The 72,089-nt window shown below is 38.6% G+C and overlaps 1 protein-coding gene across 1 annotated transcript; it reads left to right on the top strand.

Annotated features, from left to right (window-relative positions):
* Positions 1-32,035: 32,035 nt before the first annotated feature.
* MAP9 (microtubule associated protein 9) lies at positions 32,036-49,444 on the top strand. The gene is given in 13 exon segments (XM_059844434.1): positions 32,036-32,233; positions 32,236-32,337; positions 32,340-32,423; positions 33,280-33,397; positions 34,661-35,059; positions 36,683-36,879; positions 37,758-37,816; positions 38,282-38,435; positions 39,546-39,635; positions 40,305-40,466; positions 40,914-41,059; positions 41,789-41,921; positions 47,758-49,444. Coding segments are annotated over 13 exon segments (1,965 nt in total). The 3' UTR covers positions 47,881-49,444.
* The last annotated feature ends 22,645 nt before the right edge of the window (positions 49,445-72,089 follow it).

Genomic DNA, 72,089 nt, shown 5'->3' with positions numbered 1-72,089 from the left:
ACTCATTCAAATTAAAAATATAATGTCTGCTATCCCTCTGGCTGGTTATATGCAGTTCAGACAACTGAATGAAATTCCTAAGTGAGAGATTTGCTCCACATCTTCTAATTCACAGACAGATCAGCAGAAAAATATCCTTCTATCATGGCTTAAATTATCTACCTTTTATCAAGGTACCCCAGGTAATGCAAAGGACTTGGCACAAGTGTTGTTATATAGCTCTATAATTTTTTGTTTGCCATGACAGAACATTATGAAAATACTGATTCTGTTTATAGAGCATCATGCAATGCCATCCAAAAAGATCCATCCCTGGAAAGTTAGAACAGCATCAGCCAGGGTTCTGAGCCAACCAGATCTTTTAAATTGGAAGGAGGGTTAGCAGGAGCAAAAAGTCACAGCAGTGTGACAGTTGCTTCCCAAGCTGAGCAGTTCTGCATGACACAGCCTGGCATCCCTGGGATAAATCATCAGCCTTGTATAAAGGCCAGACTTACTCCAGTTAACATCATCTGAATATTTGAATCACATTTTCTGATTAGGAGATGCATATTTGACTGAATTTGAGAATGAAACATAAATCTCCAGATTCCTGGACTGCAAACCTTGCCAAGTCCATCTTGCTTGGAATCTTAAATGTATTTTCAATGGTTTCAGCATTTAGAAACAGTACTTAAATTTTCTAATTATTGAATCAGCATGATTTTTTGCTATACAAAAGGCTGAATGCATTAAAAACCATGACAGAATGAAGATTATATCTCTATTTAATATTATTGTTCCATATAATATTTTAAAGTATTTTTTAAAACAAAGAATTTAAAGTCAAGTAATCCAGCAACTGTGATGCTACACTCAAGCAGTGTATAATATTACACATTTGAACTAATTTTTTTACTGCTTTCCCTGATTTTAAACTGATACCTAGCAGCAGTTGGAAACATGTCCTTGGTGTTCACTACACTGGGGCAAAACCTAGGAGATAATGAAAAAGCTTTTGAAAATACATTTGAAGTTTAAGACATGGAACTCAAAGCTTTTCATTGATCTGTATAAACAGGAAACTGAGAACTGACAACAGTCTTATGTCAAATGGAAATCCAAAAATGCCACTGCCACTAACTAAACCGTAGGCATATATGTGACAGTAGACTGTGGAATTCCCTATTCATGGGATTAGGGATGTGAGTAGAAAATCAGTCTATGTCATTTCAGCAGAAAAAAAATTGGCTCTGAAAAATTCACAACTTGAAGGGAAAAAAGCATGTCATCAAAAAAAATCTCCCAGTGATGTCTGGTATATTTTCCTTATTTCAGCATTAATAGATCCCAGAATCAGAAAAAGAAGAAATGTCCTCTCTTCCCTTCTCTCTCTCTCATTGCTTTGATTCCATCATTTCTCTTACCCTATGTAAGGGCATATGTCATTCAAACGGGTCAGAGTCTGCAGTCCATTACTTGCCAGCAATATCCTTTTATGTGTGCTTATCAGAGTCCTGGTGCACAGAACTGTCCTCCCTACTGAAGAAGGGGCGTGAAACAACCAGACTACTGTTAGGTAAGCTCAAAATCATTTCGTTTTTATTGTGATTATATCTTCTGCCTCCTATTTTCTATATAAAAAACTAATTATTAATTGGGGTTTGATGATGCAGCTTCTCTTACAAACCTTTTCTTTCCACAACAAAATGGTATAGTCTTCTAAGAATTTAAAGTGTGATTCAGCCCCATCGCCACACATCTTATTCTCATGGTCCTTTTTTCTCTCCCACTGTATCAGTAAAGGAATGACTTTTTGCTTCTTACTGACCAGCTACAGCATTCTGAACAGTATAAACTTTCTCTGAACACTTCTCTGACAACTGTGAAATTATTATTTATGTTAAAAAATGCTAGGATAATGTTAAAGCCATGTCATGCTATGCCCCTGCAGGGATTAGAGAAGATTTCTTTAACAGTTCTGTTCTCTAACTTGGTTGCAAAATTGATTTCTTCTGTGTGGTGGCAGGGGTAGAACTGTAACACTGCCCATGAGGAGCAAATAAAACTAGGACAATTTCACCATATTGTTCCATCTACTTTATCTGAATTTACTTGAATTTTTAACACAGCCACAAGTGAGTAACTTAAAAAAAGGAAACTCAGTTGCATTAATTCTTTCAGGTTTTTGAGGGGCTTTATTTACATATTTCAAGAGATGAGAAAATATTAATGTTCAAAAAAATCAACAGGACATAATAGTTGCTTTAAATTCTTAAGGAGTTTAAAACTTTGGGTAAGATCTCAGTCATTTTATGTATCATACAAAGTTGGACAGAAAAATTCTATGTCTAAACCAGACTAATTCAACACTGTTAGACCTCAGCAGTAAAATTTCTTAAATTTTCTATCAATACATATTCCTGGTTTTAAATGCCATTTTGTTTTCATTTGAATTCTCTTTTTCTAAGCACTTCAAAAAGATATGACAAAGAGCATTTCTGCACAGCAAAAGTAAAAGAAATAAATCAGTCTAACAGGATATAGCAAGCCATAAACTTCAGAATTCCACATTCAATTTCATTTCCAGTTTATTGAAATACAAATTAATAATTCTTAAATAAATGGGGGGCTTGTAAATTTCTCCTTGCTTAGATACTTTGAAGGTTCCTTTATGCACTTTAATTCAGAAAGGCTTTTAAAAACTACTTCATCATTGAAAGTGAAAAAGATGGCAAGGATTGGTATTTTTACCACCTTTTATTTAACTGTGTGTAGTAGCCTACAGATTGTATCTAGTGCTTTTTATCCCCAGGGAAAGAACTCCAAATTGTTAATTCACACACATTTCTTTTCAAGTTTTGCATACTTTTCTGACACATGATTATTCTGTGATAGAGAAAAATGTAAGTCCCTCCTCTATCACTTTTTTATAATTTAAATAATTATCTGAAGAAAGCATTCAAATTATGGCTTTCACCTCTCTCAGTTCAATCATGCTAATTTAGCTACTGTCAGAGAATTTCAAACAAAATTAGTGTCTCGTTCTGAGACATGATGTTGATAAAAGATATTAATTACTTCTAAGAAAGCATATTTTTTCTCCACACCATAAATTTTCCAGAAGAAAATCTCTGCTGTAATTTTCCCTTTTCTCCCCAGCATTGAATTTCTCTCACAGCCATAAAAAAAACAAACAAAAAACCCAAACAAACCAAAAAAACCCCAAACAAAAATCCAAACCAAACAAAAAAAAAAAAACCCTCAAAACATCTCTTTTTTTCTCCTCCTTACTGAAAACCTCTCCATCCACTTCTTCGGTATCCTCACTGGCCATCCATCCATCCATCCATCCATCCATCCATCCATCCATCCATCCATCCATCCATCCATCCCTCCTTTTAGGTCATACACTTACTCTGAAAATTCATCTTTCTAGCTTTGAAAATATACATCTCTGGTGTCTTAACAAAGCAAATGCACAATACAGTCTATATTCTATACTGTTACCTTTCTATAAGAAAGCAAATCCTTTCTTGTTCAGTTCCACATGCTATACCCTGGTCATAAACCAGGCAATTTTGACTCAAATTATAACAGAAAAGGTGCATGCAACAAGCATTAACAAGCAAAAGTGATGAATGCATGTCAAAAGTTTTTCACAGCATGAACTGTTCACCATTTAGGAAGAAAGCCTCTCCAGATGTGTCTACCTGCTTGTCAGTACATCTGGGAAACAGAACTATTAAGTCCGTAATCTCCATCTCAGGGATAAAGATCATTCTTCTCTTCTATCCTACCACTTGGAAAAAACTAAAACCTGTATGATTTCAATGCATTACCAATGTTCTGCTCTAGAATAATGTTCTATAATGGAGACAAAAAAATCTGGTTTAGATTGATATTGAAATAATTGGCAGTGGAAGACACAAGGCTAACATTTATTTTAACCTCTGCATTCAGTGGAACATAGACAATAGACTATTTGACTGCAGATACTGCAGCAACGCAAGAGGATTTATCATGGACTGGTTCTGTCACAATAAACCACAAAAATAGAGAAAAGTAATGTACCATTTTAAATAGTTTGACTAAAAGATTCAAACTAAAATCGATAAATAAATAGTGTTTTTTGATGCTAGAGAAAGTTATTAGAAAATCCAAATAGAACACAGAAGTACCAGATGCTAAAAACAGAATAATCTCTCATTTTCCCTTCACTGTTCCCCAACATTAAAGCATGATCAGTGGTCCTCTTGTTTGCTTGGGCACCATTTAATCTCTGCATTTCACTTATTTATACTCCTTCTAAGCAAAACAGGAACTGGGCTTTATAGAAGCTTCTATTTATGCTATCCTTACTTGTGTCAGTTTTAATTACTGTCCATTGCTGTATCTTTGTCCAAAAGCAGCAAAAGCTGATGGTTTTCCTCCATTACATTTGCCCTTTAAAAAGAGTTTCACTAATACTCTGTACTTAGGTAGAGTATGAATTCAAAGTGCAAGTGATAAATTTGTTAGTATTCCATCAGGTTTGTGTATTAACTCTAGACATAATTTGGACTTCCCCTGGAGTGAGAACTAACTGCCCTCTGGCTGTGCCAGGACACTGCAATTGCTGGTGCACGATTCTTGCAATGGAATTTGGTGCAGGTGCCAGCAGCCTCACCTCTTGTGGAGCATCCACAGCTTCTCTGGGCAACCTAGTTCAGTGCCTCACCACCCTCAGAGCAAAGCATTTCTTCCTTAAATCTGATCTACACCTACCATCCTTCAGTTTAAACCCATTACCCCCTGGTCTATCATCACATGCCTGGTAACCCTGTCATTTGTCTGTTATTGAGTTCCTTAAAAACTGTTTATTGTCTTGACTTTTGCCCTTCAGGACAATCTTAATTTTTCTGTTATACTCAGCTTTCTTCTTGTTTTTTCCAGACTAGGAACATTACATCCTGAAACTAATGCTGGGCCTTCCTGCACCTTAAAGTAAAATGAGAGTTTAAAGGAATGGGGAGAAATCATACCATTGTGCTTTATCCTGACAGCAACACCAAAAATAAAGACAAAATAAAGCATGCGGAGTCCTTCTCCAGTTCAAGTGATGGTTATTTGGTCTTCATGTTAATTTTAATTTAAATTTTCTATGTTAATTGTAATTTTAATTTCTTTAAACTTCTTAAGTCACTTGTAAAAAAGAAAGAATACCCTGCATGTTTAATCATTACACAGAGATAAAGGCTCGTGCATGTGTCTGCATACAAAAAAACACATTCAGACATTGAGAGGAAGGCAGAAGCAAACTTCACTGTTGACAGTTTGGCAGAAAGTAAAGATGAGATTTTATTAAGTTCAACTCAAATATTTATTGTAGAGGGAACATAATACAAAGATTGAACTTATACGATGAGTGAGAAATAATTTTTAAGCGGCTGAATTTTTGCCAGGATTTTTTTATTTACGGGGCACCTCAGATGCATGCATAGGAGCACTCAACATGGAAAATATGAGAGAGCTATCTAGTGAAAGAACATCAGCCATCAATTAACACAAGCATCACAAAACTGGGAGATGCACAGAGAAGGAATTCAGCAGCCTTAGGTAACCTCTGGGGAGAAGTGGAGCCAACACTTTACATATACTGGGGAAAACAGTACTTTAAAGCAAGCAATTACTTCCAATGATGAGTGAACTATGTGTCAGATGTGTCACTGGTGAAAATACAAGCCTCTGAGATGAACACAAGATCTCATAGTCCATAAAATGCAATGCTCCTTTAAAACAAATCAAATTCTCTTCTAGACAGAGCACTAAACAAAAGTTGGAGCTCCTAACTGAAAGTAACAAGTACATTTCAGTATTAGAAGATCTATTTTTAACCTTCTTTCTGACCACATTTTGTAAATACGCTAAAAGCTAGTACAGAGGAATGGAAAAAAAAATTCCTAATTCTTTAGACCAACAGCAGTGATGTAATTAAAAACAACTATGAATTGCCCCCAGGAACAGGCTGGGAAAGCTGCTAACTGTATCCTAATTTCTAAGCTGCTAGTGTCTCCAGCAGAACTGAGACCAAAACTTGAAAGTTTACTTTGAGATCTCTGGGCTTTCAGATCTTTTTGCCTTGGAAGCCCCTCTTTTTATCCATCTGCCAACACATGGTACTGTGTTCTGATTATTTCTTTTTGTTTTTCACTCCTATTCCTGTGTCTGGAGTCTGCACGCATTGCAAAACTCTCTGAAGTTTTTCATTTTTAATCCATGTTCAGAATATTGGTCTACATTTTCCACAGAAGCACCTTTCTACTCTACAGAGCAAATTTCTAATGGAGGCCATATGAATAACTTTTGGATGAATTCTTCCTGCCAGCACTCTCAGCTTTACCATGGAAGTTACACAAACAAAAAATTCAACTTTTCATCCCAGGTATTTAGAAATACAAAATGCAGGTGCTAAGGACCAAATCAGTAGAACCCTCACCCTGATCCCCGTTATAACATGTTAATATGGATTAACTCCATTGTTATCTGGATTGTACAGATTTTCTCTATTAGCATAAGTGAGACAGTATATTCACAAGAACTTTTTCTTTTTGTATATTCATTTCCATTTCCATTCTCGGTCAGATGAAATGATAGCTCTGAAATCAGCCTGTCACTTACATAATTTGAAAACCTACTTACTATAGAGCTTGAAACCATACTCCGCCTACACACACACACTCCTAGTCAAATTAACCTTCAAGTCAATGAATATTTAATTTTTACATTATTTTCAGCATCTCATCTCCCCACAGTAAGTGTTTACTGGATAACAACAAAGTTGATGTGGTGCTAAATTCTTCGAGGCACAAGAGATGGAGTAAAAAGGGCTACAGACCAACTAACTACTCCTGAATACAGAAAGCCCAAATCCAAAGAGAAAAGATTTTGTCAGGTGTTGAAATGTAGGCAGAAGGAAAGGACATAGAAACTTAGGAAAGATATAAAACATTCCTTCCTACCTTGACAACAGCCCTAAAAGTGGGCTATTAAGGAAATTAAAGCACTGGAGGCCACAACGATACGTTATAAACAGATCAATAGCCCAAAATGCCACATGTATCTTTTTTCCAACATATTCAATAGCTAAACATTGACCTTTATCAAAAGGTACAAAGCTGAGAGAAATAATCTGATTCATTTTGTCTAATGCAATAAACCTAAGAGCAACAAAAACAAAAACCAAGCCAAGAGATGCTACTTAGGTTTTAAATAAGCTAAAGACTTTCTTTAAAAACAGACCAACAAAACAAAGCAAAATCAAACCCAACCCAACTGAAACCAAACAAAAGAAAACAATGAACCTAGAAAAATATTGTGTTAAAATTCCTGTTCTAGCAACCTCAAAGCATTTTATAGAAATCTATTGGTCAGACAAAAAATTCACTTGCACACTGGATGGGCTTCCTCACATCCAGGTTAAAATTTTGACAAGACCATATTCTATTCCTTAGACTTAGTTCATTTCCAATGAACTTCTATGAAGTTCAATTTATTTATTTGTGTCAGGCAGAGGAGTGGTTTGATGCTGCGTCATTTCTCTGCTGACTGTCCTACTCATCTCTTGGTTACATGGCTTTGGGGCTCTCCTCTTCCTCCATGGCCTCCAAATGGAGTTCGGCACAAAATTTTAAAAAATAGGACTTTTCCCATTATGAAATTGATATTTTCTAGATGATCTGACTGCAGCTGTAAGTTATAGCCTTGAATACCATGAGCAAACTCCTAGATTAGATATAAACTGACGTTTCCACTAATTTGATGTAAAAATGTTTAAGGGAGAATAAAACCACAAATAACTATAACAGGGAGCAAGAGGATGTACCTGCATTGATGGGATTAGTTGTGTCATGTTCATTTCCCTATTGAAAGCATTCATTGTGTTTCTTTAAAATATTCATTGTGTATTCTTTAAAATATGAACTGCAGTATGCAAATACGAAGAAAAAAGGAGTACCTCTGTTTCCATCTGATACCAACAGTTGACTTACAAAGTCATGAATCCTTAAGAAAAGCAAGTCTTGCAAAAACCTAGTGTATTTAAAGGATTTCTAAAAGGATTTAGAAAAGATATTTTATTTAGGCATATTTCAGCTAGGGTTTGTGTTTATTTTTATGTCTGCTTAGGGAGGAGAGTTATTTATACATTTTTTTGAATCTATTATTTATGTATTAGCTCTCTGTGACATGAATAGCATTTCAGGGAAGGGCTGATCCTGGGTCAAAAGAAGATATGCAAAGCTAAATATCCATGTGTGCAGAAATCTGATTGTTGGGATTTATAGTCGTAGCATCTTTTGTAATTCCATGCGATTGCACAGGACAGCAAAAGAAACCCTTTGAAGTACAGAAATCAACATAGAGCAACCGTGAAAAACAGCAGCAATTACTTTAAAATTGGTGGTTGGATAAAGCCAGACCATTTTTCTGGGCCTTCACATGTAATCCAAGACTGAAATTCAGATCAGTTATTTCTAGGTTAACAGTAACAAAGCAGAGGGTATGTGTTTTTTAAAAAGACTACAGTGTGCTTTCTATTGAATTATTTTATTTTTCTCCAGAGATGTACACTGCCTACCCATGAGGCTATGGTATATGTTGGAGAGGCTATTCCCTGATGTTACAGCTTACATAAAAGGAAAATGTTCTCACCTTCCATTCTCCTTTTAGCTATCCAGGGCAGCCACATTTTGTATGGTACCAAGTAAGAATACTGAAAACATGATAAAAGCAGTGGCTTCTGACTTTCAAGAGAAAATTATTCCAGTCAGGAAAACCAGCTCCCAGCACCACTCTAAAAGATTGTAGTAAGAAAGTGAGACTCAACACGATCTCAAGACACAATATGTTCCTTTCAGTGGGAAAATGAAAAAATATCATTTTACATTTAATTCCCTAAATAACCTTGCTGATGGTATTTTTTCAGGTTTGTTTTTTTTTTTTGTTTTTTTTGGGTTTTTTTAATGGTATTTCAGTTCTACATGCCAAAGGAGATGGGCTGCTGATTAAAGTTGTTTGATCATACACCAGCAGACTGAAGGCCTCCTACTGCCTGCTTAAACTGCTCCCTCACTTCTCCAAATGCATGTCTTCATTATTCTGACTTCATCTGTAGCTTTTTGTAATAAAAAACAAAGTCATTTGTCTGGTATGTATTTATATCACTCTGATACCAGTCCTCTGTTTTCATAAATGGGTTTTCAGTGTGTCATTTCCATGTATGTTAGCCTACTGCACATTCCCAAGTTACCCCAAAATAATTATGATGGCATGCTCATCCTAATATAGAGCTGAAACTGCATTCCTAATGTGGAGCTGCTTTTCAATATATTTTCTGTGGAACAACCTTCTTTGAAAACAGTAATACAGCAAAGTATTTGGCTGGTACTTTATTAATGCTAAGAACAATGTCTGTCCACAAGAAAAATTGATGTCAGAATAATTAACAATATGTGTCGCAACTCATTAGAATCAGCGCATAAAACTATTGCTGCTGGCAACACAAGTGACACAGAGAAGTCAGCCAGTGGCAAAGACATGTCACTTCTTCTAATCACAGGAGGGAGGGACATGATATCTCTTCTGATCAAAAAGTACTTTCTCCATTTAAATTTAGTACTCATGTTGATTAAATGGTTTTCCACTTTAATCTGCTTTAATCAGATAAAAAGAGTTTGTACCATGTACATGAGGCAGTACCTATAACTGATGCTTAGCAGAATGCAGAATACAGGAAGAAATTATGTCTGAAAATCAGAAAGCTTTGTAATAAAATAATGAAATAGTATCATACGTTTACCATAAATAATAAAAGCAGCATGATCACATGATACCTTTTTATTAAATGGTCAGGGTGTTACTGAAGGCAGACAAAACTATCCCTTTCTTGAGAAGGAAAAGTAAGATAGAAATAAGAAGATAAATGTAGCTTCCTCCAGAAATGTCATAATATTATGTGCAAGAAAGCATGATTATACCTTTTCTAAGTAGATTATGGTTTCTGTACATACACAGTTCTTGGGATTGTATGAACAGTCAGATCACATCTAACTGGTTATTTAGTCTCACATGCCTGTACGGTTGCAGGAGAGATTTTTGCACGCATAGTTCTGTTTCACAAATATTAGCCTGTGTTTCTTGCTGTAAGGGACTGAGGTCATGTCTACAACAGAAAGTTCTTCTGGCAGAACTCTGAGCTGATTACAACCTGTACACATTGCACTGGAAAGGCAGAGGCATACTTGCTGAACTGCCTTTGCCAGTGCCAAATACCCTCTATTTAAAGGTCCATTTTGGAAAAAAACATGAGGTATACACACTTTCTATTGACCCTAACCACTCTGCCAAGCCCAATTCCTCAGGGACATCCTGAAGCGTGTTCTAAGATGTGAACAAGGAGTTCAGGTTCAAATTCTCATAATTCCTTTTTTTCTGGCCCACCATGTTTTTCCCATTCTTTGACATTCATGTTTCTGTTGTAGATTTCCATGATATCTTTTCACGTTTCACGTTCAGCTGCTCAACCAGAAATAGGGTCCCAGAGACATAAATTACATAGCAGAGCCTGCTCACAACAAAACCCCCCACAGGCTCTACTCCCAAGGTAGCCAGTGAAGCTGTGCTGGACACAAAGTGGAGCAGCTGATGATGGCACTGCATGAAAAGGGCAAGATGTCCTAGACATTTGATGCTCAGCACAGCACAACAGAGCAGCAGGAAGCAAGTGTTAAAGAATGTGCCATGTTATTATACTGCACTACGAACCCAGGAAAATCACCAGTGATCCCAAATTTCATGAAGGTTGAAATGTCCTCTGGCACAGAGGCACTGGTGACAGCAGATGGAGCTTGTTCATTTTGCAGCCCTCAGCCCAGATGTTGATTCACTTGGGGCAAGAAAGGCCAGGAAGTGAATATAATCCTCCCACAGCATTGCTACAGAGGCTCAATCTGCTCTGGCATAGCACAGTATCCTCACGGCCATATGGAGGCACAGCCTTCCTCTTCTTTCATACCCAAACTTTGGCTCTGTCTGTCCAAGACAGTTACCAAAGGCTGAGATCGGGGTGGATAAGCCCAGCATGGGAACAGATTGTCAGTCAGGTGTGCCAGGACTGTGGCAGGAGGAACAACAGGGAGACTTGAAATAATTTTGGAAGAGGCAAAAGCGTGTTGCACAACCCAGCCCAGCTCAGCACACTGTGCCTCTGAGCACATGGGGACAGAAGAACAGTCATGCTGGCCCAGATAAAAGCTCTAACTAGACTCATACTTTTCTGACAGTGGTCAGCAACAGATGCTGAGAGAAGAGTAAAAAAGGAGAGCAGGCAAGTGCTGGCACTTCTTCTGAACATCCTCCCAGCCTCAGGACTTCCTAAGTCAGAGGTTTTCATATTGTATTTCATTGTCTATGATTAATTGCTTTTCCAGTTATTTGTGCTGTTGTTTTTGAAACCCTGTAAATTTTTACTATCCACAACAAGTTCTGGTAAGAAGTTCTACAAATATTTGGGAAGTTTCCAAGGAACTAAATTAATGAGTTTGCTTTGAAGAGTTAAATAATTCAATCTGATGCTCATTGTATGTTATACTGAAAGAAACAGCAAGAAATTGCTCAGTATTCCTTGTTTTGTGACCATATGGGACCTCATTGTCTTGCAATCATAGAATCATAGAATTGTTTAGGTTGTAAAAGACCTCTAAGATCACCAAAGCCAAACATTAATCCAGGACCACCATATTCACTTGTCCCCAAGTGCCCCATCCACAGGCCTTTTGAATACTTCCAGATGATGATTCCACCACTTCTTTGAGCAGTTGTTTGCATAACTGGCTTGGCTTTGGATTTTTCATAACTCTCTGCTACAGAGTAAAGAGGATGGTAAGAGCCTGTAAATATGCATTAACAGGAATGTCATAAGGTTGTTCATGATTTGAAAGTAAAGTTAAATTGTGACAAACAATGTGCAAGCAGCAATACCCTTCAGACCTCATGAACTTGAATATTAATACTTCAGCTTAACACTAATATGTGTGTGAAGTGTTTTCCGACACAACCTCTATTTTGTCCCACAGGCCAGTGCATGTTTCCTTCTAGTTATTTGTCTTATTCCTGAAAGGCCTGTTACACACTTCCTAGACTTCCTACAGCTTTCACCATTCTTCTAATATTTGTCTTGTACTTTCTGCTTTTTTCCATCTATGTTGTAAATTAACCCTTTGTGTTTTTTCTTGGACTCAAGAACGCTCAGAAATCATTTCATGCGCCCCCACTTCCTACTAATTACACTTGAGAAACACGGGGGATGTAAGCTACCTTGCTTCTTCTGATTTTCTAATCAAGGTCTAATAGTAAGAGACTCCGACTCTGAAAAATGCAAATATGCCCATTGAATGAAATATCAAGGGAGGAAAAATAAAATTATCTTGGTGAAAATTTGAAAAGGATTATATTTGCTTTGGGGCTATACCGTTATTTGAGACATCACAAACATGAAGGCACTCGTGAGAGTCTCTGGAGAGGTGTTTGTGAGAAGAGAAAGGACTGTCAGAGTGGCATCAACCTACTGAAAGGAAGTAGGTGGAGATGAGCACTGGCTGCTAATGTTGTTAGCCTGCCCATGACTTGAATGTGGGTTCTTGTCATGGATTCATGCACCAGCCCAGATATCTCTGATTTTAAGTCCTCCTGATTATCTGAAGGGTCCCTTTTCCTCTCCTGAATAAGTTCATCATTACTGGGTGCTGCCACTTTTCAGTCTGAAATGGTGTCCTCTCTCACTTTTGGCAGTGACAATCCCAAGAAGGCTGGAACTTTTTTGTCAGAACAGATATGTTCTGGAGAGAAGCACTAGATTATTCTTTGTTTTTCTTCATTTAACGTCTTTTGCTGAAAGTGTTGTTGTTTCTTGTCATTGTTGAATGAATAATTTTGTCATTTGCAGACAGAAAGCGGGTTTAATCAACAAGAACTTAGGACAAAAACTTTACAGTGCAAGCTAAGTTTGAGAAATTGCTATAAAAATTACTGAAAAAAATCAATGTCCAAAAGTAAAAGCAGAAAAAGGAATTGTTTACTGTGCTGCAGATCATGACTGATCCTCTAATGCTGTGTTTTGTATTGAAAAGACATTTTTGTTATGAAGACATGAATAATACAAATATTTATATTTTTAGAAAACCAGAAAAAATAGAAAAACCATCACATCACACTGGTCTTCCATGCTTTAGAAACCATGCCGTAAATACTCTAAACAATTAGGAAATCAACATTTTATTTCTTTTACATGATACTGCCCACAACAAAATGTGCCAGTTTGGGAATGTAGTTCAGAAAGTCACTTGAGAGAGGAATCCTGCCAATGACAGCTGTATCAACAAACAGAAACAATAACACATATGCTTGTACATAATTAGGATAATTTGCTTTATTTCTTAAAACACTGTTTCATTCTTATGGATTAATGTATCTTCTCAGTCTTCACCAAATATGTACATGTCTATCACACCCTCACTGAAGGAGCTGCTAAATCAAGCCTTTGATAATCTCAAAATAATGTTATTTTCAACTTCACTTCTATAGCTCCTCCATTCAGTTTTCTGGTGTACTCCAATACCATCATCCCTCTTTGTAAAGCAACTGTCCTCTGCTTGACCTTCTGCTTCTGTTTTGCTTCCTGCTTGCTGGTGCAGTGATTCACCACCCGGTCTAATCTCGGATTTACAAATGGGTTGATAGCCCACAGTAAAGGAGATGAGGCAGTAAAAAGGACTGCCAGGGGAAATTAAATAAACTTGGAATTTATCCATCTTTAGAAAGTGGTGGAAAGACCCTTAATCTCTATCACACCAAAGAGTTTTTATGGCAATAGTTCCTCCTTCTATGTGCCCTCCTACCTTTCTTTGAAAAAAACTAAAAATAAATACAAACAAAATAATGAGGTCAATAAACTTACCAGAAGAAGAAGGATACCCCCTGACATCAAGTAGAAATGAACACTCCAAGAAATAAGGGAAACTCATTAAACCCATTAAGGACTTTTGTAGTTAAGAATTTGTATTACACAGAAGGTGCCCCCACAATGTGATACTATGAGATGCAAAGAAAGAAGAGGTGGAGAGAGGGAGATGCATGTACATGTGGTTTTAAAACAGACCCAAGGCAACTGGCAGGCAGAAGAAAAATTATCAAACCTTTCTATTAATATTCTGGGCCTGCTAAAGGGATTAGTGCAAATCAGTCATATTCCCTTGAATTTAATGGCATATTATTGACAAGCTTAGTGTGAGTCCATCTGCCCCTTTTGCTGTAATTGAATGGCTAAGAAAATAAGGAGTTGTTTACTGATAAAATTAAACAAGACTCATATTTTCTAGGAAAAATTTTATGGGAAATGCATGTGTCATTTCCCTGTGAGCCCTGTGTCCAATCTTTGTTTGGCCAGCAAGTGGCATCTCAGTCTTTGGTTTTGCCAGTGCTTGATGGTGTTGAGATATTTTACCACAGAAAAAAGAAAGGCAAATCAGTGCCTTTTGGGAATTTCTGGTATGCACATACATACAATCCACTTTTGACAAAATGCTGTACAATCTGCTTTTGGAATGTCTGTAGGCTTTGCTAATAAGGCTTTGACTTCAAAGGTACCTGCAGAGAATTTTCTTTCTTACTACACACATGTGGCAAGAAGGTACAGCATGCACCAGAACTTGGTTTTGTTCCTTCTCCTTCTGAAATTCATATTTGGAACTTTATTAAAAAGAGGGACTTGGTTTTACTTGTTAGCTTTCTAATTTTGACTGACTGGGGTGACTTAATGATCCTGGGCACCTGTGTGCATCTCCTGTTATGCTTCAGTGCACTTCAGTGATAGAAGTGCACATTAAAACTCAGTTATTCTGAGTTCCTGCATCTTCTCTGAACACCAAATACCACCTGTATTTATGCTCTGCCCCCTCCCACAGAGAGATAAAGAGGCTTAATCTTCTCCTGGGCTCTGCATGATCTTCTTTTATCTCCTTAGCTGTGTTCCTTATAATGAAAGTGACATCACAGGGTGGCTTTTTGCCTCTTCCCAAATTACTTTCAAATTAATTAATGTCCTAAGTTTAGAATGTTTAGAAGGATTTTAATTTTTACTTGACAATTTTAGATTGCATACACACTTTTTTATCTTTCTCTTGGGATGTGTATTTTTAGATCCCTGACCTTTTGGATGTATGATTCATGCTGATTTAATTTTTTCCAGCTGGTCCATTTTCACTTAAATTGATAGAGATGTTCTGAAACAGATACTTCTGTCATTAAACCAGTCATTGCACACCTGGGCTCCCAATTTTTTATTGAAAATAAATTGATTTTCTTCTCTATTCTCTATATTTTTTTCCCAGAATGTCTGCAGAAACCTTTCAGGACAAAAACCCAGTATAAAAAAAGCCCAAGCACCTGTACACTAATGCCACCTGTCACAGACCAAGAAGCAATTCCAAATCAGATAATGCTGTTTAATTTATCATGCAACTTTTAATAATCGAGCACATAGTCTATTTATTAATGCAAGTAAGTAAGATTTGATATTTTGTGCATACATCAGACCACAATGAGCTCTACCAAAAATGATTCTATGTTTCCTTGGGTTGTATTCTACACACACGGCTCTTGGATACACTCTCAAAAATATTAACAAGCATATCCATCAGTAGCTGAGCATTCAAAAGGTAAATATCACAGCATGTGATTTGTCCATTGAGGTGCTGATCTGAGCTTTCATTAGGTTTCTTTCATATGTAGCGCTTGGAAGCAAAGAGCACTTCCAGCTTTTAGACTGAGCATGTATCCTTTCTGCACTCTTGTCATGAGAAAAAAGTCCATCTCCAGCCCTGATCCCCTCCCTGAATTTGTCCTCTTCACCTCCGAAACCTGCAAAAGCACATAGGCTCACTCAGAGTTCATGAATTTGACTCAACCTTTGGAGGAGCAATTCCATATTACTTCTGTACTCAGAAATTCACCTCTTTACTCCTGTATTTTCTCCATTAAAAAGATAATCATAAATAGTACCCAGGGAAAATAAATAAATAAATAAATAAATAAAAACTGTAGCCGTGCTCTGAAAATAAGGGCCTTGGGGAAAAAAAATGGGGTCTCTTGGTTCAAGTACAAAGACAAGATCAAACTTCCCAATCATATTACATGCAAAATGTTAGGAGACAAAAGCAGCTGTGGAAGTTTTTCAACTTTGACTCTCAGTGCCTTTTTAGTGTAATCTGTAGCAAGCAGCAAAATCTATAAAGAAGATTCAAGTGAAATACCAGACATAAAAAGGCACGGAAATGTTGATATAAACAGATCTTGGAAACTGGTACTTAAATGTGCTTTAAACATTTCTGTTTGCAATTCTATTAACAGTATTCCATATACTAGATTTTTTTTTCTTTTATGATGTTCTCTGAAGTGAGTGCAATGTTCTTAAAGGTTTTGTGTTTCTCATAAACTGTTCATGTCTGACATGCTCATATTTGTCTTTTACCTATTCTATGTGAACCATAAACCCAACAAGAAGATTAAAGTACAGACACCCATTTCAGTCACAACATAAATTGTGTATCTTTCTGGAGGACAATGGTATTAAAGACTTTTACTGCAAAGAGCTGTAGATTTTGAGCTCATGGGGCTTAGCCTAAATATACAAAGAAGTGTTGATAATATTTTCTAGAAAATACTTTTAAAGGATGTCTAAGGAGCTGGTTAAATAGATCAAAAGTAACCAGTAACCTCAGTACCAAGAAAACAGAGATGCATTCTTCTGGGGCGCAGAATCTGCCCCCTCTTATTTGACTGACCACTCACATGCTATAAACAGCAAGCATTCAATATTAATCTTTTGCTAACCATCTACAATCTGATTTTTTCTGATTTAAAAAAAAATCAAATACTTTCAAATAATGGCCACACATGTAGAAAACAGAGTTGGTTTGTACATACTTATACCCTCAAAAAAGAACTACAGCTGCAAAAATCTGTCAGACCACATTGCTCTGTCATCCTGGTTCATGTCAGTGTTCATTTCTTCCACAGATTTTCTGCTCACATTCATGGGATAACCTTCAAAGTGAACAGATAATGGAAAGGGCCCTATTTTTTAGCAGAACAAAAGATTTAGTGGAGCAAAAGGAGTAATCTTTTGTCGTAGCAATAATACTTGCTTCGGTCTTCAACTTTGAGCTCAGACTACTCTACATCACAAATAGGCTTAATGCAATTAATGCTATCATGTTAATGCAAAATCAAAATGGGTACTATAATACAATAATTAAGATTAGAAGGGACTCCAGAAGTGATATAGTCCAAACAACTGCTCAAAAAAGGATCCAGCATCCAGGTTAAGTCAGGTTGATGTTAGATTAGATTGAAATAGAAAACAGACCACAATCATGATCATCCTTTGATACTTTAAAGTTATGTCAATTACTAAACGGTCTTTTAAAGCACACAAGAGTGTTCCCTTGAACGATTCTTTCAGCTAGCTTTTATCACCTTTGTTAAGATCAATTAACCACTGTTAAGATCAATTAACCACTGTCCCTCCTCAGAGGAAAGATGATATTTAATATTAGTTCCCAAATGTTAAAACTTAAAAACCCCCAAAGTTTGACTGCTGAATGTGTTCAAGAGGGCTTCAGTATGGACAAGGCCAAGCAGCTTAACAAAAGCACTGACTAATACAAGACAAGGCTTAAAAGCCTTGTGTAAACACAAGGGCAATGTCTAGGACTCTTAGCACTGAGCTTTTCAACTCTTAGCTCTGTTTCTTGAAAAATCCTAGAGACTTGCTAGAATTTCAGGAGTAAAATGAAACTGAAGTCTTGGAGTAGTAGGATGAAAATAAAAACAAATGGAGATATTCCCTGCCAAATGTAGCGCAATAGTAATTGCATAATAGTAGCAGCCTGATACTTGTGTCAACTGGAGCTGTATTTTGTGTATAGCTCATAAGATAGAACTCTAAAAATTAGGGAATTACAGTAAAACACACCAGCTAATAAAGAAGTGGTGATGGCATTAGCATAAATGACCCAGGATGACTGCTGGTGAAACACCTAACATGAAAAACTTTCTAATACAGCATTTTAAAGATGATAATACAGAAAGCACTTTATATTTGCAGTGATATCCTCAGTTTGTATGTATTTTATTAGCTGAGAGACTTGATACTTAGTGAATCGTAAGAGAGATTATTCTGATTTCATCAATCAGATTCTTTGCCATAAAATCTTAGCCAGAAACTGAAATCTGCTGAGACAGATCACTCCCAATTAATTAATCAGTAGCCCTACAATTAAGGATTCTAATTAACAGATTAGGCCACAAAGGGATTCCTGCCTTATCAGCCATTTATGCAATTGTTGGCTGCACATTGAGGAGAAGGGTTCTGCAGGCTGACTGCAGGTCCCCAGCACAGATGGACAGGAGGTGGTGACACAGTTTGACACTGAGTGCATTTTCCTCCCTGCAGTGCCTCCGAGGTAGAGTGATAACTCCTGGGAGAATTCCAGCTGCTTCAGGGCTTTCCTGAAGCAGCTGGAAGGCAGCAATAGTTTTCCCTAGCTGCTCTCAGGCTGGGACAGCAGCACCTTACTGATTTCTATTGCTTAATTGCAAGTTGATGAAAAGCAGTCTGGGTGGCTGGGTTTAGCAAGTGATAGCATTTAGCTCTTAGAAGAGGCTTTAGGGTAGGATGACAAGCTTCTCCTTCACCTGAAGCTTCAAAGGTTTCTCACCAGAATGAATGAGACAGCAAAGCTGAGTCATGCATCTTTAACTCTTTAGTGTTCAGAGTAGACAAAATGGATAGACAAAAACAAACAAACAAACAAACACAAAAAAACCAAACCACTAAAAAACAAAAACCAAAACAAATGCCACAAAATAAAAGCACAAGAGTTTCCAGTGACTGAAAATAAAATATCAGCATTTCTCACAAGCATGGTTTAGTGATTCGCATCTGGGCAGGGATCAGAAATGCTCAGATAAGGATCTCATTGCCATTACAGCTTTGTCTCTCTGCATTTCATGTGAGAAGGTTTAGATACTGTAATTCTTGGATTAAAGCAAAATGTGTAAGGATAGATCGCAACAGAGGAAGATAAATATGCAATTGTCTATATTTGGAGTAAGTAGAGGAATTTATGTCTGGAAAAAACTCATTTCTGTTTCTCATGCTCATTTATGTGTTTTCCATTTCAATTCTGTTCATGGTCACATTGAAATAAAAACCCTTTACAGCAAAAATTTCAAAACTATTTGAAAAAGAAAGGTATTGATTTTTGTGTCCTGAGTTTTTAGTCCTATTTGGGATCTTTTTTTTCTGTTTGCAACTACTTTGCTGTATAGCTGCTGAAATTCAATGATGCATTTTTAACTTTGAAATAGTAAAATGAACTTCCAGAGGTAGCAGAGAATTAATGGGAAATGTGCTTAAATCACAGTGTATTTAATAATAATTTTAAAGGCTAAACTTTCCCCAGTTTTCTGTGGGTAGTCAGGAAGAAGTGTTTCTGTTTTCTTAAATTTCCACAGTGACTTGCTCCCTTCCTAGTATAAGTGGACTCGGTGTATAGAGCAACATCCAAAAGATTGGTGTGGAGTTGCAGGCCAAGAGTCACTCCACACACTGATGATTAGCACAAGAATCCATTGAGGGCTATTAAATATAAATAGAAAGCTCTTACTCATAACTCAGGAACCTTCTCAGCAACACACGGCTACAGAGTGAGACAACTGTCCACAGAAATACCACTATAGGCTTGCCATGTTCTTTTAGTGCTGACATGGGATGTTGAAGTAGACAGACCTTTAATATAGAAATGGATAATCTTAAAATTTTCTTACCTCAACTGTAATAAATGACATGTTCAACCAGTGAAATATTAAAATCTCAGGAGTACATGGATCACAAGTTACGTCTGTAGTCCCTTGTTATCCACATAAATCCACAATAAAGACCAAAATGGAAAATCAGATCAAGATCCAATATTGAGTTTTGCAAGTATAAATAGAATGGAACAAACATTTTATTGTTAAAGAGATAGAATAAGTGAGATCTCTAAATCGAGAAAGACAATTGTTTTGCCTCTGAGGATGCTTTCAAAGAGTAATGTATTCCTTCTTTCCAATCCCTGCATGTATTTCTAAAGAAGGCCATCCTGCAAAGAAATACAAGTTATGAATATACTGCACAGCAATCTTGTGTGACAGGTGGACAGATAGTCAATTAACAAAAATTCACCTTTAAAATTTGAGAAGCATTATTTTGTGTGTGTGTGTGGGGGTGTGTGTGTGTGTGTGTGTGTGTGTGTGTGTGTGTGGGTGTGTGTGTGTGTGTGTTTCACTAATGAAAGAGTTGTAAAGTGTGTTGAGGGACTTGAATTTTTAAACAAAATACAAGTTAAAAACTTGTCATGAATTTGGAAAGGCAGCAGCATTTAATCAAATGGGTCTGATTAATTCTACAAAGGTATGAGTTCTTTAATCTCTCTGAAGTTCATTTCCTGGGAGAAAAGCCAAGCTTAATAAGAAAAAAGGGAGGTCTTTCATTGCTGGTTGAAAGACCTAAAACCCTGCATGGAAGAAGAGGGCAACAGTGGAAACACCTGTCTGTAATGGTAAATAATCTGTTCTTAAGCTCACATGATCTCAGTAATATGCTCTGACATCCTGTGGTGTAGGGGCAGATACCTAAATTTGCCAAAAGGCAGTAAGACTTTGGCAGATTTGCTCTTTCCGGACCTTGCTGATTAGTAGAAACAGTGTTCTTATTTAATACAGCTAAAGTTCTGGTGCATCAGCTGCACCTTGTCATCTGGAGGAAAAGCAGCTCTGGTCCATCATTTCAGTTCAGAACAATAAGCACTGAAGCAATTAGGACTTGCATAAACTTGGTTTCTCTGTGGACCCTAGCCAATTACCAGTAAAGTGATAGCAGCAAAAACGTACTTGTCGAATGTTCCTTTAATTACAGGTTATTTGGGAAATTGATTAAATAACACCTCCATTTGGTTTTATGTGCTAACCAGCTCCAAAATGTTTGGTTTATAAGAAAGTATATAAGAGAGATTTTTAAGAGAGAAAGCATATAAGAGAGTATATAAGAGATTTTCTAAATCTCTCATAAAAATTACTTAAGAAGCTTCCTCTAGTAACCAGGATCTCTGCTGTCTGGAGGTAACTTGGGAGACACTCTGTTGCTACAGTTAATGAAGAAAGGAATGTTTGCTTAGCCCCTGGCTATGTTTTTATAGCAATTGTGTAAACCTAAGTGGTCCCTTTCACGTGCAGGACCAAGATTTTACAATTTAGTCCCTTTCTCAATCTGATTACCATCTCTAACCTAGAAAAGTATTATACTTTGTTCAAAGACTTCATCCCAGATGCTGACAGAATGTTTATCTAGGCATTTACTGAAAAAAATTAAGGACAGCAGAGTCCACATAATTTAGACTTGATTATCCTCAGCCTAAAACAGCACTTATATCTGCCAAAACCTGCAGCCTTAGAACTGCATTAATATTCCACCAGTCCTCCTTAACAGGCTTTACATTATCATCACCTCCTTATAACTTTAGAGACCATGAACAGCACAAGAACCTTTAGCACGTCATTGTATCTTTTCTCCATGAAACACCATGAAAAGACAGGAGAAAGAATATGGATATCTGAAACTTGTTTTCTAAATACACATCTCTACCCCTCAAAAATATATTCTACCTTGGCAAATCTTTCTAAGTGAGAGATGCTAAGTAACAAAGGGAAAAATTTAATTAAAAGGGACTTAAGTACTAAATCTGACACACTTGGATGATTCCCCAAGGAGCATGTCATGGTTTTTTGTCCTATGTGAAAGGAAGACAAAGTTAATTATAGAACATAGCACTGGGCAAGCAAATAAATCAAGCTTAATGCTTGATTCTGCTTGATTCACTGCTGAATTCTCACATCTGCTAATTAATAGCTATGGGTCTGTTGACTCTTCTGTTACAAAATGATTATCAAATGTAATAGTTGTTTATCTTAGGATAAGAAGATGTAATAAAAAAAAAGTCCATTTCACAAGAATTCATAGCCAAGGGACTAAATCACCACCCACAGAAGTGTGTGTTAGAATGAGAGCATTAGCTCAATATGTAATACTGCAAATGCCCACTCACAGTATCTGTGCAAAACCAGTGCATACAGCATGATACAGCAGCATAGCAGCGCTGCAAGTATAATTTCTATTACAGAGGCTGGTGTATGCACTGTATCCTGTATCTTATATCTGTAAATATAATGGGCATTTGGCAACCTACAGACACAGGAATCTTACAAAAAATAATATACAACTATACACATGATTATGTACGTGTGTCTGCTTGTGTTTGTGCATGAGACAGCGAAAGAAAGGCAGAGGTAAAAACATGCCAAATAATGTTCCGAAGAGAAACTTCTCCAGAAGGTAACACTAGAATTTCCACGAACAGAAGCTATGACAAAAGCCTATAGACCCAAAGCACACCCAAGAACCTGTAGCATAGAAGTGGTTCGTCAATTCCACATGTGCAAGCCAGGCTGATTGAACATTGACTTTGAAAGATTAGCTTCAACAATCACTGTGATTAGTAGCTTGTATGGTTCATCCACTTGGAAAAATGGGTGGCACATTAATTTTTTTTCTGCCGGCCAGCAGTAAGCATGTTCAGGCAGAAATGAAAAAAAACCACAACAACAGAAACATCCAATCTCTGGGAGAGTGTTTCTGAGGCAAAGTACTGTACTAGACAGTTTGTAGTATATGATGTAGATAATTAATGCTTTGGAAATTGTATAAAAATTATAAAGATCCAACCATGCCTCTGACCCCCATGGCCAGAAGCAGGGCTTTCCATTTCCAAAAGATTTCCCAGACTCGCCCAGATAAAATCATGACCATTAAGGAGTGAATGAGTCTTTCCTGGGTGATCAGCGACCATTTCCTAAGAATGTCCAGAACATTCACGGAACAACACCTGGGAGAGATTACATCGAGAAAGCTGCGACAGCTGAAAAGAAGACCATTTCGAGGAGCCCAGACAGCCAGAGGAGCCCAGCCAGCCATCCAAACCTATGGACTGACTTTTGTGCGGGACTGCATCTGTATATGTTCCCGTTATACGTATGTAGGAATTTACAGAACTCTTAGGTCATTTCTGCTCCAGGCAGAATAAACTGTATATAAGCTGGCTGCCTGGAGCAGTTGGGGTGACACTCTGGGGAGACGCTGACACTACCTCGGTCTGACCCAAGTTCACCCAGCATCAAAGTCCGGGGTTGACGCTGTCACGGCTATGGCGGTTTTATAATATTCTATTTTTTGGTTGTCGATCTAATAAATTTATAAAATATTTTTTTATAAATTTGGCTGCAGAATTGATTATTTATAGCACAGTTTATATTTAATTGTTCATCACAGGATTCTGGCGCAAGTTTCATTTTCCCTTATTTAAAAGGCAGGTACTATTTACTTTCAGCTACTTCACTTGGGGGGGTCTGTAAAAATCACTCATTAATGGCAACACTTTGAACAAGTGAAATCCTCTATAATGACAACAGCACCGTATCCCACACCATACTATTAGTATGGGGAGATAAAGGCACCACCTGAAAATAAAATGGGAACAGTTTTTCTTTCCCCACTTTGAAGACTGGGAGCTCGCATCTAATTTGCACTGTTTTCTTGTTTAGCTTTATTTCTCTCTACTTGGCTATTATCTCTCCAGATCAAGTAGGGCGGCAGCATAACTTCCAGGAAGGATTCTCATTACAAGGCATTGTAGGATTACTCCAGCTTTATTCAAACTAATGCATTTAGCCCAAGTTAATAAAAGCAAAACACAACCACCCCATTCTCCCACTTGCAATCCTGCTCAGGAACTTTACTCCGTTGATTTGGAGATTTAAGTACCTTTCTGGATTTTTCTTTTTCCTATGTGTTTCATTTGACTACAGCACAGAGTAGCCTTCTCTAGACAGCCAGCTTCTCCTTTAGCAGAGGTCAGCTGTAATACATATGTAGTGCTATCAACAGGATTTGTACAACACGCAGGGAAGTCTCTGCAGCCCAGATTCCATCAGTGTTTTTAGCCGTATTAGGTAAGATTAAAGCCAGCCACGATAGCATGCAGAGGAGGTGCTGAATTGTGCAAAGGCACCGCTTGTCTCCTTTGTGGAGGCTCACTTAGCACCTTTCTGTTTCACTTAACAACTTTGCTGTGCTAAATCCAGACCTGGCTAAAGCCATTCATTACACAGCACTAAGCCACAGATAAAAAACAGCAGTTCAATGCCAGAAGAGTGTTCTCACTGAGATAATGCAGCAGTAAAGAATTAGAAAAACCCTCAGCATTGCTCCTTCACAAATCATTACAGTCCTGCTGCTAATACGAGTGGTGCAGAATTAGGCCACCAGTGAACATCTCGAGTGAATAGCACACTGTGAATATCCACCGAAAATCCTGAGTGCATGGATTAGCGTACAGGAAAGCCACTGCCTGCTTTGGCGCTGACTCCAGTTTGCTTAAGCATGTATAATGGACACTGTATTGCTGGAGATTTTTCCTTCTTTTTTTTTTTTCCCTTCTCCGATGAGCTGAACACTAACTGAACTGCATCAAAAAGACTAAAAAAACAGGACTTTTATATAAGGGCATTCTTTCAGTAGCAGGTTACACAAATTAGAACAGGAAGAATACTAATTGGTTTTGGTATATTCCCACTGTTTTCCAAGGATCCCTTTGTAATTTTAAGGAGAAAATGAGAAACAAAACTAAGAAAGTAATCCTAGAGAAAATCCCACTAGAACAATATTAGGTACTCCTGCGCAGTAAGCCATCAGCATCTCAGTGTGAAGTGAACTGTGCTTCTTATTAGCAGTTGAGCTGCATGCAGAAATCATCTGTTTCCCTAGATGATCTGGATATATAGTTTATATATTTAATGTGAATTATGAGGTAAATAACTGTCTGGAAAAAAAAAAACACAGGAGAAGAGAAAAAGAGGCAACAATCACATCTAAGAGAAGCACTGCACAATCCATTTATCAATTTGCTGTAATGTAAATGGGTCTCACATCATTAGCAAGAAGAGTTTTTATGAAACATTTCAACTTTGAAACACTGCATAAAAAGATCAGCATGTGATCACTCTCTTATCTGGTTTCCATTATTCATCTACACATTAAAAAAATGTTTTGATACAAGACAAAATGCAGTTCCCAGCTGTATTTTGTCATGAAATGGCTTTCACAGCTCACAGCTCTATTATCAGGAAAACATTCTCAGCAGCTGGGTAAATACATTTTGCTTTGTTGATGCTGACTGTTAATTTTGCATCTAAAGCTTGCCAATGTTATAGAAATATAAAGCTTCAGAAAATGCCATTGATGGGAAGTGCAGTTGCTGTGCTATGGATAATTCATAGGCAATAGATGAAAAGATCATGCTGGTTCCTCTCATGAAGTATTCCTGTTTTCAACGTAGACAGCCAGTGACCAAGAGAACAGGTAGGCCCTCAGGTGCTCAGGTAGATTTTGTAACATAAACATGTGTGCACATATGCATGGGCTGCTTGTGAGGCTGCGAGCAATTTTTAAACACCTTGATTTTTAAACAGTAAGTTTTAACTTCAGGAAAGGATTGCCTGGAGAAGTTGTGCATGCCCCATGCCCAGAAGTGTTCAAGACTGGGTTGGATGGGGCTTTGAGTTGCCTGGTCTAGTGGAAGATGTCCTTGCCCACAGACAGGGTGTTGGAATGAGATGATCTTTCAGGTCCCTTCCAATCCAAACCATTCTGAGATTCTGTGATTCAGCATCAGCCACTGTCCCTTTGAAGTTTCAAGCACTGGTACTAAGAAAGAAATTAAATAGGTGATAAAAGTTCATGTTATGAAAATGATCTTCCAGAATCGGTTTTAAAATAAAATTTTCAGGTATTAATCTTTTTCTGCAGTGCTTCAGTGGCTGGGTTTGTACCTAGAAATATTTGCATGCACCTCAGGCATTTAGAACATATCTCAATGGCACGAGGCATTGGTGGCAAAGGATACCAGCCTTATGGCTAAGTTTAGTTCAGGAATGGAAACAGCTGTTAGTGTGATCCTACAGTCCTGAAGCAAAACAGATCTCCTTCCCACTTCCCCAAACAGCCTGGGTGGACCTATGCAACTGAAAACACAATTTCACACTATGTGTGCACAAAATGTACTTAGAGGAGGCACCATTACTGAAGAGTACACAGTCAAAAATACTCTGACACAAAAGCTCAGTTATCCCTTCTCACCCCTCTGCACTGTCTCCTCCTCACCATGTCCAGCACAGCTGCTTTCTGCACTAGGATGATGCCTCTTTCTCTCTTGACTCCCTCCTGCACTACACAAGAGTCCATCTTGACACTCAGACCTTCTCTCACCCTTCACATGTTTCTAGCATGCCCATTAGCTTTTGTTTAGGATTTTCCTCTGACAAAACAGGCTGAAGAGCCCTGGCACAGAGAACCAGTCTTAGGTTAGCTTTAGATAATCCCCTAAACTGGCAACTAATCAATTTGAAAAGAAATAGGAAATGGAAAGAAAGATCACACAAAGCCCAGATTTGGGCTGACGACATTTGCTGTTAAACTGAAGCCAAGTCATCTCAGCAGCTGCAAAATTTCAAATCAGTTGCAGGGGCTATAAACTAAGTCAAAGACGGAAGGAAGGAAACATGGAGAACAAGAAAAGATGAACTGTTAAGCTTCCTTTGCACATACGGAGTTTGCTGTAATGTTCCAGATTACTAACTTGGATTATTTGTTTCCAAGTGCTGGGATTAATCAACACTTTCCATTCACAAGTTTGAATGAAATGTTCTTTCCATAGCCCTTGCAGAGATGACATAAGAGTACAAAGAAATATTAATATTAATGGGAAAGTCAATATAGTCTTTAATCCATAATAAAAATATCCTAATATATCATGGTCTCCATAGGAACTGCACAAAATCTGGAGATTGTATTTTGCAGGTTTCTCTGTGTAACTGGTGTTACCAGTGTGGAGCTCAGTCTGCAGTCCTGGCCTGAGCAGAGGACATGTTGGATGGGCCAGAAAGGGGAAAAGGGTATGTAACTGTGCTCCCTTCCCACCACTCTCTTTTTAAAGGAGCAGCTGAGTACAGTGAATCTGAAGCTAAGGAAACCAGGGCTCCAATCTATGAGATAATAGTGACCTACCCATTTATGAGCTAAAGAAAAAATAGAAAATACCAACTAGATGCTACACTTGTGTATATATTCGTTCAGGTGTGGGTCTGATGTTATAGCTTTTTCTGCTATGTTATCTTAGAATCTTGCCTTGTCTCTAGTGTAAACTGAAAAGAAAATGCTCTCTGCACTTTTACTAAAAAAAGAGAACCACAAAGGGCAGCTGTTAGCAAATGCCTAAACCTTTTATCAAGCACTGAAATACCACTGATGTTCTTGAGATTCTTCTGCCTCTTCTGCATCACTGCCTCTAATAGGTACAAGTCATCATGTGATGTCTGCATTTTCTTCATTGGTTAAGAGTATAAGTTAGTGAAAAACAGGCATGATAGAAATCCTCCACAGTTAGAACACCATAGAATTTTTGCCTTTGTGTCACTAGCAGAGCTTCTGAGTCTTCTCTCTACATATAAAAAATGGGAATAATAATTCTGTCTCAGCAGTCTAGCAGGGAAAGCTGATAACTCCCTTCAAGTCTAGGAAGTGCTCAGATACGGAAAGCATACTGATAGACAAATCAATACATTCAAAAAATATAAAAATATAGTATCTTATATGGTCAGTTATAAATCTAAAAAGACCAAGTGATACATTCAGTGTGTTTCCAATGGACTTTTATTTTGCTACACTGGAGTAAGGTAATCATTTATCTTTACTTGCTGAAGCTACTTGCACTGTAAAGCTCTATCTTCAATAGGATAATGGTAGAAAAATCAGACCTGGCAGCGTTATTCTCCTTTAAATCTTCCTGTCATAGTGCAACTAGAATAGCACCAAAAATTAAAAGGACACAAGGGAAGAATATAGATGTAAAGAGCAGAAGAAGCCATTTTTATTGTCAATGAGAATTAGCCAGCCAATCTTTCTAACCACAAAGCAATTTAACTTGGCCTTTTACTGCATCCATTTTCTCTGATTAATTTTTATGATGTCAGACTTCTCATCCCTTGGGGCTGGAAGTTTGCAGGACATTATGCAAGTCTTTAACCCAAGGCCCTGTCTCTGGCTCTCTGGTGACCCTTCAGGTGCCAGCAGCTTGGAGCCCTGACACTTCTCAAATGCAGAGGTGATAATCTGACAAGCGTGGTTCCTCTCTCTGTGAAATGTGCCATAGCATTAAAGTGAATTACTGCTCAGCACTTAACAGCTGTTGGCTTCTCCTGACAGCATTAATACAACATTAGACATAGAGATATTTCAAGAGTGAGAGATGTTTTTAAGCAATTGCAGGTCTGTGAGGTTTCTCTCAAAGGTGTTTATTTAACCAGAGCTCACAGCTGCAAGACTTAAAAAGAATGTATCCATATACAAGCAACAGCAGTAGCTTGACTCATTTGCACACAAAATGACTCCACTTGATGTGAAAAGGTTTGCATTTTCTGACTCCCCGTACAGGAAGTCTAATTTGCTGCCACCAACACAAACAAGCTTTGTCTGTTTGAAAAGTTCATTGCCTTGTTGCTATGACCAAGCACAACACCAAGACAGCTGTTTCATTCCTCTGTGTTCCAATGCTTTTCCTTAAAATCACATCAAGTACTATTTACAAAAAAAGACAGCTTAAAAAAATAAAGCTGAAAATAACTTTAAAAAGTCAAGGATACATTTTTTTTTCTTTTGCAATATCTACCTCCATCTGCTACTTCTAAGTCTAATGCTCAGGAATAAATTAACCAGTCCAGAACACATATTGATAAACTGCCATGTAAGTGATGTAGTTGTGAAATTATTCATCCTAGTTTAGTCTTTTTTTTGCTCCATTTTTACAGTCTGTTCCTTCAATGTTTTCCTATGTTTTTGTATGTATTAATTTTATCCAATTCAACTTTCCTGGCTGAATGCCTCAGAACAACAATCTACGAAGCCAAGGTTGCATACCTTCTTACCCTGACAGCATCTTCTTTATCTACTTTACAAGTCAGGTCAAGATGTAAAAGTGAGAGGGTGAATTTGATGACAATGGGGATTTCCATCTGATGCTCAAAGTTGATTAAAGTTCTGGTTTTATTTCAAGACAAGCATAAGAAGAACAGTATATTTTGGCAGGACAGGCATAGCCCTGCAAAACATGGCACATTGTAATAGACTATTTCATATGAACTGGGAGAAAAATGTGAGAATAATAATTTGTAATGTTTTTATTTAAGAATGTCTGTGATGGTGACCCCTAGATAGAAGGTCTATTTGTTGTTTAGAATTGAAGCTACTTGTTACTCTGCTAAAAAATACATGTGCAAGGGCCAAGAGCCAGATGTACTTGCAGATGACTGCTAATTCCCACTGATGTCAAGAACAGGAATAGTCATTTATGAGCCTGGCAACCATCATAAAAATCACTTCCTACAGGAATGTACACCAACTCAGAGATTTTGTCATGGCATTAAATTTCCTTTCAAGTGTAACTTTTGATTTTGGGAAGGAAAACCTAAGCAAGCAGAACAACATTCCCCATTTCCCTCCAGTAAGGGGTTTTATATATTTTGACTTGATCTATGTGTCATGTGTTCAGAAGGAATCCCAAAACCTGACTTACAAACTCTAGACATACTGATAAAATAAACCACTTAAGGAAGTTGTTTATATGCATATAAGCTAGCCCTCCAAAAATCTCATCATACTTGACTGCTTTCTGAATATAACATCATTCCTGCAGATGGTAATCACACTGCATCATGATGCTTTTTTTAAAAATTGCTTTTTTTTAAGGCTCTGGGCACAGCAGGGACTCACACACATTTGGTCAGCAGAATAAAATGTTACCTCTAAGTTTATTTTATCCAAATTAATATAATTGCTGGGATCATTTACTGCCTTATTCTCCATGCTCCATGTCTACTCAAGAGAAGAAGTTTCACAGTCTACATTTGTGATATATTAGTCAGTTACTAATTAAAAAGCAGATGTTAATGCTCATTTTCATACCATAAATCTTCTGAGTTTTGTCCTCAATAAACCTCCATGTTTGGGGGTTTGGTTTTTTGGTTGGTCGGGGCTTGTGTTTTGTTTGTTTGTGGGTTTTTATTGTTTTTGTTGTTGTGCAGGGTTTAAGTAAGTCTCTTATACCCAGAGCACTAGATTCATATTTAGGCTTAAGGCCCATCCACCTCACTGGGTCTCAATGGGATTTTTGCCTCAGGTAAGACTACAAGATGCAGACCTGATGTTCATGTGTTTTGACAAAAACATCTTTACACATTTTGAGTTCTTCAGTGATGACAGTATAGATATTTTTTTCCTGCATCCAACCAACTCAGTGCCTTGAATATTTAATAATACAGGTGACACGAGGACTCATTGTCTGACTCATGTAAATAACACAATAATTTAAACCAAATCTTCCTTCTATACAGTGTATACAATGCTAAATGAATACAGTCTCTCTCAAAAAAAAAAACCATAAACATTGCCAGCAATATAAAAGAAACTAGAAAAAACTGGACATTTGGGAAAAAAAGAACCAATTGTTCAATTTTAGAATATTTTGCTGCCACCTTTTGGAATTTATAAAAATGTGCATCTCAGTGCTTTGTAACAGGGATATAAAATTTAGCCCTCAACAGCAATCACATTATTAGAGAAAAAATATATGCATTTCTTCTTTCTTCCTTTTAAAATTCTTAACAAGTATGTTAAGTTTCAGCTTTCACCTTCACAGAGAAATGGAATAGCACAGATTCAAATTTAAGGCTTTCACAAGAGAAGAAAATATATCCAAAAAAATGGGTGCATCAAGCATAACTCTCAATAAATGCCATGATTAGTCAGCAGATCAAGCATTACTTGGCCATAAATAAATATAGGTAAACCAAGAAAGCAGCTGCTTACAGATGATACCTAAATATCAATTAATCACTGGCAAATAAGTGTTAGTTTAAATCCAAGGTTGCTTGTTAGAACTCAGGGCCTCTTTCCCCCCAGGTGCATTGTGGCCTTTGCATAACTGCATTGCTTTTAAAATCAAACTCAACATAAATAAACAAGAGGAAAACAAGTCCTAAGGCTCTGGGCTCTGTCCCACATATCCTCTCCCTGTTTCTGTCAGAGAGATTTTCTTCTGCACAACTTACAAAAATGCAATGCATTTTGGGGAACGTTAATATAAATAAATATAACACCAGTATAGAGAACATGTCAGAAGTTCTTTGTTATCACTAAGACAACTGGAGCACTAGTCTTATTTTAGAAAGGCGAGATCAGAAGCATTTAAACTGGAGGAAGAACAGAAATGTCTGTACCTGTAAACGGTCCTGAAGTGGACAGCTTTCCTTTGATGCACAGGACTGGTGTTCCCCTGGGATTCAGGTGCCTTCATCGTGGCCCACACAGGGGGCAGACGACCTCTAGGACACCAGATGACCTCTAGGACACCTCTAGGGCACCTTTGCTGCTTGGCAAAGTGTCTGGTCACTGGGGGACTGGTGCTGGCCAGGTGGATCACACAACCACTCTTTGGGGAAATAAAAACTGGAGTATTAGTAGGTGTAAGCACCAGGCGATTTACTTCTATGCCACTGTAATTTCTCCACGCCTAAAATCTGATTTAAACTAACACACAGGTGCTATGAGATCTGCTTTCTGCTTTCCAGAAAGCACTAGAGTGAGTATGTTTCTTATGGAAAGCGCTCACATCCCAAGTAGGAAGGTTTTGCACAACTACCTGACTGCAAGAGTGGGGCTGACGAACGTGTGTCAGCCCTGGCACGAATGTCACGGATGTATGGATGCGCTCTTTGTGGGAACGGGGTTATTTGCAGGATAAGGACATCGATAACAAATCCCGGCAGAGCACGGGCATCGATAATAAATCCTGGCAGCGCGGCTTTGGCCCGGCTGAGGAAGTGGCGCTGCCGCGACGTGAGGCGAGTCCCGACTAATGAAGGAGATCGCCGGCGCGGCCGTTGCCGGGCGACCGAGCGGGACCGGCCGGGCCCGGCCCGCGGCTCTTTCCCGGAGCTCCTTCCCGGGGCTCTCCGCCGGGGATTTTTCCCGAGGCTCTTTGCCAGGGCTCTCGGAGGACTCGGCGGCGGCCGCGGGCCCTGCGAAGCGGCAGCGAGACACCTCCGCCATGGCGGGGGGAGGCACCGCCGACTGCGGGCTGCAGGTGAGCGGCAGCGGCCGGGGCAGGGCAGGAGCAGGGGCAGGGGCAAGCCGACGCTGGGGACGGGGCCTGCGAGCAGGTTTCTGCCATTGGGAATACGTTAATTCGCTGTTAGAGGCAGCACACGCACAAACATCCGCGTTCCTTTGGAAATGGAAGCGGGCAAACAGGCTGCCCGCGGTGACACCGGGAGCTGCGGCCCGTGCCTAGGCTGCGAGCAGCACGGCTGTCCCGGCCCTGACAGCCGGGCTGGAGGAGCAGCCCCGCCACCCGCAAGTGCCTCGGGGGGCGCCCAAGGCCCGTGACGAGCCACTGCTCCTCGTGGTTTGTGGGTCAGGGTCCGGAATCTGGAGATACTGGTGCATTTCTTTATGGGTTTACACTCTGTAATTGAGGCCAGCGCCCTTCAGAATCATGTAAATGTGTCCGTGATGTCCTGCAGCAGAGAGTCTAAAATATGTGAAGTTCTTCCATTGGGTTGGACCTGCCACCTGCTTCAGGCTCCTGTTGTGCGGCACCTGTTCTCATAGACCTTCCTCTTGTGCTCTTCCCGATGAAAACATACAAAAGAGGAGAAGTGTCACATGATGATGCATCCTAAGTGCCCAAAAATGAAAAAGGGATTTGCAAGATAGGTTTCTTATGAAGAAGAAATATAAATAAATACATGGAGATTCGGGGATTTTTTTTTTTTTGATTTAGATATGCCGGGGGAATGGAGATAGAATGCATGCACTATGCTTCAGCTTAACTGTCAATTAAATGGGCTTATCTCTGTTGCTCAGTTTTGCTTACGCATTTGTGGGAGGGGAGAATTTGTGCTGAGCTTGAGCAAGTGAATCCTCTCTTTTTGTAAAAGTTATTTGTGAAGCCATTTCAGGATGAGCTACAGGAAGCAATTTCTGATCATGCAACAAGCAAGGAAGAAGATGAATATCCAGATGACTTTGAAAGTGATGAAGATGGCATCTTAAATGGTAAAACAAAATTAAATATTTTTCCTTGTGTTCTTCCTTTCTTAACTCATTACTAGATCCTAGACAATCTTTATGCGTCAACATAATTTAGTATTCCAAGAATTCGTATTTTAACAACTTCTAAAGCACTGTCCTCCTCTGCCAAGTTAGCAGCAGATTTCCCAATGAAATCAGTGGAGGTGCCAGCCTGCTAGACCACACACAGTCTGTACTGGTCCCTACCATTGCAGTCCCCAGTTCTCCTCCCTAGTCATCTTGTTTACTCCACACCTGGATCAGACAGGAGTACACAGTGCTGTAAATGAAAATGGACATGGGCAGAGAGAAAGGCATTGTTTTTTTCTCACTGGTTTCCCAGCCTGGACAATCAGTGAATAAGGGCTGCAGGACAGACTTCCGTCAACCAGAAATAAGTTTGATCTGGTTGTCTTTCTTGGAGCAGGATGCATTTGATGTTTACTAATGTTTATGCTTAGTCTAACAAGATTGGCCAAATTACTCTTCTTCCTACTGGTATGGCACTAAATGTTAAGGAAAGTAGGAATATTAAATACTATCACGTATTTTTAAAAGAACTTCCTCTGTGGCCTGTTTTCCATTCTCACCTGAAACATCTTTTAACAGTTTGTGGGATGCTTTGATTTCCCTTTGTGGACAAGAATTGGGAAAAAACCTCTCCAGCAGTAAATGCATTACTATCATGACATTCTTTTGTCACCTTGCTCAAGCATTCAAGCTCCAAAATTAGGTCAATTAGCAATAACAGGCTAGAGGAAGACAAATATTTTTGGTAAACATGTGAACCTTGGCATTGTAGAATATACTTCCTTTGAGTATCTTCTAGTAGATTTTAAATGGGGCAGAAGTGAAGAGAAGGGAGGATGGGTTCTAATACCAAACATGGTATTAGAGGGTTCTAATACCAAATATGCCCAGCTTTGTTATTAATGACTTGCTTCCACTTTCTATAGCATTGGGACAGATTTTTTCAGAAGGACTTTAAATTGCATGGCAGAAAATAATTAATGAGTGAATATTTTTCTTTGGATTGGGTCCATGAAAATAGATGACAGGAAAGGAAGTAGAATAAATCTGTAGTTTGGTGGCTTTGCAGAGATCAGAGGCTCAGAAAGAGAAATGCTCAGAAACTTAAGTCAGGAGGGTGTTACAGGAAAAATAGTGTTGAGTTTTAGAAGATTCAGGTTCTGTGTTGCATTTTTTTCCAATTGTATCAAATACAAGTTGGTAATGTGCTCTTTGCAGATATTGGGAAAGAACGTGCTGAAAGTAATTCAGGTTCTGCAAGCACTGAGAGATCTCTTGCTGGGAGTCCTCTCTTGAACGATGATGCTTTACAAAAAGCAGTAGATTTGGAAAATGAAGCTGCTGATGACTTGAATTTATCCTTTCATGAAGAGAAGCTTCAGCCAATAATGGTTTCAGATGGTGAGCGCATACAGAATGACAGAAAAGATGGTGAAGAAGGATGTTTGGAAGGTCAAAATGAGGATAATGATGGAAAAAATAATGAAGAAGTACTGCATGATAATAGTGAAAGTGATGACTTGCCTATTAACAAACTACATGAAAAAAGAAATCAGAAGGAAAACCAACCAAAAGCAAAGTCTCGGATGCGCAAAAAAGGAAATGCTTCAGCACCAGGTGAAAAGAAAGTATTTTAATGTTGCTGTTTAGCCATTTGACAGTATTTTAAAGTGTTTTAATTTGGGTTATTTTCTGTTTTAACAGTCATCTGCTTTGGATCGCAGCCAAAGCTTCTAAAGATATATAAACTCTGTATACCAGGGGGTAAACTGAACCAGTGTGGGCCAAAAGCAGGAGGTTCCTCTTTGCCTTTGCCTTTTCCTTTCAGAAGATGAAAAACAGCTGTTTAGGTCCCTAAAAGTCCAGCTTTTCATCAGTGCATGTGCATGGAAGGCATGAGGGGGCTGCCAAGATGCCCCCTCAGTGTGTGCCTGGCACAGAAAGCTGTATTCACATAGTGTCCCCTGACACAGTTTGGATGTATAGTTAAACACATTAACTACCCCAAACTTGAATATTTCAGTATAAGAATACCTGATTCATTTTTAATATGCAATGCAGAATTTGGAATTCTGCTAATCACTATATGTGTCAAAAGACACTATATTTTATGGAATTCTTAATATGAGAGGAATTTTCCTGTTTGGTGTTGAGATAAGTTTATGGCTGGTCATTACCTGTGATGGAAGATTGCAACTTTGAAATTGATAGAGCATGATTAAAGATATCAGCTTAATTTTTCCTTTCCACATGATGGCACCAAAGTGCCATCAAAGGTATTTGAATGTGCAGACACCTCTCCTTCCTGGCTGGTGTGCCTGTGTGGTTTTAGACTGGCAGAAAAGAAGTTGAAATACTTTTCTTCATCTGAATCAAAGTAGTGCAGTGACACACTGCAGTATTAGTTAAAATTCAGTAAATTAAGAAATCTTGTTACCTTGAACTTACCTTCATCACTGTAAATTTAGGGTAAATTTCAGGTAAATTTCTGTGATTATGGGCATTAATGTTCCTTTCTTCAGGTAATTGGAGTAAATTTGTTGTCCAAAATTTCTGTTTTTCCAAAGAATTCCATCAGAAATTTGTAGAAGACTTCTGATTTGCTTTTACTTGGGCATTTTTTGACTTCTGTCTGAACTGTTTTACAAATTTAGATCTCTGTATTACTGGCAGTTGAAATCTTGAAAATGTTTTTTAAGTCTTATTAATGTGTTTCATAAATAACAATTTCACCACTTAGGCATACACTGAGATTGAGGTTAAATCCCCGCTGTGGAATTTTTCAGTTATTCCTTCATGTGTCCCACACCCCTGAAGAACACTAACATAATGAAAGCAGTATTTGTAACCCAGAGTGTTAACTGGCATGCTTCATTAGAAGTCTGCTAGATGTCAGGAGAGCTCTTGCTGTGACTGCAATGACTCTTGCTTTTGGTTTCTGCACTAGAGCCATGTAAGGCAGATGGAAGGTTTTCCCCTTGTCTTGCTCTTACATTTTCTAACATTCAAGCTTCAGTTGCTACTGCAGTGTTACATGAAAATACAAGTGAATACTGCTCTTATTCATATATAGTTTTTAGAAGAAGGCATACAGAAAATACATTATACTATATAAAATTTAGTAACAATTTTCAAAGATGGATGGTTTTTCTAGAACTACATTTTGTACAGAAAAAAACAATACTCAAAAACCATGAAGTTCTTGTTAATGTATCCTCTCAATCTTTTTTCTCCCCTTAGATCAAGATCAGAAGACTGTCAGCACCAGTGACTTGAAACTGGAGGACAATGGTATGAAATCCCCTTCTGTTGACAGTTCAGATGGAATGGTGAAAATAACAGAAGAGCAAGAAATAGCTGATGCAATGCAGGAGGTGTCAGTGAATGATCAGTCTGAGCATGGGGAGGCAAAAAACGCATCCAAGAACTCCGTCAAGGTATTGCTCATACACAGTTTACCATTGTTTGGAACAATGTCCTAGAGGCACAATGGAGAGTTTTGTAATGTTGCTGTTGGTATCTTAAGTGTGTAGAATACTGTGGGTAAAGCTGACAATTTATATCTGGTTTCTAGAGCTGAGGCTCTTATAAATTCTGTATAGCTTTATGAAAGATGTAAGGAATACCTTTTCCACAAATTATTGAAGTAAGATAAAGGTATTGAAATGTATTTTCTAGCCTTAGCAAAGTACCTTCTGAAAGTGAAAATGTCAGATGTCTGTTGTGAGGATAGCTGAATAGCAGTGAGCAATATGTGTTGGCAGAGGATGGAATCCATGTGTGACCTGAATAATGGATAGGATGCAAATCACTCTACTCTTTATCCTAAAAAGAATGTAGCTACGTGTAATTATTAAAGCTAAGTATTCAAAAGACTTCAAAGAGTGTTTATAGAATAAACCAGCTGTGTTCTTTTTACTTTTTATTATTTCTAAACTATTGACTGTGTTTGTACATAATACAAATGAACATTCTTAGCTGCCGTTCCAAAGTGATACAGGCACTCTGAATGGTTGGTTGGTTGGTTGGTTGGTTGGTTGGTTGGTTGGTTGGTTGGTTTGGGAGGCTTTCTTTGTTTTTTGGATTTTTTTTCTGTCCTTACTTCCTTACCCTGTACTTCACCCTCTCTTTATTAGGATGTCTTTCTTGCCTGTTTTTATAACATCATGAGACCATGGAATATCTTGACTTGGAAGAGACTCAAAAGGGCTGAATCCAAATCTCAGTGTCCTTTTTAGCTTGTAAAAAAACCTGTTTCATCCTCATCTGTTGCTTGAGAGACTCTATAACTTTACTTTTCCTCTGTGTTTCTTAGAAGCTAAGTGAAACAAAGGAGAGAGTTCTACAAAACCCAAAGGCTTCTTTATCTGACAGGTAAGAGGAGAATGCCAAGCATTGTTCTGAGCCATTTAAGATGCCTGTAAGTGCCCTGACAATGCTGCTCCCCTCTCATATTCTGTCAGCATTATCTTTGCTGCTGACAACCTCTTACCATCTGTGGAAAACAATTGAGTGCATGTGGCATGTTGTTATGACCCTTGCTCAAGTTTATGTCAGATCAGACTCCCAGATCTTTTGCCAGTGTCTGTGATGAATGTGTTACTGGAGTCTTTACAGGCTCTAAGCTGTTTCTTAGATGAAAGTGTGAATAATTTGTAAATTAACAAGAGATAAATTCTTTCTCCTTTTCCTTCCCCCAGTCCCTGGTCCCCAGTCAAGTGCATTTAAAAAAAAACACAGTAACTTTTGGTATGCACTGAAATAAGAAGAACACTACTCTGTATGAGCTACAGTAAAAGGAAATGTCATTAATGTGTTTGTGTTCTGGTATTTTCCTAGGACTACAACTTCTGTGCATTTAAAGAGAAAGGGGAAAGCTGTTCCATCAACTTCACCTGTTTCATCTCAGTATCTGGGATCATTGAAGGTGTTGGAGGATAAATGCATGCAGAAGAAAAGTCCAGTAGATAATATAAGGGCAGCTGTTTATCAGGTAGATTTTAAAAATGAACAAACCAACAAACAAAATTGTGCATATAAAGGTCCCGATACAGGGCTTAAGACCTCATATTTTCTTGAAATCAATATTTTTTACTATATTCCTTTCATTGGCTCGCTGGTATAGTAATCCTTTTAGTCTGTTGGCTATGTCTTTTCCTCATATTATGAACAAAAAGCTCAATAAAAGGGACATAATGTTTTTATGTGGTTTATACTTTATTGTTTCAGACTATTTTCAGGCACATATTTTCCATTATTTCTACTTCATCCTTAACATAAGTAAGTGTCTACTTATAGTTGTTTGGTTTTTTCCCCGATATGTTCTATTCAAATGGTGTTCAGGAAAAGTGTTAACTTTTAAACTATTAAATCCTGTACTCTTTCCAGAAGAATATGATATGTGAATTCCTTGTAGAATTTCACAGCAATTATTTTCTGAGTTTAAATAAATTTTTGCTAATCTGATTGAGAACAACTCTCATTAATAGGCACCATTTATATTGGTATGTGTTTTTAATACTTATTATGGTCCTAAAACAAATTTTAGACCCTAAAATCCATATTTATATTGTTTCTACAGTCTTTGAAGGTAGAATAGTCTTCATTTAGGACACTATTATTTTTGAGCTGCGTACCAAATATACAGTTAATTCTTGAAAATTTAAGCCTGATTCTGCAGATGGCTCATAACCTTTTATGGCTGCCTGAAGTCTCACTTTTCCCAGCAGGATTTTATTCTTTTTTATTGTATGTATTTTCAAGAGAGACAGCAAATGTAAATAATATTCCTATCTAGCAAGTAATAAGAATCTTTATTACATTCTTCTATTCAGTTTTGATTAATGCTGACATTTTTGTTGGTGTTTCTAGGAATATGCTTTTTAAAAGATCTTTGAGGTGTTTTAGATTTTGTAGCTGTGATTTTAGAACTTTAAATTTTTTTGATCACAATGATTGTGTGATGACATCTTAGTTTTCCACATGGGATGCTTATTTAACTAGCACGTGGAAAAACTGAGAGTAATTTTGGTGGTCATTATATTGGTGCTGTTCTTTACTTATACCTTAAAAGGACTTTAAAAATATCTTACGATTCTTGCAGAACTGGTTGGAAAGGAAAAAGCTCCTTCTACTGGAATTAAAGAGAAGTGAAAAAGAAAAAGCTGAAATTCTAAGGAACAATACTGAAAAGGTTTGTTTACTTTGTTTTTTAAAAAGAATTTGACAAACTGTCACTCTTTGAAGTGTTCTTCCTGCCTAAGTGCATTCCTCTGCTGTTGTGAGTTATCTAGTTTTGTCCAAATAGCACAAGGTGATGTGAAATAGTAAATGGCATGTCCTGCTTGTTAGGGTTGTGGTAAACAGTGTCTGTCCAAAGCTTTCCTACACATTTACATAAGGTGTGTTAGCAATGTGCTTCCCAGATTAATTTTCAAGTTAGTTTACAAAGACCTTGGGATGCTCAACTCTTAAGGTGCCAAGTTTTGTTTGGTGCATGAGAACATGCATTCACTCCCTGCCTCAAGACATAGAGAGGGCTCTGGATTGAATAGTATCCTGCACATTCTTTAATTTGGCTTTTAACTATTTAATATGTTTCATTTCCAAGCATTTAACATGCATTTCATATCCTTCTACACTTACTTTGTGGGAGCAGTTAGTCTCATTCAAGTAAATTAAAAATGGGCATAAAAAATAACCCTATATATGCTTAAAATTTAATTCTAATACTTGCAATGTTGTCAGCAAATCAACGTCCGTTTCTTTATTGCTCCATTTAGCAATAAGTTTAAAGCTTACTATTTCACTTAGAATTTCATACTGAAATTGATTTATATGTAGACTTTTATTTCCAATCTAGAAAGAAGCACTTAAAAGAGAAGAATCAATTGCATGTTACGAAGCCTGGAAAAAAAAGAAAGAGAAAGAAGCAAGGAAGTTAAGTGCAAAAAAAAAGCATGAGGAACTTGAGGAAAAGAAACCAGAAGAACAGAATAAGGAAAAAACAGAAGCAGCACAAGCGGTGATGTGAAATTTGTACCTAAACATATATTTGAATGTGGTTCAGGAGATAGTAAAAATAATTTTGATTAATCCAGAAAGAGATGGAAATGAACTAGAATCTTAAATCTAGACACGCTTAGTTTTCGAAGGAAGCTTGTATTAGGTTTTGTTCTGTAAGAAATGTGTAATATTTACACTTGAAGACAAACAGGTTTCTATATTTGGAGTCTATTAAATGAGCATAAAATAAACTTCATACAAATAAATTAGCAATTAACTATTACCTTGTGGAAAAATAAGATTCTTTTTAGGTATAGTGATACGCACTTCTGAGAAATTCTACAAGCAAATATTCTAAAATTAGAATGTGTAGAAATTACAAAAAATAGTAATGTAGATTAGACTAGTGGAGTATTGACAGAAAGGTGAGAGGTAAGATTTTTCATGGATCTGTGATTGTCTTTAGGCATTCAAAAAATGGAAAGAAAGAAAAGTGGAATATTTAAGAGAACAAAACAGGAAGGAAAAACAGTCTGAAAGAATGAGGAAGAAGATAGAAGAGGACCTAGATGCAGAAAAGAGGAGAGTCAGTGTATCAGCAGTTGAAAAATGGTACTTCTCCACTGTCTTTGCTATATCATAGCTTCCAGAATCTTTGCTTATAAATGTTAAAGGTTTTCTGTGAGTGCTTGATGTGCGTGTAATTGGAAGACAATGGAATGCTTGGGATCAGACTCTTCATTCCCAATGGAGACAAAGTCTAACAGTGCAAACCAGCTGTGCAGCTCTCTTCAGTTTAATAATTTAGTTGCTTTCCTCCCCAAGAGGATATTAACTAAGCCCAGGCAGACATACTACAAATGATAAAATTCATTGTGAAGTAGCATTGTGTCTTACCTGGTTATTTTCATGCTTCATTACTAAGCCATAGGAAGGAAGATAAATCTTTGAAGTTTCATGGGATGCAGTATAGGAATGCAGATGTAGGAAGAAGGAAAAAAGATGTATCTGCTGTAGATATCTATATTAGTTTTACAAGCCAAGAGTTTTCACAGGAAATGCAAAACTTTCAGTTACCTACAGAAGTTTAGAATGTTTTTTTTTATTATTCTAAATAAGGGAGAACAAAGTACAGAAAAGGTGATACCATAATTGATAGAGTAGTAGATTCATGTATGCCTTGGTGATGTATAAAAATGGACATGGAAGATTTAAAATACATATTCTCAATCTTTGATTTGAAGTGTATAATACATATTTTGACTCAATTACTTAATTGGTCACAGATGCAGCTTTTGGTCTTTACATAATGACCTCTTGCTCTTCCCTCTCACTACACAGGAATAAAAAAAAGGAAGAATATATAAAAAAGAAGAAAGTAGAAAAGTTCCTGGAGAAAAGAAAGCAAGAAATGCAGCAGGCAAAGAAGGAAGAAAAAAGTGAAAAGGCTGTGGAGGAATATGAAAGATGGCTGGTATGTTTGTTGGGTTTGGGGTTTTTTTTGCCTTTTGTCAAAGCCAAAACATTTGATGTAGTGTGAGCACTTGAGTATTGTAAGACTCGTGGGGTGTTGTGCTCTTATGAGAGAGGCCAGACGGTGGCAACATTACGTTGCTTGTCTCCCTTGAATGTGTGATCAAAATGTTGCTTAAGTACAGTGCACTTGATATCTGTCATACATGAAAAATATATTCTCCCTACCTACATGTCATAGAGTTTTCGATTTCCAGGCTTAATTTTTTGCCATTCCATATCCGGAACAACCATCTCTGAAGGGCCAATTAGCCAGAGCATAAAACCTGCAAAGTTAAACAGCATTGCTAGCTGCAACAGTCAGTGCATGTACTTTCAAGGAAGCATTGAAAATGGAGACTTGGAGACCTCACAACTGATAAAAGCACTTGTAATGGGGTTCAAGATGATTTCCATTTGCGAGAAAGGGTGGAACTCCGATGCTCTCAATTATATTTTTCTCACAGCAGCGTCCCTGTTGTAAAGCAGTAAATTAATCCAGTGCTCTAGTCCCAACAATAAGGCAGGTTATTTTTCGTTGCTGCAGAATGACAAACTAGAAGAGAGATCACTAATATTCTTAGCATATTGTATTCTTAAAGTATGTGACTTGCCAGTTAAAAGAAGAAAGAAGAGCCTGTTTTAATTCCCCATTCTGTGTCACAGTCTTCCTCCTTATTGACTGTCAAGGTTTTTTTTAGTTAGAAAATGTTTCTTCTGTTGTCTCTCCTCCATGTGATTTCTGGCATGCCTTGTACATATGGTCTCTGTTGCCATTTGTAAGAATGGGATCTTGCAACCTAGCTGGATTATGGTCCTTACAGGAACCCTTCTTTAGTGTCAATAGCTTTTTTTTTTTTTTTTTTTTTTTTTTTTAGGAAGGAGAGGCAGATACTGAGTCAGGCAGCTGTACAGGTGTGGGACAGGTTTAGAGAGGATTTAGAGAGGACAATAATCCTTTACTTGGCTAACTCAGAAATACGCAGTTGCACAAAACACAAGAGCCTCCATGTTTTCCCTTTTCTCTGTTTCCAAACTTTTTAAATCTTAGGTTTATATCTTTTAAGATGTTTGACCTGGTCCCCTGTTGAAATACCTCTCATTTCTGTAAGCACTGATTAGAAGTTTTTTTCTGGTCCCCATTGTCAAGAGATTTTCAGCTCAGTTTAGCAAATGATTAATGTCTGATCTTAGGATATTTCTTGCTTGGTCAATATTGCTGATTGCCAAGGTAGGGAGTACTGTGCTTTGAGCAGTAACTACTGCACTGCCCTGGTGTGCTCTGCTCACTGAGATTATCCTAATCAATTTAGTTGTACCAAAGCAAGAATATTACTTCTCATTGTACATTTGATTTCCTTCCTGTCCTGTACTCTGTATGAAGGTAAAAAAAAAAATCCCTTTTTTTTGGGAGTGAAAGATGCTGCCTAGCACAGGCTCTCCCATTCAAATTGTGTGTGAATTCTTGAGGTGATCACTTCAGTGAGATTATTCATAAAATTTTTAGTAGTTGGAGGAACGACCAGATCTAACTAGATATACATGTGCCTACATGAAAAATAAGCAAGTATAGGATGGGATAAGTACTGAACTGGTTGGCAGAGGTGCCTCTAAAATGATCCCATTTTCAGTATCTGTGTGCAAGTGTTGACTGTGTCTCGTGTCCAGTCTTCACATTTTTTACTTTCAGAATTTGTGCTGTCTTTTTGCAACTTACACATCTTTATTTGAGAAAGCATATTGGGAAATGGCTCTGTCATCATTTTAGGCCAGAATGTTGCCCCACTTTGTACAGATGCGAAAAAAATACATACCATTAGTGAACTGCAGGAGAGAAACACTGTGAAGTTGTCCTAGCATTACCAAGTGAACTCAGGTGACATCTGTCTGCAGGTAGATAGGCATCAGATCTGAGGGTAGAATTTGGAAGCCTTTTAAAAGTATTCTTTCAACTAAAATTATTTTTTAAGGGAAATAAAATAGTAGTGATATAGTGGGAAGTATTCTAATATGTTTTCGTTAACATTCAGCAGAAAGAAATGTGTGCATTCATCCTCAGCTTTCCTGAAGCAGGTGTTGACCATAATGTGTGGATAAAACAGACAGAAAAATCTCATTGTAGTCCTTCTAAAATAGAAGAAACATTCTGCTTTTATGTTAATGGCAATTCTGTTACTTCTGCTTTTAGATGTCATTGTGTGAATGTTTGATAGCATAAGAGCATAGAGAAGATTACTTTTTAAGCCTGGAAATAAATGCCCTGGAAAAGGCTATTAACACTTGTAAAATACTGGCATAAAAAGGATAATCTTGAGATGAGATGCTTTAGAAGCTGTAAATTCAAGCTTCTGATTATTTTGTTTCTTCCTATCATTTGCTTCTTGCTACTCACCAAGTACTCTTCAAGCCAATCTATCTTGATAAATGATCATTTTTTACTTACTGCATAATGCCAGTGTCTGACACTTGTCATTGACATGCACCCGTTCTGAGGAGTGGGACGTTGACAAGACTCATGTAGAAAGTTGATAATGACTGATCAGTTTAGTTTCCATTATTTCTGAGATACTAATCTTGATACCTGTTTACTGTGGATAGAAGTGAGTATCATCTCTAGATAAGTTAATGTTGTCCATTTTCTGTGATAAACATCAACCTACCACGAGCTTCTGAGAAGTAAGGCTGCTCTGAAATAGTTCTCAAAGACCAGCACAGTAATGTTGAAAGTCTTAGAAGAAGTTTGACATTTTTCCTTGAATTTGAGCATGTGTAATATCTATTTTTGGCATTCTAAAGCTGTTTAAAAACATCAAGAAAGGATATACTGGATAAGTCCCATGGATTTGTTGCTTTTCGGGGTTAGAAATAGCTGAAGTGGGTTGTTAATTTCATGTATTCATTAATTTCATATGATCTCTCTGAAAATTCTTTCTGAATTGCAATTTTCATGGCTTGTCATTGCAATAGGTTAGAAATAAGACTGCTATTGTTACTCCTCTCAAATGTTGTCAGTCTTCTGTAATATCTAAAATTCAATTTCTGTGTGGCAGTTGTTCTGCTAAAGAATGTGCTCTTCCCAGAATTTCATAAGTGAAAAATATACTCATCTTACTAGGCTATTGAGTAGGAAACTTCCACAGAAATCAAGCCATACAGTTTACTTGATCTAGTGTAAGACAAGCTACAGTTATTGATTTAAACTTTCACTGTTTCTGTTACTCTACTTCAATTAGTGCAAATAACATCTTGTTTATTATTCTATGGAATAGTTATATCAGTTGTGTCTTGTGAGAATTTGCACTGTAGTTATGACAAGAACATAAAAACTTTGTGTGTGTTGAAGACAGGGAGGAGGCAAGTAGATCTTCACTTTGAATTAAATATTTTAAAAAACAGTTAAATTAAATTAAGACTCTTTCCTTGCCAATGGGATTCATTAATGCAAATTGGATCTCAAACCCAAACATTCAAAACTGAAGCACAGTTAAAAAAATCCAAAGCAACTTTTGTTCCTTTCCTTGGTGAGTGTATGCTTTATTTTTGGTTGTGGTTTTTCATACTTGAGTCTGTTGTGTATTCAGTAGAGAGTGCTTGATAAAAATAAAATTTGCACATTTATTTGTAGCATGCAATTTCTCTAATGCTTGCAATACTGCTGCAAAAAGTCTTACTTTTAATGAGTTTTCACTTACCTGTCACATATCTTTATACAATATAATTTTATGATTACAGCTACAGGAGCATGTATCATATATGTATTCCATTAGAGCATGTTCTTCCCAAGCTTATCTGTATTGCTTCACATATCTTGATGTCTTTTTGAAAAATATCACTGATAATGCAGACTACATTTCTCTTAGGGTACTAAACAGTTCCCTTGAAGAATTTTAGAATATCTTGAATTTGTTCTAAAGACCTGAAGCCACTAGTTGTGTTCATCTGACGAAATCTCTGTGGAGGGAGAAAGAAGGCAAAAGTGAGGGATGAGAAGAGTCAGAATGTCACAGTGCTGCAAGCCTAGCTTGTCTCAATTACTCCATGTGATCTGAAAGACACAGCTTTTACAGAGAGATAGTATTTTATTATTAGACTGTGATGAACTTTTGTATTGCTTATTTTAGCAAAAGGGCATTCTTTTTCTGTGCAAACCCTGCCTTGCTTTTAATCAGCCTTCCTAGTAAAGACATGAAATTATTGTGTGTTTGTTTAGCCAGACCAGATGTTCCTGACTGAATTGGATCTTCAGGTTTATGTTGACAAAGAGCTGAAGGGCACAGATTAAAATCATATTGATAGGGTTGATATTTCAGTGTGTTGCTTTGCTGTCTACAATTTTTGGACACGTATATGTGTAAAACAGGAGAAAACTTCACTCAAGCTCTCTTTCTTACTGTAATGCTTCCACATCCCTTTTTCATCTACTCCCTCAGCCACAGTTACCTCACTATTGCCTGGCTCACATATGAGTAACAGACAAACACTTCCAGCATTTTGGGAATTTGTGGATATATGGCATCCATCAGAGGAAGAGGATCATGGGCTATATGAGAGTACCGGTTATCTTACAGGTGTCCTCAAGGAGCAGTACTTCCACTATATGCAGTTCATACATGTAAAAATACAAAACTATGGATGCTTCAAAATGCTAACTGATGGGCTGCAAATGATGAAAGAACCAGGGTTGGATGTGGCACAGCTGATGATGGTTTTAAGTGGGCATATCCACATTGCATCTTTATTACCAGGGATGTGTTTGCAGGTTGTTGGTCTTGGGAATGAATGTACTGTTCATGTGTGAGAAAGGCAGCTGCTCCAGGACCTCTCACCCACCCATCGCAGGGGGCACTGTAAATTGTGCTGTGGTCTATATGTCCAACCTTGGTTCCACCAAGAAAAAAACTTTTAAGTCAGTAAGAAATCTGCACCCATATGCCCCACAAACCTGCAAGGAAAACTTGCACCTGTAGAGAGCTAGCCAGTGTACTAAACTGCTAATGCAGATGCACCTTTAGATGCTGGTTCTCTTGAGGGTGAAATGGCAGTCATCTTTGCAAAGAAGAGCGCTTATGTAGAATGCAACTGATTAGAAATTCAAAAATAATTATAAATAATTGCACCTTAATTTTTGAATGACAGGTCTCTTGAAAATCATTAGTTAATAAGATGCAAAAAGAGTGTTGCAAGTATCTTGCAACCCTCATCATCCTAATTGCCCCATTGCGGTTTGAAACAACAGAAAATAGAATTAGAGCCTTGCAGTGCTTATAACATAAATTAGATAGATCTTTGTTTAAAGTTAAATTGTTTAATTACCAGTTTGTTCTAATACATGGCAGGTGTGATTTAATAAGTACAGAAAGTTACAATAATGCATCAATGTTCTCATTATATGAGAACAACATATTTTGCATTGTGATTTATGTATCCTCTTAGAGACAAGAAGTAATTATTGTGAGACTAATTACATACAAGACCAATACTTAATCCACTAGGCCTTCTGTTGGGCTTTTTTTTTAGACAGTGCACAAACCCAGCCCATCCTTGAGACAGTCACCCTAATTGTAAGTGACACCCAATGTGCAGTCTCTTTTGTTGGTTGCATTGTGCAAAGTCTATGACTGAACCGCTAAAAGGGATGTGCTGAGCTCCAAAAGGCAAATTTCCATTGCATGTTTTCTTTTCTTTTTGCTCAAGAAAGGCATAACAATAATGCAACTTTTCTTTTAGTAGAATTGTTGTTGAGGGGCGGTAGGGTGGTTTTGGTTTGGGCTTTTTTTCACACAATTTTTTATTCTCAGGAAAACAAAATGAGGAGAGAACAGCTTGAGAAGAGCCATAAGAAGTTGTGGGCTGTCCATGGGAATGAAATGAGTCCTCCCTGGAGACCACCTGGCAAAGTCACATATTCTAGTAATTACTAAGCAGTTTATTGCCTCCCCAAAAAACAGATAGTTTACAAAGTTCTGTCAATAGCCAGTAGCTCTTCTGTTATCAGATGATTTTCTCTGAATCCATTATAGGTGTTAAATTATTTCTTTTTAGTTTATTTGATATCTGCAGTTTAAATAAAACTGTTGCTCATTTGCATTGCTTTATAAAATGTAATAATTTTTTCTAATTCCACATTTAAATTACTTTTGCTAAATGTCATGTTATGTCATACCTTTTTGGTGAAAATTTATATCCAGGATACATAAAGCTGGACTCAGGCATTTTTTTCACCCATTAAGTAGCAGAATGGTTATTTTAAAGTTACTAGACTCTTAAGGAGTTAATTCTTGAAGAAATGATCTGAGGAGGCTGTGGGGTGAGGAGGATTGTAAGGAGATGTTGGTTCTCTTGTGGTGGTAGATGAGAAAATGCTAGGAGTATGGAAGCAGAATGGCATTTTCATACAGTAATATACAAGATACAGAGAAAATATATGTTGCAGATAGGTGAATACAGGGCTTTCATAAGCTCCAGGTCTGCCTCTATCTGTTCCCTCATGGCAGGCCAGGCTTTTTTTCTAGCAGTAATGGAAAAAATGAGAAAGAATTTACTGCCAGCAGAAACTTTCAAGTAGCAGAAAAGATGCCCAGCCAGAGCAGCTTCAGTGGCCCATGTAAGAGGTAGAGTAAAATTACAGACAGCAGCAGGAGAGATGAGGAACTGCAGCCCTGGCAGAATGCAAAAGAATTGCCAATTCAAAAGTGGCACACCTGGATTTTATGAGAAACTACTAAATTACTTCAGTCCTTCAGGATGGGGTGGTGGTGTGCATCATTGGTGCTCTGGGCTTTTAGCATTTGGAGCCTTGAATTTGAGTTTAGTTTGTTCGGAAACTCCAACTGTAGTATCACGGGCAGATGAAATTTGTAGCAGGCACCAGAGTTTATTGTTCAACAGACCTGAAGAGTCTGAGACAAGGCAGCCTTGTCTCAGCCTTGTGAGAAAGGGATCATCTGGATCTTTTTTTTTGCAGTGTCCAGCTAGAGGAAGCAAGGAAGATCCTTTTACTGACTTGAGAGATGGAAATGAAAAGTGTGGTAGAATTAGTGGCAGAGATAAAGAGTTTGTCAGGTGCTTGTTCCTAACCTGAATGCTGCATCCTCGCTGACTTTTAAGCCTTTCTATAGCTGAATAGAAGGTTTTGACAGAAGACAGAAGTGAGATGTGGGTGACATCTTTCAGAGGAATGAGGAGTAGCTCACAAATTGACAACTTCTCAATAAGGAAAAGATGCTGAAGTCTGCAGACAAGGGGAAAGAGTTGATATGTTTAACTTCTAGAACAAAATTTGGGGAGCTTCATTTAATGTTATATTGTAAAAATTTGTACATGTTACAGCATAACACAAATGTCATAGGAGAATTAGAGCTGAGAAATACAAAAATATGTACATTAATGTATAAGAATATACATGTATATCTGTATAGATCCTATCTATATGTTTATTGATGACAGAAAATATTTTGTATTAATAAAGTATATTTTAGTACAATAGCCTCTATGTTTTCATTGGATTTTAGAATACAAATCTTTATTTAAAGTTTTAATATATGGAAATTAACTAGGCAGTATCTATAAGAACGAGTTATCATTGTTAACATGGCAAGTAGATAGGGAACTGAATCCCACTGAAGGCAAGCTTCTACAGCATTCCAGCTGTCTCCTTCAGCTCCTTTACACTTGCTGACACAGCAATGCAAACATTCATTTAAGGAACATAGTTTCTAAACAGTAACCTAGAAGATGGTTAATATCTCTAATTTTTTTTCCAAAGTATTTAATTTAGGCATTAAGTTTCTCCATTGATGTGCTAAAGTCACAGGCTGATAATAAATGATTTTCTGTTTCAAGTCACTCATTCTGGGTAAGAAAAATTGTATGCTATTTTCCATTGTATCTTTTCTCTTTTATATTCACAAAATATGAGATCATCTTACCTGGTCTGTATATCATGGACTGCTGTGTTTCACTTGGTTAATTATGTGTTTAACTGAGTTACTTGACTCAAACTAATAGGGATTAACTTTTCTGGGCTGTGAACATCGATGGCAGCCTTGGCTGCACATCAAAACCTGGACTTGCTCCAGTTTGTCCATATCTTTCTTGCACTGGGGAGCCCAGAACTGAACATGATGCTCCAGATGCTGTCTCGCTCCCAGCTGCAGTGCCACACATGCCAAACAGAGGGGAGCAATCCCTTCCATCAACCTGCTGAGCACATTCTTATTAATACAGCCCACAATGTCGTTGGCATTCCCTGCTGTGAGAGCCCATGTCTGACTTATGCTCTGCTGCTGCTCCTCTGGCAGCCCTGGGTACTTTCCTGCAAAGCTGCTTTTTGACCACTGGGGCACAGGCTGTACTGTTGGCGTGAGGTAACTTCACCCCAGATGCAGAACTTACTTCGTCTTTGTTGACCTTAAAGGTTCCCACCACTCCCTTCTCCCACTTCCTAGGAAGCACCCTGCTTGGCTCTGTGGATTTAGTTTTGTCCAAGTAACTCTTCTGTCTTTCCCTTAGTGCCTCAGTGTCTCAGGCTAGACCTCATCCATAAAAAAAAAAAGGCAAAAAATGTCATCAGGCACCTCAGCTTTTTCCATGTCCTGTGTCACTAAGTCACCTGGCTCCTGAGGAGCAGGATCCTATTTTTCTTGCTGTCCGTGTACTTCCAGAAGCACCTTTGAGTCCCATATGAGCTTTAACTCATGCTGAGCTTTGGCTTTAGTAAATGCTTCCATGTTTTAGTCAATGTAGAGTAATGTCTCTGTTTTGCTCCACCATCTCTGTGCTTGCCTACTCTCTGAATTCCAGCACGAGAGCCTGTTCCCACGTGCTGGCTGCCTGCCCCACTTGTCTGACTCCACCCATGTCAGAATGGACTTTTCTTCTTTGATGGGGATGTTACTTAAGATCAACTAGCATTGGGTCCCTTTGCTTCCCAGGGCAGTCTCCTGTGAGATCCTGCCAAACAGATCCCTAAATAAGCCAACATCTTCCCTCCTCAAGCCAAGGTTGTGGTTCTATTTCCTTTACTGCTTCTTACATGATTAGAATATTCCCATTCTCAGGCTTGGGGCAGCCAGGAGATTATCAGCTTTCACAACCCATACTAGTTCATCCCTGTAACCATCCATTAGCTAAGGTCAAGTCTCAAGCCCCTCTTAGAGCATCAGCACTTCCAACTTCAGATTTCTACTGACCTGTTGGCTTTTAAAGAAATTTCTGAGATTTTAATAACATTCATTAATTAGATTTTCCCCTAATGGGTAGTTAAGGTAATTGGAGAATTCTTACCTGATTATTTCAACCTGGGGCATGGGGAAGTCTGCTCTTATTAGCAGATTGCATTCAGGCAGTTGAGCTGTTTTCAACATAGAACATTATTTTAGCACGTACACTCAGAGGAAAAGTTCTAAGAAAAGTCTTTAGTACTGCAAGGTATGTTTCTCTTTTACTACTATTTCCTAAATTTATGAATTCTCTTTCTCTGTGATGCTTTTATTTCTGGATAGCTTCAGAGTAGAACAATTGAAAGTTCTTTCATATAAATTTTCATTTAAGGAAGCAGCAAAAACTCCCATTATATGTTAATAATTTTTCATTAATACGAATACAAAATTAATATATATTCATGTTCATTAGTTATAAACTGGCCTGGCTGGTCCTTGATGACAGCAAAGGATAGAAGGATAACATCAGTAACTTTCAGCATTTAACTGTTGTAATGCCCTGGTGGAGCATTGTATTAACAATACCCTGGTTCACTCTTCTTTTCCTTTTCAACTTTTAACATGCTGTAATACATTGAGCACCCATTCCCATATGCTGATTTCTAACCAAACCATGAAGGGAAAACAACAGGAAAAATAATATAAAGGGGAAATATTTTAGCTGTCCTTTATCTATTTCACTTTCTTGAAGAAGCATCTGGAGAACCATTGCAAATAAGTAATGCTTTGGGAAAAAAACTTTCTTAGCTACCCAGAATTCCTCTATGCTTCTTAGCACTTCTAATACTGAAGTATAATGAGGATATGCAGAGATTTAGCACTGAGCCTAACTGCTGGACTATGTTCTTTGTTGAAATGGGAGCCAGAAAGATTTTTGCTTGCAAGACATCAGCAAGCAAAATGAATGGCAGTGAGAAAATAAAGGCAAACAGTACTGTCATTATTTAATTTGTCATTTGTGGAAGCATTAGTGGTTACGAACATGATGCTGGATGCTGAAAAAGCAAAATGTAAAGATGACTTGCCACAGAAGGCTCCCCATCCCAGAAAACAAGCGAAGAGATTTAGTCAAATGCGCAAGGAGAGTGAGGAAGGCAGCATCCCTTGCTGCCCAGCAGCTGTGTACAGTTGTTACAGCTCCTGGCAGTTTGGTTTCACAGTCCACCAGCTACTGTCCTTGCTTGCTATCTTGCCTTCAGCAGGAAAGCCAATGTGCTGATTTTCCCCTTCTCTTCTGCTGACTATGTGGTTAAGCAGCCTCTCTCTGGCTACCTTTCTTCTCAAGTACCAAGTTTCCTGTCTTTCCTGCTGAAGAGATGGAATAATTCTGTCCATTCTTGCTGTTATGCAGCATCTCCAAAAGAGATCAATCTGCTCAAATGATGAATCTGCCATCAGTATTGCTGTACAATTTAAATTATTATAGCATTAAACCCTAACATCAGCTTGATTCTTATTTTCCCTTAAACAGATGGCAGTGCATCAAGCTGGTTAATTTCACTGCAATGAAATTGACATTCTGTTTAAAGTTTCTATTCCTCACATGAATCAATAAAATGTAGGAATGCTGCATTGGAAGAGAATTCTTTGCAAATGGTTATGCATTTGTAACCTATCCAAAGCAAGGGCTCTTGATAATGACTCCCAATTTTCAAGGGTTTGGATCATGAAGTATCACTAGAAAGAGAGGTTATCTGCAAATAAATCAGGACAATTACAGGAGGAAACAAACAGGATTAATTAACAGCAAGTGCACATGAAGTGTTTCACAAAGACTTTCTGCTGATTTTCAACTTAAATATCCTTTACACTCTCCTCTTTGTGATTTACTTTCACAATTTCTCACACAGATATTTTTTAATAATCCTGTGCACCATCTAGAGCACTCATAAGAGGAAGAGTGGGGAGAATTTTTGTTTATATAAAATTCTTGCTGTCAGTAGAGGTACGTGTAGAAGTACATTTATGAACTAAGAATGGATGCAAAACATAAATTGCTTAATAAAATTGAACTAGCAAGACTGTACCTTCTAAAAGTACTGCCACAAGGGAAGAAAATTAAGTCTGCTAGCCTGCAGTCCAGTCTCAGAGCCCCTGCACTGAATGCCACTGGGCCTGGTTCCCAGCTGCCATTTTCTGCCCATCTTTGCCATCAGGTTTGTGCCAAAAACCCAGCAGGTTTGTGGGGCCATGCCACAGGGCTGCAATGACATCCCAAACTCTTGCACTATCTCACCACTGATGGGTAAAACAGAGCAAGGAAAAGACTGGCCAGTGGGGTTTTGTACAGATTTCAGTCTTTCAGAGAGGCTGAATGTCCCTGTTCTAACCTGACAATGTTTGGGAAGGTGCCCTGAACAAGCTTCTGCCCACACATGCCAGAACAGGATTTACTATGAGTAGAATGTATTATAGTCATAGCTGGCAAGGCTTTGTTTTCATCAGTTTAAATATATAATTCCTTTTAAAAATGAAAAAGCTGTTGCCACAATAAAATACTCAATGGGCAATAAGTGAATCTTACTCATCTTTAGCAAATTTGGCAGCTAAGAATAAACACACACATATTTGTGGCTTTTCTATGATGCCTGGATTGCACTGGAATACAGAGAAGAATATTTAAGGGGAAAAGCAAGGGTTGCTGTTTTGGCCTCACATAAAATCTTAGTTGCTGAAGGACAGATCTTTTTTGCCACATGAAATCCAAACTCTAGCTCTTTACAACAAAGTAAGATTTTCAGGTGCTAAGCATCTGAACTTCCCAGAGATTTTGCTTGTGTTCAGGTCCAGCCATACCTGGAATAAATTAGAGCCCACACTAGTGTAGCAGGGTAATCATTAAAGAGAGGGTCCCAATGTCCCATGGGAAGAGGTAAGACTTGTGTTAGACAAATGTGTCTTGTCAACCCCAAGTCACCACCAAATCAGGGATCAGAACACACACTTCCTTAACTCCCAGATCTGTATTGTTCCCTGAAGATGTTGCTGCTTTTCCTACAAAGTTTTAGCTGTGCAAAGGTCCTCGTAAAGGCTCCAGCTTCTGCCACATTAAACTGTGTCCCCCTTCTCCATCCATCACACGTACTCTTTGGTTGGTGAGGAGAATGGGGACTTATGTTTTAGATAATTATAGTGCAATATATTGAAGAGCTACATATAGGCATTGAACAAAGCTCAGCAACCATCCCAGTGTGCCTCGAAAGATGCCCTAAGCCCCAGATTCTGGTAATGTTGCCAGTAGCCTCTATCACCCATGTTCAGGAGAGAATTCAGTGCCTGAACATTAGCACTCAGTGTGTTGTATCCTCCAGGCTAGTTGAAGGTGACACAGTGTCCTGCTCTACTACAGCTCACAACACCAGCTCATGGGAGTTTTCATGGAAAAGAAGTGTGGAGACAAACCTCAAACAGGGCAAGTACAGAAACCCCAGAACTGTTCATTCCAATGGACTGTTGCCAGTGTGACTGGCTAGACAGACCCACACTGAGACTTGAGGGAAAAGTTGAGAAATAGAAAGTACCTGGACATGAGTAGAGGAGACTGTTGAAGCACCATGAATACATTCTCTGTTGAAGTAAAGTATGTATTAAAGTGTTTGAGGGGAAGAGGCAACAAGCTATAGCCACAAAGTCATAGCCTGAAGTTCCCCTCCACCTAATCACATGAGAACACACAGCCTTTTACAGCCAGTGATTCATGAAACCAGCAAGCACAATCCCTTACCCCAATTGTAGGATGGACATCAGGGTGCCTTCTGTGATCAACACCTGACCTACCCCCAGTGCTGCACGTGGGCAAAAGCTTTAGCAAAAAACATTACCTCTTCACCTTTTCTATAGTCTTTAAGCTCCAGGTGGAGTAGGAACATTCATCTGCCTGCTTTTGGAGTTCAGGATGCTGGATGCCCTGCCACAGCTGTGCCACCAGCTGTGTTCCTGCCTGGCCAGCTCCCTACATCTCCCCACTGCCACTCTCCGTGGCCCTTTTGTGTCTCCCACAGCCTACCAGCCACATAAGATCACAGCATGGACTCACAAGCTGCACACCTGCTGTGGAGTCTTAAAAGCATTCATTACACATTTATAACTCTGCCCTGCTGCAGCTGCTGGTGTGGCTGTACCTCTGGGATGGATGGGGATAGAACAAACAATATTGCAGCAGGGAGAGGTGGCACGGGGCTTTGTGGACCCTGCTGCCAACATAGAGGCTTTTGCTGATAAGCATTACTTCTGCTCAGTTACTTTTTCTTTTGGCTCCCATCAGACATATTCGAGTATTTCTTGTGGCCACTGACCCCAGCAAACCAGGTTTTTTTGTCTGGCTCCAAACTTTTTGAATGCAATTGAAAACCAGAAGCCCCAACAAACTACACTACACGGTATTGTACTTCTGCTGTGGTATTCAGGCCTTCAGTCCCTCCTGGGAGCCAAGCCTCTTGTAAATATGATTATGATAAATATTTCAGTTGTATGGCATGCAGTCCATTACACAAAACCTTGCGTGCCCAGGGACCAGGGCTGACAGGGCAGATAGGGCCAGCAGCTCTCCCAGGCGGCTGCTCAGACAGGGCTAAGTGCTGCTGCCGGCTGCTGCTCAGACAGCACAGAACAAAGCACTTTGGGCAGCTCAGCAAACCCAAATCCCATATTCAATTATGGGTAGAGAGTGTCTGTTTTGACCAAAACTCTCAAAATAGCTTAGTTTACTTTTCTAAGTGAGAAAGCTTTGGAAATGTGTTATTTTTGTTGCCTTACAACTGGGGATAAATGCTGCTCTCCTCCATTCACTGCCCTTGGGAAGCTGATTTTCAGCTGAGATTCACTTTGCCAGCTAATGAAGGAGGCTGCATTAAATGGCAGTAGCAACCACAGGACACAGATGGTGCATTACCATGCCCCTGGAGAGCAGCCAGGAGGGATCCCACTCATCCTCATCTGTACCCAGTGAGCAGAGAATGGCTCTTTGCCCTGAGGGTCTCCTTTTACCAGCCTGATCCTGCAGGGACACCCTGCTCACTTATATTCAGCTCTCTTCTTGACAGCAGTAACACATAGAGAAGTTGGCATGAATGTTTTACCAAAGGAGCTTTGGCATGGGTAGACCTTGGAAACCTAATGTCCCTTGAGCACAAGTGCACACATATATTTGTCATAGAGTTTGTGCAGGGCGTCAGGAACTCCTTATTTTTCTTCATTCATGCCTTATATTGATTTGTTGAAAATATAGGTGCTGCTGTAGTCTTACAGCAAATTAACTTGCTGAAAACGGTAGGGAAGCTAGAGACAGATGTTTTATTACTGCACTGAAAATATTCTAGATATGTCCAAAATGCTGACTCCTGCCCCTAACTGGCTTGTGGTGTAGTAAAACTCATCTCTTGTATTCATGTGCCCTGTATCCTTGCTAAAATGCTAGTGAACACCAAGCTGGTTCAAAGTGCTTGTCTAAGAGGGAGGGAGGGGCTGTCAGCCAGGCCCATGTGTGATTTACAGCAGCAGCATTGGGAGGTCTGGAGCTGCCTTCAGGCTGCTGCTCACAAGGCCTGGTCAAGCAGTGGGCACGCTGATGTTCAGCATCACCCTGGTGAATCCCTCACACCAAGCCCACCCTGCTCTGCCAGCTGCCTCTCCCATGGGACCCTCACAGCCTGGCAGCAGCACAGGTATGGGAGGTCACCCAGATGTGCTTTACTGGGTCATGTGCCCTCAAATTTGGCTGGAGGGTTCGCATATTTAAAGGAGGAGCAAGCAGGAACTTGGGAAGGAGGGTGTCACTAGAAAGAAGATTCAGAAGATGGGGAACCTGTGGCAGCTTCCTGACCAATATCCCAGCTGTGGGACCTGTGGAATAACAGGAGCTTTCCAAGTGTATTTTCAGGTGCACTCTAACCCTGAGTTCCACTCCTCATGCTTGGAGTTTTGTGGTGCAGATCCTGATCACTCCTGACTTGCCTCTGGGATGATGCCTGATGTGGGAGGCACTGGGAGAGGAGGAAGTCAGAATGGACAATGCCCAGGGAAGCCTGGGTGGTGCCAGTGCAGGACACAGGGAATGAGAAATGGAGGCCAACAGGAGGGGCTGCTAAGGAGTGGGGTAGGCACATCACTGGAAAGAGTGGAGTGGCAGTCACAAGTCCTTTCTATCCACTCCCATCTCTATTCTTTTCTTCTGGACACTTTTGCCAGGATTAGGGTTGTGTATTCAGCCATTGTAATTAGCAACAGCCTTGTATTTCTACACAGGTTTCCCTGATGGGAAGTGATTGTTCATATGTTATTGCAGAAAGGCAGTGAGACTCAGATTCCCCCTGAATAAATAGAATCATTATTATTACTGTTGTTGTGATTATTTTTTGTCTATTCAGTGCACTTTCAGCGTAATTCCTGTATTTCAGAAAAGGAAGCACACAGATGGGAAAGGGACAGACAATCCATGGTAAATACCTGCCAAGCATTGGGAAAGAAATGTGGTGCAGTAACTCTTGCAGTAAGCTTTGCCAGAGGGAGTACTTGCCATGAAAATACAAAAGTTAGAAACAAATATGTAGCAACAAAGGAGGATTTAATTAAATGAAAATAGAGAGCAAGTAAGAGAAAAGCTGAATTCTGGCACCTAAACAAAAGCATGAAGGAAAATTTAAGATAAAAACCTTACTGTAATTAAAAGGTGGCAGAAAAAGGGCTAAACACAGCTAAGAAAAGGTTGGTTGGAGTTATCCACTCGAGAACAAAAAGTCTTGGGGAAAATTTGACTTGCTTATTCTTTCTGGAGGAGCTGAAGATAGTGGCTCTGAATGTTTATGTCTGCTTTCCAGAAACAGTATTATTGTAAGATTATTTAGCTAATTGTTTGACATTCCATAATCTCTTTTTGTTAGACGTGGTACAGCAACTGTGATGATATCAGGCAGTCATGATTTGATTGTGATGTTTAAATGTTCTCAAAAGCATGGCTCCTCAACTGTGTAACAGCAAACTCAGAGCATCTGTGGTGAAAGAGGCTAGTGGAAAATGCAGTTCAAACTGCTAAAAGCCTGCTTTAAAATTCAAGCTAGTACTTGGCACTGTTAAATTACAACATGGCAACCTAGAAACTGGCACTTGAAAATAGATTCTCACTCACTGAAGTGTTGTTTAATAGAAATCTTTAATATCAGAAAGGTTAAAGAATTTTTGCAGTCATGGAAGTTATGTGCATCTGTGTGAAGTATTTTGTAAAACATGGCCCAAGAGACATTTTCCTCTTTTGAAGTAGTTTTTTTTTACTCCAGTGGGTACCTTACAAAACAGGGATATCCTGTGAAGAAATGGTAAGCCTCAAGATCTTCACTGGAGATGTGCCCTGGACCTCAGTCTAAAATGGACCTTCATATTGAGGGGTAAGTTCTGGTGACATCAGTGAAGAGGTCTGAGCAGAGCCCTGTGGAAACAAGCATCTCTGCTCTCCTTTTTCCTTCAGCTCTTCAAAGCAACTTGGAAGCTGCACACTGATCTTTTAATGTGTAATCACAGCAGTCATAATTGCATGGGCATCTCCTGCATGTAAGCACACTCTTATGGAAGCAAGATTAGAAATGATGCTGTGTAGGCATGGGGATGCAAACTGAGAATCTGAGCTTTTCAAGGTGCTCCTCTCCCTCCTGCCCTATATATTCTTGGAGTTGTTCAGTGCAGGATGAGCAGGATGGTTTTCAGGTAGAAATTGCTAAGGCTCAGTGCACCTAAGCACATTCCTTTCTGATGTTAAAGGTGTCAATTTAAGTCATGCTTTTCATTTAGAGCACTTCAGGTAAATTTTCTGCCCGTCTCTGCCAGCATCTTCAGTCAGCTATATTCGTGTTGTTCTTGACTTTGTTATCATCTTCCCTGCCCATCACCCTCCTGCTGAGCACAGTTACAGGCTGCTAAGGTCACTGGTCCTGATGCCAAGCATGAAATAACATGTACCTCTTTGAATATTGCTGCACAAGAACTTCTCGGTGCTTGCATTTTCCGTGTTAAAGCAGCAGGAAGGAAATTAATGCAAGTCTCAGATCTCAGTGCAGCACAGGTGGGTATGTGATGTCAGCCTCCAAGGGCACCAAGGCATGTTCCCTACTTGTTACACTGCTTGTGTGATATTAAAGGCACCAGGAGTGTGCAAGTAAAATACTAAAAGAATTTTCAATCTAGGTGAATTGGAAGCAATGCCAAGGGATGCCCCATCCCTAGAAATGTTCAAGATCAGTTTGGATAGGGCTCTGAGAAACCTGATCTAGTGGTTGGCATCCCAGGTAAGGGTCTGGGGGATGGAACTAGATGATCTTCTTTAAGGTCCCTTCCAATGCAAGCAATTCTGTGATTTAAAAAATGCAAGAGGGGAAATTGTGTCCAGTTTCCTGATAGAAAAGATATTGTCCAATTATTTCTATACAGTGTAGCCAAATATTTGTATTCCTGCCTCAATTTAATGATTAAATGGTCCAGAACAGGAATTTTTTCCAAACATGTTTCTTCCCCTCAGTTCTCTTTTAGGGAGGCTTAAATGAGCTGACTGACTGTCTGGAAGTTATTTATAAACTAGTAGGTTCATATTTGGGAGTTTGAGAGTAACTTGCCTTCTGTCAGCTGAAGAAGAGAAGTACTTCCTTTGTAGCTCATGATCTGTTTGTTTCTAATCAATCAAAAAAAGACAAGATTAAAGGCTTGGAGTACAGTCATTAATTTTATGGAAAGCTGTTCAAACTGCAGTAGTAGAAATTATAAAGAATGTGAGTCTAGAGAAAGGAGTAAGTACATGAAAAAATAGGGAAGCTCTTTTGACAGGGCAACTTTAAATTTTTTTACTCCTGAAAATAGAATTTGTATTATTAGGGTGATTTGAAGAGGAGAAGAATAAATCAGAAGCTGAGATGCTTAAGTATGTTTTGTTCAAATGCAAATGCCATTGTACCACAAAGCTGTCTATTTCTGCAGGGTGTTTAAGGCTACCCAGGATCTTCTGACTGATAGAAGGTTACAGTGAGCTTGTGCTTACTGCAAGGAATATTCCCTAATTCTTCTGCCTTGATGTTTTTTACTAGCAAATGTCTGAAGCTGGAGAGATTCTTGAATTCCCTTTTAAGTCAGCAGGGAATTGGGGTCTTTAAATTTATCTGCAGATTAGAGCCCATTGCTCTTAGGTTCAGGTCATTTGATATCCCTGGCACCTGCAGATAAGCACTCAGCAGTGCTGATCAGCACTGACAAGCAATCCATAGAGCAGGCACCTTCTCAGAGCTTTCACAGGCTTTTCACATGGCACAGAATTATGGAGCTATGCAGATATTCAGGCTGCCCTCACAGTTGTTAGTGCTGTGGTTGGGAAGAGCCACAATGGCTTCTGTCCTGGTTTTGGTGCTCCTGTTTCAATTTTCATTCATCTTCATTGTCTCTTTCCCAAATACTTTTTTATTGTCAGGAGTTCATATTTTACCAGTTTTGGTTTGGTTTTTTCTTCAGTTATCAGCCACTGAAATTCCAGGAATCTGAACGGTTAAAGCTTACATTCATGTTTATCTTAGGCTTCAGAATATTTTTTTTTTAACTAAGCAAGGAAAATTTTAACAGCAGCCATTTTTCAATCTATTTGTAGGAAAGTAGAGATATAGTTATACCCTATCTGCATCTATAAATCTGACTTTAAAAGAAAGACTTGCATTTACACTAGTGAGTGTTAAGCAGGTCATAAATGTTTCCTGGGTGATGGGTAGATTTAAAACATGTTCCAAGCCAAAGAATCTTTGTCTGTGTCAGCCTTTTAGAGCACCACAGCTCTGAATTTGGCTGCTGAATGGACTGCAATCATTATTACTGCATCTTTTAGTTATAGAGAGAGACACAATAAGTGAGTCATGACATTAAAATGAATGCCTACCAGTGGTACAAAGGAAGCCTTTGGGCAGACCTTGCCCTCTGTAAGGTGTAAGCTGTAGCAGAGTCTAATTTTCTCCTGCAGACCATGCTGGGCCATGCCACCTCTCCCCCTCTTCCTTCTCTGTCTGGCAGGGAGCTCCATGTGTTCCCTGGGGCTTTGCAGAGCAGTAGCAGGGAAGTGAGAGGAGAAGGAGGTAGAGGGGCAGGATCTCAAGGGTTTCCCTGTGGCTGTGGTGCTGCTCCCTGGCTGTGCTACTCTTGCTGGAGTGACTGCATGCCCTGTGCTGATGAGCCCTGAGTGGAGGGGCTGCTCCCCAGCACAGTGTGAGAACACAGCTCTCCTTCCTAATGGCATACCTGCATGGAGGGGCAAGGCAAAGAGCTCCACCTCACTTCTCTCCTTCATATGGAAGCACCTCTATCCACGTAAATAGAACCATTCTGAATTTTCTAGAGTAAAATGCTGAAAATTAGATTCTCTTTATATAGAGGGTAATTGCAAGAATGTTCCTGAATGTCCAAAATTTAATGTGGGTTGTTTTCGTTTCTCATGTTTAGGGGGAGGCACATTATGTACATTTCAATAAAATGTAGCCATACAAAAGTAATCAAATTCTGAGTGTCAGGATAAGTAAAAAATATGCTTATTCACAGCCCTAGGATGATTGCATAAAATGATGTTTGATACTAGATTAAATATGAAAGAAAATACTAGATCACAAACCTTTTAAATGAGAATTTATTCTTTCCATGGGGGAAAAAAAAAGCAGCCCATTATCAGAATAATAATAAAACCTGATGCAAGTCTGAAAATTACTATGTACTGCTTTACTGTATGCAAAACTGACAGAGGAGCAGCTTCTAAGCCTCTGATGAATAATCCTTTCTGACCTTCTGAAATGTTTCTCTTCTGAATAAACATTAGAAACTGTAGATAATTCATGAGAATTAGGATGTATTGCCCAAGGTGCACTCATGAGTGATTAAATGATCTCTGTAAACTGATTTGCCATGCATCTGACTTGTGTGTGGGAGTAAGTAAATGGCTCGGTGCACTGATAATGGGACTACATTTTTATTACAAATTCTGTTGAAATTGAAACAGGCTGCATTCAGCCAGATACCAAAGGACTTTAAACAAATTCCAGACAGAAACCAGGTCTTACTCGAGTACGTGTCCCAACTACTAAGCATCGACATTTTTCTGTTGTGCTGCCTAAAACTTTCTTCCTAGTTAATGAGTGTTTTGGCTCCTTTGGGTAGTTAAATTCTGTACTAAAGGCAGGCAGCTCCAGAAGGAACTCACAGGTCTAAGTGAGGGAATAAAAAAAAAAGTCACACAGTCATCAACATAGATTACTCTGTTAAAGTGAAGTGCCTCTAGAGAAAAATATCTCTGCATGTGGGATGCTGAGCTCAAAACTGGCACTTGCAACTCCAGGAGTTGATGCTGAAGTGGCTGGTTCTGTGGAACCATGGGAAGCAAAGTGCCCTCAGAGTGCTGGGTGTTGGGAGCATGGTGGGAGTAGGCTGAGTACTGGCCAGGTGTTCCCTGTCAGCATGCCATACTTCAGCTGTGCTTCCTTACTGTTAAACAAGCAGACACAACCTTCCAGTTCTGTTGTTGAACATTAGAACACACTAGAGTGCTTGCAAGATCTGTATTTCCTATAACCTGTAGATTCCCTTGTATCCAGGTGACAATTTGCTCAGCATGATGTCTGTATAAAACCCCTGGGTGAGACACCAGCTTGCCATCCTGTGTTGACCTAGGCTTCCAGTACAGCTTGCAAACCCCACTGTATTAACTGTGAGCCTGAGCATTAGGTGTTACAGTGACAGAGAGGTTTTCCATCTGAAAACTTCTCGTGTCTTGCAGAGAGGTTTTCAGATGGAAACCTTATTGGGTTGTCTATTGTGATGGCTGAATGGTTTTACTGTGTTTTTGATAAAGGGCTGAAACCCTGACCATGCACGGAGACTGAACTTTTCCCATCCAGACAAATTCTCTTCTGTACTACTATAGTTGGACATGAGTTACTAAAATTCTGTGTTCACATAAAACATAATGCTTCTGGGATACAGATTGGAGTGAACAGGATAAGTGGTTTTAAATATATACTCCTCTGTGTTTTCTGTAGCAATGTGAACAATCAGTTTGTCATATGCCATGTTTGGCTTATTTCACAGCCACAAATATAAAAAGATTGAACTATCCATTAATAAAAAATCAAATTCTTTGAAGTTTTTAAATAGAAATCTGGAAGCACAACATTTATTCCCAAGAAATTAGGACTGAAAATATATGCATCATTTAAAGCTACTGTCAAGTGATTTCTTGCTTAATTGGCTGTAAAACCATAACTGAGTGTTCCACATTCAGCCTTCAGTAACAAAGCAGAACATGCACAGTCTATATTATGCATACTATGTCATAAATAGTTATGTATGATCTATATTATGCATCATTCATTATGCATAACATGCATAATCTATATTAAGACAATCCATTATAACAGCATATCCAGATTATAGAAACTTCTTCTTTCATTCAATAGAAAACAGTTTTGTATACTTAACCATACCTTCTTATTTCAGCAGCAGAGCAACACATTCCCTAGGTTTACAGGAGGATAGAAAAATATCAGCATGTCTAAATCTGTTTCATCAGTTCCAAGAAACATCTATCCTCATTTATCCAGACGTAGAGAGATCTGCAGAACATTAGGTACTTAGGCAACACTCCCATTCTGGTTAGGGCTATATCTGATGAATCATAAAATTATGGAATATCCTGAGTCAGAAGGGACCCACAAGGATCATCAGGTCCACCTTTTGGCCTTGCACAGGACAGCCTCAAGAATCACACTGTGTGCTGAATTTGACCAATGGCTGTGTTGTCTTCCAGGTGTTTTTTATTTTTTATTCTCCCAGAATAAAAAATCTTCTCCCTGATTTTACAAGACACTGAAGTGAGACCGACATGCTGCAGTTACCAGGCTCAACTTTCTTGCCCTTCTTGAAAATTGTGACAATGTTTGCCAGCTTCAAGTCAACAGGGACCTTTCCAGATTCCCAAAGCTGCTCAAAAATCATTGTGAGAGGTCTTGCAATGACTCAGACATGTCTTGGAGTAGCCTGGGATGAAACCAATCAGGCCCCATAAACTCACAGAGATCCAGCTGGAGCAGCCAATCCTACAAGTTCAGAGTTGACTGGGTGTTTATCATTCTTGCAGTCATGGTCCTGCTGCTGAGGACCCTCTGAGCCTCTCATCAGTGTTGACAACTGAGGCAGAGAAAGAATTTGAAATCTCTGCTCTGTGTCCCTGTTTGTTACTCATCAAGTAAAAGGCCAATGGTTTTTCTGGTCTTCCCTTTGCCATGAATATATTTTAAAACCACTAAGTTAGAATCTGACCTCTTAAACTCTTCTTTTTCCTTGCCTTCTTTTTGTTCACCACCTGGCCTGAATTCTCATCATTTAAGCACCTGTGACTTTAACTCCTAACTCCAGAAACAACGATTAAAAAGGCCTTAGGAAATATGCTATTTGACATTTGTAGATATAACCACGTTCTTTAAGGATGGAAAACAGAGCTTTCTTATGCCTTGATACCTAATAGTTTATAAACACTTAATTACCTTAATGTAAGGAAAATAATCTCCTTCAGATGGCTCAGTTGGCATTCAGCCATCAATCCATTTTTTGTTTACACTAGTTCTTTATACTTGCCTGACACCTTTGTTTCATCTAAGTAAAAATCTAGCACCACACTTCCTAAATGCAGAAAGGATGATGCAGGGGTGGCATCACTAGCTGTTGGTAAGCATATGTTCTGTGACAAGAATGCAGCTGTATTATGTGGTTGCTCGCATCTCTTCTGAGGGATAATCCTAAACAAAGGATCTTTCATGGTACATTGAGTCTAAGGACCTATATTGCACTTGCCCTGGTGGCTAGTACCTGGTGTGACAGAGAAAGATGAAAGGGGACAGATTATGGCAGCTAAATGAAGTGTACCTTCCAAATTATTTGCTTGATTTGTAATAGCAATCAGTTTATTGCAGCCTGAAGCATGATCTGAAAAATTATCATGAGGGGTCTTCCTAGAGGGAATTTTAGGATTAATTAGAACACAAGTCTACTGTCAGATGTAGGTTTTTTACCTTTTAAAACAAGTTAAATCAGAACTGTTTAGAAAACTACAAATTGCATTTTCATCACGTGTTCTCTTTTTCTGTCACTGCAGAGCTGCGCTCTGTGCTGCTGTAATATCCACCATATGTAGCAAGTTGAATCATTAACATGTATTACTGCTGAGTTCTAACATGGTGACTTGTTTTCATTGCTTGAGAAGTTATTTTGGTGCTATCATATCACCCAGCTGTGTGATCATAGGAGGCATTAAATTAAATGGGATGTATTCCTTAATTTATCCAGCAGAGCTTTTAAAGCTTTGATGGAGCAGATGACATAATGTTATCTTTTGATGTCCGGAATAACATTTAAAATTCCAATTTTACATTCATTTCTAGAGATGTACATTGACTGTTGCTCCATCAAATGGAGATTCAGCTTAACTGTCAGAAGTTTGGAACAGTCCAGATTTGTTGTTTGACACTCAACCACAGTTAGGAAAGTAAGTCAGAGATTATATACATTTCTGCCTCATTCCCATATTACACAACACACTAATAAAAATGTAAATAGCATGAGAAGATCTCTGCAGCCTATAAGTAAGATTGAACTTAGTGGGAAGTAAGGTATTTTGTTGGTTTTGAGACCAGTTGCTTCAAACAGGAGGGTAACAAGAAGAATTTTTTTTAGTAAATAATAAAGTGAAGTTGATTCCATCTTTGCAGACTTGGAAAGGCTGCAGGGCGTTATGCAATTTGATTTGGAGTTTCAAAAGGCTTGCTAAAGAAATAACAAAGCTGGAAGAGTCAGTGAAAGATGAGGTTTGTTATCTGTAAAGTTTGTCTGTGCATCTGTGATAGAATCTTCTGCTGCAGCATCTTTCTGAGCTAAATTCTTAGGTTTTTCTTTTGCAGGCAAAATGTAGGTAAATCAGTTGTTGGCAACATTAATAAATATGAATAGGGTAAATGTGGCTTCTAGGAAAGCAATAGTAAATCTGTCTAAGAGGATGTTTGTGTTTACCTGCATACTAATTACTTTCTTACCACAGAAGTTTACCTGCCTCAGAAAAAGGAAAAATAGAGAATTGATTATTTTCTTCAGATCTACTCCTTAATCACACCTTAATCGTTGCAATGCTGAATTCTATAAGTCTGAGAACCTTTCTGCTGGCTTTCACAAAGGGGCATGAAATGTGAAAAGTTCTGCCCCCAAGACCAGGACCACCATCCATCAGGATCCCCTGTTTTGTAGGTGAGCTTTGCCAGAGCTGGGCTGCGCCTCGCCGTGCCCAGTCCCTGGTTCCTTTCCCACACCTCTGCCATGAGCCTCTCCCCTCAGCCCCTTTTTGGAGGCAGCATTCCCCCACACACCAGCCTGCCCTGTGGCCATCCTCACTTCCACGTGGGTCTGTGGTGACTCAGGGAGTCCAGGGCAGTGGTGGCCAGCACTGCTGTGGTGGTGCCTGTGCTGAGACAGCAAAATGTGACAGCCAAACAATGACGCAGATGTCATCGCAACTCAGAGCCTGGAAAAAAGACCAGAATATACTCCAAAAAAGCAATTTGTAGGTGCCTGGAAAATGATAAGGAGATGAGTAAGAGCCAGCATGGATGTACCAGGAACAAGTCACGTCAAACTGATTTAATTTTCTTCTCTGACAGAATGAATAAGGGAGAAGCAATAGAAGTCAAATAATTTGACTTTTATGGATTTTTATGCTCCTTCACTGTATCTAAAAACTAGAAAAAAATGTAGTAGTGAGACTATCAGGAAATGCAGAATTGGTAAGAAAAATCTACTCTAGAATAGAAAATTAGTGCTTTAATATCAAATCAAAAGGCAAAAAAGAGATATCAAGCCTGATTCAAAGACCTTTCTTGAGTCTAGCACTATTCATTACTTTCATCAGTGATTTCAATGTAGGAATAATGTTTTACCTATGCAGAAGGTATTTATTCAAAAGGCTGTAAACACATTGGAAGACAAGATCAGGTTATCAGACTCTTGAGGAATTATCTAACAGTTCATTTGAAATGAATGCCCATTTTAGAGGGGCAAGACTGCCTGAACAGCAGAATTGCAGGAGAGGATTTAAGCATTATAGAGGATTGCAAACTAAATATGACTCAATATGTCATGCTGCTGGAGTGACACACACCAGAGTGGATGCATCATCAAAAACAGAGTCTTGAAATAGGAGTATCCAACCCTATTTAGCACAGAATTCTGCAGATCAGGAGGGATGTACATCAAATGTCAGGATCCAGAGTGGTGAGGGAACAGTAACTTCAAATTTAGTGATGAGAATACTGAGGGGATCAAAGTCTTTAATTACATCAAACAGTGTCATAAACAGAATTAAATTCCCTGCCACGTGCTGCAGTTAGGGCAAGTAGTAATGGACTTAAATCATAGCAAGCAGACTTAAGCAAGTCGCTAGAAAAAGTAAGAAAAGTGCTCTAACACTGGTATTGGATGGGCAGTGGCGAGATTAGGGCATTTCAGTCTGGGAAGTTTGTTTAAAAACAGACTCAAGGAATGGGCACATAGTGTGATTCTGGGGGCTCCCCTGTGCTGGGCTTTGATGGTGCTAATGGATCCCTTCCAACTCAGAGAAAGAGACAGAGTTAACTAATATCATGGTATCCATTTCTGCCATTACAATTTCTGTGAAGCTTTTTCCATAGTAAAATATGTAAAAATGTCATCTAATTATGCAGACAAATTGTGTGCTAGGTCCACTAATTTTTCCCTAGGAAAATGGAAACAAACCTGAAGCAAATTGAAAACAATGGACCTAAATATAGGTAAAACACTTTAAGAACCAGTACAAAAAGGGAGTTAGTGCTGGAAAGGGATATAATTGTGGCACAATATCTCTGACAATGCCTGCTTGAAAGCTTAAATTCCAACAGTTATACATGAATCACTTTGAATATTTAGGCAAACTTCTTTTCCTTTCAAAATATACACGTATTGTATCAAGATCAAACACTTTGCTTAAGGTGATTGTGTTGCTCAGTCCTCATTAACACCACATCTGTATGCTCTACTTTCATAGAAAAACTGGGTCATTATGAAAAACTGGAGAAATTTCTGTAGGTTTCTAAATACCTTCTCATTCAGAGGTGCCACATTCCTGCATCCTACCCTGTGTCCAATGACTAATGCAGTAAAATAATAACTCACTCTTTAAGTAATAAATAGTTTTTCAAAACATAGAATCTGCTGTTTTGGAGAGAGAAGGTCAGGGAGCTGGTGACTTACTAACATTTTCTCTGCAGTTATATTGTCTGTATCTAATACTAAGCCTTGCATTTTGGGGGAACTGAAGAAAAATTTCTAAGGGGTACAAGGAAGGCCTGAATCAGGCAGCCCAAAGTGGTTGGAAGATTTCTACTGACTGAGGAGTGTCACCAGTAATATAATGTCATACATTCAAGTGCTACAGCATCAATAGCTGACTCGTGTCAAAGAGAGTTAATCAAGTAGCTTGTTCAGTAGAATATTAGGAATATTATCTCTAAACCATATCAATATCACAAACTGCTTAAATTGCTCTTTCCCTCAACATAATGTGAAGAATGGAAAGAAACATACTCCTGCTCAGATTTATCTGATTAAGTCTTTTGGATGTATATATTTGTTAAGTGTACTATTATTTACCTATAAACACAGACAAGCAGTAGCCATAAAGGCCAAGACAAAGCAATCATCCTAGCCTGAGATTTCCATAAGTGAGTGAATAGAACAAAATTGTGAGGAATGTCTTTTCCAGCAATCTGCAGTGTACTTGTTCTCAGGTAGTCTAAGAGTAACCACCAGTTTCAGGGGCATACACAGAAAAGTATGTGCAGCTATTTTAGCCTTTTGGTTTGTTGATCACTCTCTTTGTATTCTTACTGTGTTTATGTGGGCACTACGAGTCAGTGATCTGTCTGATCCTGCTCTTCTAATGCTGGGCTTTGGCTATCCAGTGCCATTTGTCTTCCTTTGCCATCTATTTGTACTGAATCCCTCCTGTAAAAGTGCAGAAAGCAAACCTTGGTTTTGACATGAGCAAGTTCAGATAGAAATGAGGATTCCATAGAGAATGCTGATGAAAATATTTTCAGCAATGTACCAAAATGGTAGGCAGAATGGGAAAACTATTTCTGAGGAATTTGTTGATGAAATCATCAGCAGTGAGTGATAGCAGAGCTCTTATTGCAAAGCCAGCACTGGCTCATCAGATTCCTTTCCTTTTTAAGACTAGCACACACCAAATCTTGACCTTTAATGAAGGCCCTATCACTATGGCATAACAATTCCAACTAGAATTCTAACTGGTCAGATTCCCAGCTGATGTAACCAAGTGCAATACTTTGCTGGACTTCATTTCAGCAGGTGATTCAAACATTTTTAATGGTACCACAGCTGGAAAATTTGGCCATGGACCGCTTTTAGGAAACGTTATAGAATTACAGAATCAAAATGCACAGGCAGTTGAGCTGTTGGCAATGTGGCAGGTGAGCAGTTGTTTAAATAAGTGTGGGATCACTGTGCTATCTTCCAGAGCCACTAAGAGTGTGTAAGTGGCCACTCTGAATTTAAATATCTTCATGGATTGCTTTACAGTTGACAGGTTTATTGATTGTGCTTTGAAAACTAACAGAAGAATTTTTTTGCTTCCCAGTAGAAGTGCATCTATAAAAACACCTAGATATCTGGTCATACTAATGAGTTACCCTGGGCCTCCTCTCAGTATTTCTAATAGTAGTAAAGTACATAATCACAAACACTACTGCAACCTCTGAAGCTTTCAAAGAGGAAGGTTACACAGCTTTCTCCTGTCCTCTTCTACAATGTTTAACAAGAGCAATTAGAAGTTCCAAAAGTGAAACTTTTTTTTTTCTAGCGAGGTAATGAATATTTCTAGTTGGTTTTTGGGGGCTTTATTAACAATGTTTTTCTTAAATGTTCTCTGGGAAATGTCTAAGTGATTATGAAGCAACTGAGTCAGTGTTCTATCATGATCACATTATTTCCCCATGCTTCATTTCTAAGTTCATGTGGGGTTAAGTATTTTACTGAGAGAAGTTTCTTGCTTGCAAGTAGCAACTTCTGTGATTTTCATTCCTTTTACAGTCAGGAGTTATGTTTGAGAAGAGAAACCAGGGTCACCTGCTATTAGGTATTGCAGTAATTAATTACTTGAAGCTGATATAAATCTTGTCTTTTTGAAGAGAGTAACTGGTCAAAACCTGAGATTAATGACTCAAGAAAGTGAACTGTGCTTTTTCTCTCTTGAGAGAATATAATGTTTAATGTTGCAAGCATGGACATAAATTGGTGGATAAGGTGCATGAATACAACAGTAGCAGAATAGTAAAATATATTTCTTAAAATGGATGTAAGACAGCCCTTTTTACCATTGGAACACATTTTCATAAAAGAATAGCAACATTAGTGAAGTCACATATAATAATTTAATTTTATTTTTCTTAAGAAACAGGCCGAAAGCTAGGAGATTCAAACCAGCAAATTCTCGTGGGTTTTATGCTCCATGATGTCATGCTATAGAAATACCTCTAGTATTTTTTAGGTTTTGGTTAAAAACTCAAGAACTTGTTCTCCTTGCCCCTTCATTTTAAAGGTAATTATTTTAATTCTGTATTTTTTCCTTCCTATGGTTCTAAGTCTTAATATTTTGATTTAAATGGAAAATATTAAAAGCCTTTATTGCAGATAAATCTGCTCAGACCTATTGATAATTTATCTGTCAGAGCTGACAGTTAGTGAGAATTTTATTAGATGAGCAAGTGTGAGTTGCTGTGTTACTGAGAAAAAGCTTGTGGTTTCAAACAACAGCTACTTGGCTGCCTTTCCTCCCCCAGGTACTGGGCATCTTTCCTGTTATATTGCCAAGGAACAAAGTGGCATAATAGAGATTTCAAGGGAAATTAATATGAAATGGGAACAAGTTTTTGCCTAAATTATTTGTGCGCTGGAATTAGGCTGGATTGGTGCACCAACAGTTCCTTGTTACCAGAAAGCTCTGTTTTAAACCCACGAGCTAAGTATAGCAGGTCAAAGTGGGCTAGCGAGGTGTGAGTGGAGCAAGAGAGCTCTGGGTCTGAAGCCAGAGCAAGCTGCTTTTTGGCATGAAGGGAGTGGAGCTGGAAATGTAGGCAGTGGCAGAGCACAGAGGGGTTTCTGGCCACCCAGAGGGGAGTGAGCAGCCTGTGCAAAGCCATTGTTCTGACTGGTCACATCAGGAGAACCCCCAAAATCAGGAAAACTCCCAAAATGAGAGCGATGTGTTCTGCGCGGAGACATGTGGTTTCTGCAGTAAGTGCTTCTGGAGGCATTTGTGTGACAAGGTGAAGTTGGGCTTTTTGTTGAGGGTTTTGTGGTTCTCCAAAGGCTCTCACAGGCAAGCTTTTAGCTTGATGGGCCCTATTCAGCCATGACTTTAAAGTGGAGTGAAATTCCTTAATGGACATCTAGTGAGTAACAGCTGTCATGTTTTAACCTCACCCCTTTAGCAAATTTGCATGAGTTCCACCATTCTGCGTTCAGGACTAGAGCATGACCAAGTTAATGTGACTGCAGGCCACTTGGTATCATGTCCTTAAATGGTGTTGGAGGCAAATAAAAAGAGAGCAGGAGTTATGCACAGAGCCTAAGCTGTTTGGAACTTTATCGTAATGATTGTGCATCTGTACAAGCTCATCTTTTCCAGAGTGAAGAATCTGACTGTACAGAAAGTATTGTCAAGCATACTGAGTAAATAAGCTGAAAAAAACCCCCACTTTCTCTGATCACTTTCCCTCTCAGTCATCTTGGATTTCATTTGTAACAATAGCAGATAAAGCTCTTACAGTTTTATA

The sequence above is a fragment of the Haemorhous mexicanus genome, chromosome 4, assembly GCF_027477595.1.
Source record: "Haemorhous mexicanus isolate bHaeMex1 chromosome 4, bHaeMex1.pri, whole genome shotgun sequence".
Classification (NCBI taxonomy): Eukaryota; Metazoa; Chordata; class Aves; order Passeriformes; family Fringillidae; genus Haemorhous; species Haemorhous mexicanus.
Note: the sequence above shows the minus strand (reverse complement) of the source record. Positions and strands in the feature narration are given on the sequence as shown.